Source organism: Pinus tabuliformis, chromosome 8, assembly GCF_031772625.1.
Source record: "Pinus tabuliformis cultivar Carrire ecotype Pingquan chromosome 8, CPIR1, whole genome shotgun sequence".
Taxonomy (NCBI): domain Eukaryota; kingdom Viridiplantae; phylum Streptophyta; class Pinopsida; order Pinales; family Pinaceae; genus Pinus; species Pinus tabuliformis.
In genome coordinates, this window is record NC_142294.1 from 1,270,906,900 (window position 1) to 1,270,978,988 (window position 72,089).

Consider the following 72,089-nt stretch of genomic DNA (forward strand, 5'->3'; position numbering starts at 1 on the left):
TTTGTAAAAATCACATTTTCTAAACTTTGCATACAGTTGGTTTTCTTGCAAAATTTGCAGTACCATTCTCAAGTGTTGTTCGTGTTCCACTTGATTTTTAGAGTATATTAATATATCATCAATGAAAATCAATACAAACTTATCCAGAAAGTGCTGAAAAATACCATGCATTAGGCTCATGAACGTGGCTGGTGCATTGGTAAGGCCAGAAGGTAGTACCACAAACTCATAATATCTGTAACGAGTTCGGAATGCGGTTTTACAGATGTCTTCATCCTTTATTCTGATTTGATGGTATCCAGACCTTAAGTTGATTTTCAAGAACACGCTAGCTCCTTGTACTTGGTCAAATAAGTCATCGTTGCGAGGTAGTGAGTATTTGTTCTTTATGGTCAACTTATTCAGCTGACGATAGTCAATGCATAATCGTAGGGTTCCATCCTATTTGCATAAAAATAGCACTGGGCCCCCCCAAGGAGACACACTTGGGCATATGTATCCTTTATCTAACAGTGTCTGCAACTGCATTTTAAGTTCAGTCAATTCTAGAACACTCATATAATAAGGGGTTGCTCTGGGCATTAATTCAATTGTAAAATTAGTGTCTCACCTTGGTGGCAATCCTAGAATAGATTCAGGAAATACGTCTAAGAAATCCTGGACTATAGGAATATTCTCTAAAGAGGTCATTTTATTTTTATCATTGTTGTACCCTACCTGAACAGCATAAATTTGGCACCCTTTTCTTATACACTTTCCGAGTTGGTGGGCTGTAATAGGGCGCAACTTGATATTCTTCTTAATTCCTTGAATTTCCTTCCGTTATCCTGACTCAGTAAGATAACTTATGGACTTTTCTTTGAAATCTACTAGGGATCAATGACCTTCTAATGAGAACATCCCTATCAATACATCATATGAGCCTAGGGGAAGAATATTCAGATTGACTTGGATAGGCTATCCTGAAACTATTATAGGGTAGTTTTCTGTTTTGGCTGACACCTTCATTTTGGTACCAGTAGCTAGTTGAACTAGCCACGACTGTTTGTATTTACTACTTTGTAGTTGACATCTTTCTACCACCTTAGGACTAATATAACTCAGGCTAGCGCCTGGATCAAATAAAACAGAAACATATTGGCCAACAATCATACCTTCGCATTCGATCATAGTGGGTTGATATTCCGCTTGATGATCGTCCAAAGCCACATTAATCCTGGGCATGCTCCTTGCGATATCCCCTACCGTAGAGGCTTCTTGCATGTTAGAAAGTTGCTCAGTTTGAGCTTTCTGTGGGAAATTTTTGTAATAATGTGCTTCTCTGCATCCCCAACATTGTAGTGGCAGTTTTGTTGGTTGTTCAGTAACAGTTCTGCTAATTCCTTCAGGTTGTCTATTCTCAGTGAATGTCTAAGTTCTGGGTGGGTTTCTTACAAAATTTCCAAAGTTCCTTTGCTGATTGTTTCTGCCGTGCATGTTTTTCTAATGTCTATTTGGTGGAAAATTCCTCATTTTCTTGGCAACAACTCCTTTAGATCCTTCATTTTTCTGCTGATAACAAATGTGATCCTTCTAGACTACATCATCCATGGTTCTAGGATAGTTGAATTCTAATTTCTCCTTCATGAAGTTATGTAAACTACTAATAAACCATTGGATCTTAGATTTTTCTTCTTGCATATATGGGACATAATGCAACACAAAAGTAAAGCGTGCTACATATTCATCCATGGTTAAGGTTACGAGTCTTAATTCATGGAACTCTTTTGCTTTTTCATCATAATAACGTTCTGTTAAATATTTGTCTTTAAAGTGTTTCTGGAATCCTTGCCATGTTAATTGTTCTTCATCAATATTCCTTACGGTTTTAATTTCTTCCCACCAGAGGGTGGCTTTTCCTTGTAATTGGTAATCTTTTAGCCTTGATTTAAGTTTTTCGGTATATTCATAAATCTGGAAGTAATTACCCATGTCTTTCATCCAAGCTTCCGCCGCTTCTTCTGACGCTCCTTCGAACAGTGAGGGTTTGATTTTTTTGAGCTCACCTTGTTATTTTTGGTTTTCTTTGGTCAAAAACGTTATCTGAATGCCCTTCATCTTCTTCTTTGTGAACCTCTACGGATTCTGCATGATCTTCCTCATTATGAGTAGTTGGGGTCTTTTCCCTATTTTCTGTATTGGGATCTGGTCCTCTCTGATTTTGCTGATCTGACAAACTTTTAAGAATCTTCTCCTACTCCTATCTTAATCGCTCATTGTCTATTCTGAGGTTCATCATTTCTGCTCCAAGTTGTTGTACTCTCTCGAGTAAGGCCGCGCTAGCATGTTTCGATTCATCTCCCAATTGCACCCGTAATTCTGGGTTGGCCTCTACATAAGGCACCTATAGCTGGCTTGATGATCTAGGGCTCCTATGCATTGTATCCTTGATGCTAATTCACCTTCTGTGTTCACAATTAGACAAAACTCAATTTATTTGCTTCATATATATATCGGAATATCATGACTTAATTGACTGTTAGAACAACCCAGATGTCTCATTATGCGAGCCTCGCTCTGATACCATCTGTAACACACACAAACATATAATATAGTGAAAACAATGTATAAAAAGAATTCAACTATAACATGGATACATATCTATATACATTAATGCAATACCCTCAAATCAAACCTTGCTCGCAAATGCAAATCTTTGCTGAAGTATTTATTTGCCACATATGATACAAATTTGAGGCATGTCTGACTGACGGTTTTTGGGGTACTAAAACTATAGTGGTTTTTACCAACCCATGAGGTCTATGGGATCCTTCACGAGTGTTACACAGTAATTTGTCACCGTTGGTCACCATCCCTATCGCCCCATTTCCATACATTGGAGGACGCATTCCGGGACCTGTGAGCAGTGACATAACCCAAAAACACTTGCATTATGTTCCCCTGAGTATGTACTTCATGTTCCCCGAAGACACCTTCTGCAAATTATCCCTGGAAAGTACTCTTTTTCCATTGGCACAGGTCCATAGTATTTTACCCGTGCCAATCAATGAGATCCTCAAAAGAGGGCGCGACCATTGGCGCTCTGTCACAGAACAACACCCGCGCCAGCCCAGTTTGGTAATGATTTTTGCCAAAAGCACGCCCTTCTGCTTTTTCCCTTCAGATCACGAAGTCTTTTGAGGGTAAAATCCACCGGATAGAGGTCGAGAGTCATCATCTATCCTTGACATCTATCCACAGTGGCTTTTCCGGGATAATGCCAATCCACAATGGGTGTCCTGGTTCATCGAATCTTTCTCCCCTGTCCATCTATAAATATCTGTCCTCATGCATTAGACAAGCTAGTTGTTGAGTTTTTGAGTTCTTAGAGGAATGCTAGTTGTGGTCACGCTTGTCATGAGTGATAGTGAAGCATAGAGAGGTTATGCTGCCGGAGAGGAGGTACATTGCAAGACACATATAGTTGCTCGCCCAGCCAGAGGAGAGGTTCAACGTCAGAACCTTGGTTGTAACTTTTCCTGTCTATTATTCATTAATGAACGACTGCTATTATAGTTCCAATCTCATCGTCTATTATAGTGATGTTTGATTTATTTCCTTTCTGACTGAAATATAGTTGTGCCTTGGTGGATTTTATGCTTGTATCTGTTTCTTCCTTTGCATGTGCAGGTGTCCGTAATCAAGGAGCGCAAGGATTGTGACCTGCGGGAGCAAGGGAGCGGGAATACCAACTCTGCTTCGACTATAGCGTTGGATTCCAGGTTGGTCTTCTTAATTCACTTTTAGTGTGCAACTAGGAACTTGCGTGGCAGCGTGAATCGATTGTGGCTAGTTTTGTTTTAGGCTAGTGGGATCGCCTCTGTCCGCAGAGGGGATTTACCTATCCAACAATTTGGCGACTCCGCTGGGGAGAAGCTATTTGGAGTTTGTCTTGCATGTTAATTTTCTCTTGCTTGCTTGAGTGAATGAGCTTTCTGGGTCAGTTTTGAGATTATTCTTTACTGTTTGATCCATCTGAACACTGTCAGCCCGACCTGGGGTCGTGTTATTTATTTTTTAGCCGGCAAGCTTAGTTGGCGCGGTTTTTACTCTGACAGTCGCGCCAGTTGGCGCATGTTGCCCAACAGCAACTCGCGCCAATCCTTTGGTAGCGCAAGTTGCAGGCTGACAGTCGCGCCAGCCCTGTGAATTTTGCCTGTGTGTTGGTTGGAAGCTCTTTCAACTCAGATTTTTATCTTTTTATAACTCTTACAGCCTCTGGAAGTGTGTTGAACCTCTGTTTGACTGGTCTTACCTTTATCCTTCAGTTGTTTGCTTATTTCTATTGATTTTCGTCTTAGCCCTAGAACATCTAGTGGCTTCACATGTCTAGCCTTCTGTGGGAAATTTTGGTCTTTTGATTTTCCAGTCAACTTGTTGGTTGTGTTCCGCACCTATCTAGTGGTTTGTTAAAGCTTGGTCTTCTATGCTTTGGGTGATTCACTTCTAGCCTCTTTGGATTTTGCTCGACTTCATTTGAACTTAGATTACATGGTTCATTGAAAAGTCGTTGTGTTTTTTCCTTGCTTGTATAGTTCATTTTGGTGTTTCAGAATTGGTTCTATTTCATTGAGTGAACTTGGATTGTGTATACTTGTGCATATCTCTTAAGATTTGTTTAAATGCATCATGCCATCTTAAAGGAGAGAAAAACAAAATATCTTTTGCATCGTATTAGTTAGCGTTTATTGTTATTTGTTGCTATTAAAAAGAAAAAGAAAAATTTCATTTCTTGTTATTAGCTGCATTAGGATCTTTGTTGTTTGCTGAGTGATCATTTCGTTTGTGTAAAGATCTCAACCCTCCTGTAGATAGAATTCATCGAATGAAATGGTATAGTTTTGGCATGTAGTTTGCATTTAAGAAGTTTTTGAGATATCACATACGGTAGGACCAAAAAAAAAACTGAAACATAATTGAAGATAAACTTTAAAATAAACTCAATGAACATAACAACGCATTGGAACATAACGCAAATACTCTAGAGGTCTAGGTTAGAGACGTGTTCCGGCGTCTTTAAACCTGGTAGCTTACCGTTGAGTGGTTGGGTGATTCCTCCACGGTGAAACAATAGGTGCCAATACGGACTGAGCTCCCACGTACCGTCGCGTATATACGGGAGACCCCACTAGGCTATTATCCTTTATCCATAGGAAGCCGAGTCTGCCGCCTTACAAGCCGTAATGCACTGAACACAGCATTCGAGAAGATTGACTGCAGTACGGGAAGTCCTTGGTTTTCATCTGATTGCCAAGGTGTATAAGCAGTTTTACGGATTGTTTGGTAAACCTTTTACCTAGAGTCTCCAGAGTAGTCACTTTTGATCCTTTTCGGACTCCCTAAAAGAAAAGGTGCCTGTGAGCGTCTTGTCACTTCGTGCTCATTAAACATTCGAAGGAGACTAGAGTCATCTTTTGTCCTTTTCTCGACTCTTAAAATATGAAAAGGTCAAGTTGTGTCTTTGCGTCTTAAAATTTATTTGGCTACGATAACATTTACCCAATTAGATTTTGTTTGCGTTAGCTTGAGTAGGATTATTTCTCGTTCAATGGCATCCTTCCCTGAGTCCACCGGCCAAGGTGTTCCTCCTGATGGAAACCCTCGTCCATTTCCTTCTGTTGGAAATGTCGGTGTTCAGTATATCGCAACTTTGTCTTTGCCTGGGTTAACCATCGGTTTGCCTGGGTTAACCATCGGTTTGCCCGTATGGTTGTTTTCAAACTCGGTAGTCTCGAGTGTGATAACTCCTGTTCCGCCACCACCTCCTCCACCCGAACAACACCATGTTGATTCTAAGGTGGACCCCTTCCCTTCTTCGCCTATTGCTGCGTCCTCATCTTCTACTTCGCTTGGTGAAACTCTGGAGTTAAGTAACCAAGTGGCTAAGAAGAAGAAGAAGAAGACCAAAAAGAAGAAGTCTCCTAAGGGAAAGGTCGAATCTACCCCAAAAATACCTGAAGTAGAACCACCTTCTGCTTCTCCGCGGAAGGCTAAGTTTCCTTGTCGATTATGCAAGGAGGACCATTTTCTTACTGATTGTCCTGGTATTCCCAGGGTCCTAGATATATGGTCCCGTGACCCGACTCGCCCCTTGTCATCGCAGATTAACAATACCTTACCAGCTGGTAAGGGAAAAGGGAAGGTTCATTTCCCTTGTCAACTTTGTGAAGGTAATCATCTACTTCGCCTTTGTCCACTTATGGATGACGCCTCCCGTCTTTTGGAAAGTCTGTCAGCTCCCTTACCCCAACTACCCACTGGCTATCAGCGTCTTTCTGCAACTGCAGATCATCTCTCCGCTAACCAAGAGATCAAGCATGATTCCTCTTTGGTCCAGCCTTCTCTTCCCGAACCTGGCTATGCTCAGCCTGTTCCAGACCAGTCCCTGGTCAGAAAGAGTGTTGATTTACGTTCATCGTCTATGCACCACTTTGTTCCGGGAGTGCTTGTCATCAAGGATGAACCATCTGAATCCAAACCAGACGAAAGTCCAAAGGTCCAGATGACAGTTGACCCGGTCTTTCAAAAGGTCCAAATGACAGTTGACCCGGTTTTGCCTTCAGAAGTTCCATCCTCAGATGATATTAAACCATCTGAATCCAAACCAAACGAAAGTCCACAGGTGCAGATGACAGTTGACCCGGTCTTTCAACAGGTCCAGATGACAGTTGACCCAGTTTTGCCTTCAGAAGTTCCATCCTCAGATGATATTATCACTGTAAAGAATGAAGACCACACCGTCCCAATTCTATTCATAAACATAGACTCTAATGATCAAGTGAGCATCCCTCTCATTCCTTCGCAGCAGGAAGGAAGTTCATCAGAGTCATATCCGGCCGTTTATTCGGTCCCACCTCCAAGCAACCTAGTTGTTTCCTTCAATTGGGATCAACTAGACAATCCTCGGTTACCAGCTTCCATACCATTTCGAATTATAGTCCAAGTCTACCGAATGGTTATGGCTGGCACCATTATTGATGAGGGATCTCCTGTGAGCATCCTTTCTTCAACAGCTTGGGAAGCACTTGGTTCGCCACTGCTTCTGCCTGAGATGAGAAACCTTACAGGTTTTCATCGAGAAACCACTCGACCTTTAGGAATTCTTCCCAATGTACCTACCACATTAGAAGGGAAGACTGTTCAAATGGGCGTCATGGTAGTCCAAGGTCCATTAGATTACAATTTACTCCTTGGACGAGACCATATTTATCGCATACGTGCAATTGTATCCTCACTCTTCAGAGTGAAGTGTTTTCCGCACGAAGGAAGGACGATCAGGATCGTAGACCAACTTTCGTTCCCCGGTTCACACTTCACATATAGTCATCTACCATTCCTAAATGGTCTTATTTCCACAGGAAATGCCTCAACATCCACTCCGTCATTCTGATGACGGCAGCTGACCCAGGCGCGTGACTGAAGCCCGGGGGGCATGCATCCTCCTTCAAAATCGAGTCTTTCCAAGTAAATCTTCATCCCATCCACTCCGTGAGTGCCATGAAGCTTGGGGGGCATGTACCTCGATTTGCATTATCATGCTGGGGGCATGCAAATTTATAACAAGCATAATTTTTTCGTTTCAAGCTTGTGTAAACATGAAACCGATTCCAAGCAAAGTTCTTCATGGTTCAAGCTTGTGTAAAAATGAATCTATACCTGATTTACATCCCGTGATTGCCTGTTATCTGCTAAATTCTGCTAGATGAGCCTTGGTTGTTTCATTCCATCGCCACCATCTCTTTGGCCGATCATATGCTTTCACTTGGTTGTTTATCCTTTCCTGAGGAACCGCAGCGATGAGTGGTTTTATGAGCCAACCTCTTGACCATTACATGTTTTGAGCAGTTCCACCATTACCGGAACCAGTTGCTACCCTTTATACCACTCGTTCCTTCAGGACGAGTCGCCTTTACGCTCTTTTCTGACTCGTAAAATATGAAAAGATTGCCGAGTATTTTTCCTTTTTGACTCGTTAAAGAGAATAAAAATGGAGGTATGCTTTCAACTCTTTTCTGACCATTTAAAAACGAAAAGATTGCCGAGTTTTCCCTCTTGACTCGTTAAACGTTAATAAGGGGCGGTCGTTTTAAGTTCTTTTTGTCGACCATTAAAACATAAAAAGGTTACCGGGTTTTTGTCGTTTAAAACTCGTTAATGGTTACGAAACGACGTGATTTTGACCGCTTTTTTACTTTTTCAGGTCGAAATCACTAATTATGAAAAGTACTCCTCGATCATAATGGTCGGGCAGTTCTTTCGGGCATTATTTTATACTTTTTCGGGCCCGAGAGACACGACTTTACGAAAAAGGACATCCCTGGAGTTTCCTTTTCTGCTATCTTTTCAAAGTCTCTAAACATGAAAAGACGCCGAGTTCTTCCTTTGTCAGACTCGTTAAAACCTGATGACATCGGATTTTGTCGAAATGACACACCACAAGCATATGCTATCCCCGTCAAGCTTGTTAAAAATAACTGGGGTACTCGCCAGAAATGGCGGGGGAAAAGAAAATTTTTGAACCATAATTATTATCGTGTCAGCTGTATGTCGCTCTTGAACATGGCACTTTTCTACTTTCGTGTCCAGGGTGGGGATATCTCATCTCATATTTTTCACTTGCTTCCATGGACTTGGGTACCCTATTTGACCTCTCATCCACTCATAGCCTCGTCATCATGACCTTTGATACATTGATGTCAAATACTGCCAATTCCATTAATATGTCGCTGATATGTTCAAGAGAAGTTGACCTCTGCAAAGAAACAACCTCCCTCTGATAGTTCGTACAATCTTGATTCACAACATTATCTCTCTGTCTCATGTCGATGATGTGGGAAACATTATGGCCCACCTTCGATCAAGGTCACTCCTGTCGACTTCAACTCATTATCCAGGAAGTTGATCTAGAGACTCCCTTCCGGTGCCTTGGAGCCTGCATGCCTCAATGGCAGGTTCTTCGTGTTCGACGTGAGGTTTTCATCATTGGCCTCCGATTGAATGATTCTACGGGTGTTCGACTTCAGATCATTAATTCGCACACCGTAGATTGTACCTATAGTACCTTGAGGGCCATTGTCATTATTGGTGGTACCTCTCGCGTCTGTTAACAGTTTCCACTATTGACTGGTAATCAGATGATGTTCATGCATGTTCGACTTCAGCTCATATATTCACATGCTTGAACTTGTACTCTTGTTCGGGTCGAGATGGAGCGCAAGACCCTGGATTGTGTCTGTTGTAATCCAGGTGTGATTCTTGATACATGACTCATTCACTGGATGGCTGCGACCATACCTGAGTCAATTCATTGATCCTAACCAGATGGCTGCGTCCATACTATGGATCTAGATTATTTATGTACTCTCTTATGGATGGCTGCGACCATACCACGTACATCATGTAATTGAACTATCAGTCGTGTCTCTTAATGCAGATCCTCGGCGGCAGCTATATATGTGTTCTTCTGTGTTCTTGTAAAGCATTTCACCCCTCTCTCTACCTCTTGGACTTCATGCTTTAGGGGGCATCTGTTACACAGTAATTTGTCACCGTTGGTCACCATCCCTATCGCCCCGTTTCCATACATTGGAGGACGCATTCCGGGACCTGTGAGCAGTGACATAACCCAAAAACACTTGCATTATGTTCCCCTGAGTATGTACTTCATGTTCCCGAAGACACCTTCTGCAAATTATCCCTGGAAAGTACTCTTTTTCCATTGGCACAGGTCCATAGTATTTTACCCGCGCCAATCACTGAGATCCTCAAAAGAGGGCGCGACCATTGGCGCTCTGTCATAGAACAACACCCGCGCCAGCCCAGTTTGGTAATGATTTTTGCCAAAAGCACGCCCTTCTGCTTTTTCCCTTCAGATCACGAAGTCTTTTGAGAGTAAAATCCACCGGATAGAGGTCGAGAGTCATCATCTATCCTTGACATCTATCCACAGTGGCTTTTCCGGGATAATGCCAATCCACAATGGGTGTCCTGGTTCATCGAATCTTTCTTCCCTGTCCATCTATAAATATCTGTCCTCATGCATTAGACAAGCTAGTTGTTGAGTTTTTGAGTTCTTAGAGGAATGCTAGTTGTGGTCACGCTTATCGTGAGTGATAGCGAAGCATAGAGAGGTTATGCTGCTGGAGAGGAGGTACATTGCAAGACACATATAGTTGCTCGCCCAGCCAGAGGAGAGGTTCAACGTCAGAACCTTGGTTGTAACTTTTCCTGTCTATTGTTCATTAATGAACGACTGCTATTATAGTTCCAATCTCATCGTCTATTATAGTGATGTTTGATTTATTTCCTTTCTGACTGAAATATAGTTGTGCCTTGGTGGATTTTATGCTTGTTCTTCCTTTGCATGTGCAGGTGTCCGTAATCAAGGAGCGCAAGGATTGTGACCTGCGGGAGCGAGGGAGCGGGAATACCAACTCTGCTTCGACTATAGCGTTGGATTCCAAGTTGGTCTTCTTAATTCACTTTTAGTGTGCAACTAGGAACTTGCGTGGCAGCGTGAATCGATTGTGGCTAGTTTTTTTTAGGCTAGTGGGATCGCCTCTGTCCGCAGAGGGGATTTACCTATCCAACAACGAGGTAACTAGGTTACACCTTGCCCTAGAATTTATGGCTGCCTGTAAGTGACTTCATATCACATGTTCTTTGATTTTAATGCGACTAGCAGTAATCTTTTCGCTATGGCTAAGACAAGTGTTAGGCATTCTGTCCATTGATTTGGATCGCACCATTCAATGGTGATACTTGCTTTGGGATCATCCATCTACCCAAAACTTGGGCTTCCCGTCGGTGTTCTTTCTCATTTGTGTTTCATGGTGGAGAGTCTTGCTGCTCTCCTTCACTTCTGCTCTTGGTTTCCTGCGGTTTTCATAGTCAGGCCTCCATGCCTTGTGGCAAGCCACAGAGAGAAACTCTAAGTCTTCATTACCTGCAAAAATGGTGTATGTCTTGAACCATTCTTAGTTTGAGCCGAGGGCTATCTCGATGCAAGGAGTTAACACATTTCCATGCTGGTCAGGTGGGGTGCTCGGCTCTTCAAATTCTTGATTATGTGGCAGTTGTTTCCTCGGCACAAACTAGGTACTAATTATTTAGACTGTCAATTCATTCAGTTTTTCCAAGCTTTATTCTACTCTAGGCATCTCTAACCCCATAATTCTATTTCGTGCATATGTGAGACCCCGGTGCATGGCTTGCAAAACACAGGTAAGGGTTTATTCCTCTATTATGCATTTAATACCATCCTGAAGTCAGCTCATTATCCAGGTCATAATATTTGCCTATGGTAGTTGCAGGTATGACACATTTTAAACTGAAAGGGGCTTGCCATTAAATATGATGGCTTGTTGATGAAGCTTACCCACAACTCTACAACTGGTACAGGTTGGAGCTTACTCTTATGGCCCTTAATGGTTGGCTGATGCAGTCTAGGGAACTTACTCCTGTGCAATTCTATGAATTAGAGTGTTAATTACAATGTAGTTGTAGTATTTTGTAGCGAGGTCAATAGGACTTGCAGACTGTAATGTCGGTTCTTTATGTAATTAATTCCTTCCTTTTTTGACTATTTGGAAGAGACCGAGAAGGGTCCCTCTAATCTTAATTTAACTACTGGATAGGGGTCTGATGTTGCGAGTTCAGCCTGAATGTGTTCTAGACTAGGAATTGCTATGTTAATTAAAATTTTGGGTTTATTTTTTCTCATACTAGCCATATAGTATTAATTTAGTTCACTACTCTTCTGCGTCAAACCCATGACAGAACTTGATTGTATTTTTTTTGAGAAATGTTCTTCGCTTGAACTGAATTCAATGGAATATATTTATCTCAAAATTATTCATGAACTTTGTGGCGTTTGTTTATGTAAACCCTCATTTCTATACGATTAGTTGCTGAGCTTTGGGGTTTTGGTTGATTACCGAGGGTATATACGGTGCATGATTTTTTTCTCAGTTGTTATACCGGTTATGACATTCTTTTTCTCTTTGTTTAAAAATGCTTTCTGCATATATTTATGTTTAGTATAACTAGAGTTCATGGTTTAGTTTAAGCAACCAAGGTACATGGCTATGGATGGGTCCTTTATGAACTCTTCCGTGGCTACAAAACCTAGGTATATGAAGAATATGTAAAGAAATCATATATTCCACTGAAAACATATGGAATGGTTTGCTGAGTTAATTTCTTTCTTTAGTTAAGGAAATTCCTGTGTATGATAGAGGTATGATATTTAGACCTATATGTTGCTGCATGATATGTTTACACTTTATATCATTTAATTATTTATTTTTAACAGAAGACTGATAGGCATCGGTTTTACGGTTCATATACTTATGGATTTCCAGATGAAGTCGACATTCATCTATAATACTATTTTGCTCATTAGTTAATCATTGATTGTTATTTCACTATAGTACCATCCTCTAGATGTGTATCAGTATTTACTAGGAAAACATGGATTATCTACTTGTTTTACTATTCTACGTAGAAATTAGTAATGATCATAATTTATACTAAATAATTTCCAAACTATCTACTTATTGCAAGTAGGTCATTCACTTTAACTATATTGTGTTAATTCATAGTAAACATTCAACTATTCTACTGATAATAATTACCATGATAGTATCACTTATCTGTATTTCATTACGTATATGTTAAATAATCAGAAGGTCTCACCACCCATCCTTGGAACTGGAAATTATGTCCAAGTTCCCCCTCCAAGCCCTTCCACTTCTGCCAATAAGGAACAACTGGGTACCTTGGGCATCAGGACTCTGTCCAACCTCAAGTCTCGTACCCCACATCTTGTTACCTCAACTTTCTTTCCCATTGGTTATGTTCGCCAACTCAAGGAAGAATACAACACAACCCTCCTCTTTCCAAACCCCCCAGGGTTTTGCCCTCTTTTCCCTTTAAGGAAGAAAAAAGTGAAGGAGCAGTTGTAACTGTACTCAGAAGTTGGTTCAAATGTTTCTTTGATTCTTTTAATAATCTGGTCCAAAGTCTTTTAAATAGTAATTAATAGTATTTGTTCTGACTATTTTAAGCCCAATAGTTTTAATAGTTAAATAACATAAATGAAATTAAACTTGGTAAAAAACACAACTCATGAAGTCTCACTGTATGTTCCAGCTCCCTCCCCTAGAGAGGAACACTGTCTTTGGTGTTCTATCTTTACGCAAATAGTGCAGGATAAGCTTTTCACATGGCCTCCTCTTCTTCCCAGGTAGCCTCATCTGGGCCAAAGTGCTTCCACTACACTTTAACTTGGATGATGGCTCGCCTCTACAATGTGGTTTCTCTTTGATTGAGGATATGAAGAGGCTCTGCAAGAAACTCTCCCTCGTGTTCTACCTGCACATTCGTATTATGTTGTCAGAACATTTCAAAACATTAATCTTTTAATCATATTTCTTCCTATTTATCATTACTTGAATACGCTTCCAGTTATTAATATGTCAAGGGTCGTAAATATATTTTTTTAACAAAGACACATGAAAGACGTTGTGTACATGGATGTGGCCTCGTAGTGCTAGTTTATATGCCACATGCCTAATTTGTTCCAAAATTTGGAAATGCCCATAGTACCATGGTGCCAATTTTGCACAACCTTTCCACTACAAGGTGCTCTTCTGAGGTTTCACCTCTAGAGACACGTGATCATCTAGCTGGAATTATTTATGATTTATCTTCTTGTCTCCATACACTTTTTGCCTATCTTGTGCCGCCTTTAAGTTCTGGTGAACCTTCTTAACGATAGCCTCCATTTCTGCTAGCATGTCAGGACCCAATGCTAATTTATTTTCCATACTATTCCAATCCGTGGGTACCCAACACTTTCTCCCATAAAGTACCTTGAAGGGACTCATACACAAAGATTCTTGATGCCCATTATTCTATGCGAATTCTACCAAGTGGAGGTAATCCTCCCATTTCTGTGGTTGTTGCATTACAAACATGCATAACATATCCTCCAGAACTTGATTTACTCGCTCTGTTTGACGATCTGTCTCCGGATGATAATCAATACTAAAATGGATTTTGGGTCCCCATTCCTACAAAGAGAGTTTTCCAGAAAGCGGATGTAAATTTTACATCCCTATCAGAGATCACCACTCGGGGTATCCCGTGTAGACGGAATATTTCTCTCATAAATATGTCTGCAATCTCTACCATTTTGTAGGTGGATTTTACAGGGATGAAATAAGCAGTCTTGCTCATCTTGTCTATGACCACCAGATTGAGTCATGTTGCTCTATGGTACAAGGTAATCTCGTAATAGAATCTAGAGTTATAGTCTCCCATTTCCATTCTGAAATGGGTAGTGGTTGCAACAGACCCGTAGGATGGTGATGTTTTGCTTTCATCAATTGGCACTCTAAGCACTTAGATAAATATCTAGCCACATCTTTTCGTAATCCGAGCTAGAAATAACTTTTCTTAATGGAAGAATACAATTTTTGGTATCTTGGGTGGGCAACATAAGGTTTCCTATGAAACTCATCTAGTAACATCTGCATCACAGAAATCTGGCTAGGAATGTAGATTCAATTTCTGAATGTTAACATTTTATCAGAATTGATTACATACTCACATTGTTGCCCTCTTTCTTGGGCTTGTGAATCTTGCTTCCATAAGAATGCTATTCCAAATCCTTAAGGGAAGCTTCTCAAATAACCTTTGGTAGGTTAGATTGTGCATGACTGAAATGTAATTCATAGATGTAATGTAATTTTCTGCTTAAAGCATCAGCTACCCAGTTTTCTTTTCCTTTAATGTGTTTTAAGTCAAAATCAAATTCACTTAGGAATGCAATCCATCTGGCCTTGCATGCATTTCAATTAGATTAGTTAAAGAAATTTGTCGAGCTGCTATGGTCATTTAACAACAAAAATTTCTTTCTGAGAAGGTAGTGTTGCCACATCTTTAGTGCATGCACTACCGTGGTCAACTCCAAATAATAGGTAGAGTAACGTTGTTCACAATCCTTTAGTGTTCATGACTCATAAGCAATGAATTTTCCTTCTTGATTCAATACTCCACTGATACCTTCTTTACTTGCATCAGTACATACTACAAAGGATTTTTCTGGATCCGCTACCTTTAGCACCAGAGCGATTGTGAGAAGTTGTTTTAGTTGCTGAAAGCTTTGTTGGCATTCCGCTGTTGAGTGGAAAGCTCGTCCCTTTTTCTGAAGTGAAGTCATTGCGAAGGAAATTTTCGAAAAGTCCTTTATAAATTGGCGGTAATACCCTACCAACCCTAAGAAGGATCTTAAGTCGGCCATGTTTTTCAGTGCAGTCCATTCCATGATAGTTTTGATTTTCTCTAGATCCACTGCTATCCCTTCTGCTGATATAACATGGCCTAGGTACTAAATTTGATCTTTGTAAAAATCACATTTGCTAAACTTTGCATACAACTGGTTTTCTTGCAAAATTTGCAGTACCGTTCTCAAGTGTTGTTCGTGTTCCACTTGATTTTTAGATTATATTAGTATATCATCAATGAAAATCAATACAAACTTATCTAGAAAGGGCTAGAAAATACTGTGCATTAGGCTCATGAACGTGGCTGGTGCATTGGTAAGGCCAAAAGGTAGTACCACAAACTCATAATGTTCGTAATGAGTTCGGAATGCGGTTTTACAGATGTCTTTATCCTTTATTCTGATTTGATGGTATCCAGACCTTAAGTTGATTTTCGAAAACACGCTAGCTCCTTGTACTTGGTCAAATAAGTCATCGTTGCAAGGTAGTGAGTATTTTTTCTTTATGGTCAACTTATTCAGATGATGATAGTCAATGCATAATCGTAGGGTTCCGTCATTTTTGTGTACAAATAGCACTGGGGCTTCCCAAGGAGACACACTTGGGCATATGTATCTTTTATCTAACAACTCCTGCAACTGCATTTTAAGTTCAATCAATTCCAGAACACTCATACGATAAGGGGTTTTCGAAAGAGGGGTTGCTCCAGGCATTAGTTCAATTGTAAAATCAATGTCTCGCCTTGGTGGCAATCATGGAATAGATTCAGGAAATACATCTAAGAAATCCTGGATTACAGGAATATTCTCTAAAGAGATCATTTTGTTTTTATCACTATTGGACCCTACTTAAATAACATAAATTTGGCACCCTTTTCTTATACACTTTCCAAGTTGGTGGGCTGTAATAGGGTGTAGCTTGATATTCTTCTTAATTCCTTGAATTTCCTTCCGCTGTCCTGACTCGGTAAGATAACTTATGGACTTTTCTTTGCAATCTACCAGGGACCAACGACCTTCTAACCAGTCCATCCCTATTAATACATCATATGAGCCTAGGGGAAGAATATTCAGATTGACCTAGATAGGTTGTCTTGAAACTATTATAGGGTAGTTTTCTGTTTTGGTTGACACCTTTCTTTTGGTACCAGTAGCTAGTTGAACTAGCCACGACTGTTTGTATTTACTACTTTGCAGTTGACATATTTCTACCACCTTAGGACTAATATAACTCAGGCTAGCACCTGGATCAAATAAAACAGAAACAGATTGACCAACAATCATACCTTCACATTCGATCATAGTGGGCCGATATTTTGCCTAATGATCGTCCAAAGCCACATTAATCCTGGGCATGCTCCTTGCGATATCCCCTACCATAGAGGCTTCTTTCTAGGGAAAATTTTAAGAACCACCCTAAATTTATATGTATAATAAATGGGCGAATCCCCATGATACATAGGAAAAATGGGAGGCAATTTTATTAATAATATAATATGTCTATATAATTTTTTTGGTGAATCTCTCACCAGATTATATTATCTTGTACAGTGATGGAGAATCTTTCATTGAATTATAAAATCTTGTAAGATCTTGGCAAATCCTTTACTGAATAATAAAACATTGTGAAGTCTTGGTGAATGTTTTGTTAAAGTATGAAACATATATGATAATAAGAAAACATATTCATTAAACTGTAATATACTAATGTACATGTTTCGAAAAAAGAAACATAATTTTCTCTTCCTACAAACAATGTTCCAAGTTTCAGTGGCTGTGTTTGTCAAGGTTCTTACAATACACTCTTTCATATCCTTCTATTAGTTTTGATAATATTCTACAACAAAGTTCTTGTAGGTGTTGATATTGACAATGAGTTCCATCAAGGTAGGAGAGATTAATCTTTTCTCTACAACTTTTGTCAAGCTACCACTTTTTTCAAGTTATCAAATTTCTTTCTTATTCCATAGACTCCAACTGTGAGATAAAAATTAACACATCAAGTTTGTTTACCCGAACACGCCAACAAGTATCAAGCCCCAACTATATTATATAAGAAAGTATTAGGTATCCCACAGGCTTGAAGGGGACCTAATTGAAAGAAGTGACTATTGTGAGAATCCTTCCAATCAATATATGAATATATAAATGTAAATTTATTATTATTTTAATTGGAAATCTTCAATTAAATAATAAAATTTAATTATGTCTCTCCCAATCTAAATTGCTTATTAGCATAATTCACTACCCTCATAGGTCTCACATTTTTTAACAGCATTGTAACATGTAGATTAATTTCCTTTTTGGTGAACAATCTCCACCTTTTAGGAAAATATGGTGCAATGGCTCCAACCCCTACAGATCATTAGGACAAACTAAGAATAGCACAGAAGATGAAAGGTTGTACAAACCAGCTTATTTTTCAAACAACTAATCCAACATCAATACCTAAACTTTTTCATGAAGATATCATATTGAGAATGTTTGAAAAATGGTGAGAAATCTTCTGCGAGGGTGATGCGGAAAGAGTGATAAGGTTTCATTGTTTTGAATTTTTTTTGTTAAACCAGAAAAAATTAAAAACCAATATTGGTATTTTTACTAAATTTTGTGAAGTGACTAAATGTACCTTTAACCATTCACATTAAGATGCTTTTACAATATAATTTCCTAAGTCTATTTAATATCTTCATTATCATAAAAACCAACCTATATCCATCTTAACTCCACATCAACCACTCTTAGGGTGATGAAATCTATTTATCCCTTTGAGCCCTTAGGTAGACCCAGATTAAAATGGATCTAAGATGATAGAATTTGCCCTTTAAATAGTCTATGCTCACATGAATACCATGGTATTACCATGGGTTATCATAAACTTGGAGCTTATAAATTACTATTAGTAATTTATAAAAAGTAATAAAATTAATAATTGATTTTTATTTTATTTTTTATTTTAACCAAGTTAAAATGTTTAACATACATTAAATTACAACATCCATTTTTACTCTTGATCACGATATTTGATTCCTCTCGAGGCTTAGTAGATCCAGAGTAAAGATGGATATATGCTGGTTTAATTCCCCCATTTAAATAGGCTACATTCCATGTGAATACCATGGGTCAATACCATGTGCCATTTTTATTTTTATTAGTATTAATATTAGGGTTAATAATGTTTTTTTGCATGGTATTAATAATAATCTAGCCCATGGTATTTGGCCCATAGTATTTTGCCCATAGGTTTCACCTAAATATAATGCATTTTTTGAGTGTTCATAAATATAAGGTGACTTATGGAGTAAATATAAAAAAATGTTTTATTTGTTTACCATACCTCTCGTTTATTTATATTTTTATTAATTTACCATACCTCTTTTACAAATATGGTATTTGGCCGATAGGATTCACTTAAATAAAACCTCTTTTTTGAGCCTTCATAAATAGAAGAGGGTTATGGACTAAATATAAAAAGATGTTTTATTTATTTACCATACGTCTAGTTTATTTATATTTTTATTTATTTACCATGCCTTTTGAGTAAGTATAAAAAGAGGTTTTATTTATTTACCATACCTCCACTTTATTTATATTTTTATTTGTTTACACCCTTGCATGTATATAAGGTGACTTATGGAGTAAATATAAAAAAATGTTTTATTTATTTACCATACCTCTCATTTATTTATATTTTTATTAATTTACCATACCTCTTTTATAAATATGGTATTTGGCCTATAGGATTCACTTAAATAAAACCTATTCTTGAAAATTAGGGCAAATGGAAGGTTGTAACTCCTAATTTCAGGGCTAAATTTACCTTTTTTACCCTCTCCCTTAAAATAAGGTGGGCTATTTGAGGCGATTTGTAAAAATGTACAATGATACAAAATATTCGCCCACTAAAAATTTAAAACCCCTTAATTTCGCCAAGGGGCGAACATTCGCCCCTAAAATTTTCCATGCTTCTTACATGTTAGAAAGTTTCTTAGTCTGAGCTTTCTATGGTAAATTTTTGTAATAATGTGCTTCTTTGCATCCCCAACATTGTAGTGGTGGTTTTGATGGCTGTTTAGTAATAGTTTTGCTATTTCCTTCAGGTTGTCTATTCTCAGTGAATGTCTGAGTTCTGGGTGGGTTTCTTAGAAACTTTCCAAAGGTCCTTTGTTGATTATTTCTGCCATGCATGTTTTTCTGATGTCTGTTTGGTGGAAAATTCCTCATTTTCTTAGTAGCAACTCCTTTAGATCCTTCATTTTTCTACTTCATCTACTGATAACAGATGCGAGCCTTCTGGACTGCATCATCCATGGTTCTAGGATAGTCGAATTCTAATTTCTCCTTCATGAAGTTAGGCAAACTACTAATAAACCGTTGGATCTTAGCTTTTTCTTCTTGCATATATGGGACATAATGCAACAAGGAAGTAAAGCATGCTACATATTCATCCATGGTTAAGGTTCCCAGTCTTAATTCATGGAACTCTTTTGCTTTTTCGTCATAATAATGTTCTGTTAAATATTTGTCTTTAAAGTGTTTCTGGAATTCTTGCCATGTTACTTGTTCTTCATCAATCTTCCTTACGGTTTTAATTTCTTCCCACTAGAGGGTGGCTTTTCCTCGTAATTGGTAAAATACCAACCCTACTTTAATATTTTATGTATATTCATAAATCTTGAAGTATTTACCCATGTCTATCAGCCAAGCTTCTGCCGCTTCTTCTAACTCTCCTTCGAACAGTGAGGGTCTGATTTTTTTGAGCTCACCTTGTAGTTCTATCTTTGTTCTTTTTGGTTTTCTTTGGTCGAAAACATTATCTGAACGCCCTTCATCTTCTTCTTTGTGACCCTCTACAGATTTTGCATGATCTTCCTCATTATGAGCAGTTGGGGTCTTTTCCCTATTTTCTGTACTGGGATCTGGTCCTCTTTGATTTTGCTAATCTGACAAAATTTTAAGAATCTTCTCCTGCTCCTATCTTAATCACTCATTGTCTATTTTGAGGTTCATCATTTCTGCTCGAAGTTGTTGTACTGTCTCGAGTAAGGCAGCATTAGCCTGTCTCAATTCTTCTCCCAATTACACCCATAATTCTGGGTTGGCCTCTACATAAGGCACCTCTGGCTGGCTCGACGATTTGGGGCTCCTATGCATTGTATCCCTGATGCTAATTCACCTTTTGTGTTCACAATTAGCCAAAACTCAGTTTATTTGCTTCATATATATATAGGAACATCACGACTTAATTGACTGTTAGAACAACCCAGAGGTCTCAGTATGCAAGCCTAGGCTCTGATACCATTTGTAACACACACAAACATATAATATAGTAAAAACAACGTATAAAAAAATAATTCAACTCTAACATAGATACATATCTATATACATTAATGCAATACCCTCAAATCAAACCTTGCTGGTAAATGTGAATCTCTGGTTAAGTATTTATCTGCCACGTATGATACAAATTCGAGGCATGTCTGACTGGCGGTTTTTGGGGTACTAAAACTACAGTGGTTTTTACCAACCCACAAGGTCTGTGCGATCCTTCACGAGGTAACTGGGTTACACCTTGCCCTGGAATTTATGGCTACCTGTACGCGACTTCATATCACTTGTTCTCAAATTTTAATGTGATTGGTAGTAATGAAATTTTTCACTCTGGCTCAGACAAGTGTTAGGCATCCTGTTCGTCGATCTGGATCGCACCATCCAATGGTGATACTTGCCTTGGGATCATCCATCCACCCAACACTTGGGCTTCTCGTCGACGTTCTTGCTCATTTGTGTTTCGTGGGGTACTAAAACTACAGTGGTTTTAACCAACCCATGAGGTCCATGCGATCCTTCACGAGGTAACTAGGTTACACCTTGCCTTGGAATTTATGGCTACCTGTATGCGACTTCATATCACTTGTTCTCGAATTTTAATGCGACTGACAGTAATCCAACTTTTCGCTCTGGCTGAGACAAGTGTTAGGCATCCTGTGGGTCGATTTGGATCACAGCATCCAATGGTGATACTTGCTTTGGGATCATCCATCTACCCAACACTTGGGCTTCCCACCAGCATTCTTGCTCATTTGTGTTTCGTGGTGGAGAGTCTTGTCACTCTGCTTCTCTTCTGCGCCTGCTTTCGCTGCGGTTTTCATAGTCCAGCCTCCATGCCTTGTAGCAAGCCGTGGAGAGATAACTGTGAGTCTTCATTATTTGAAAAAATGGTGTATGTCTTGAACCATTCTTAGTTTGATACAAGGCTATCTCAATGCAAGGAGTTAATGCATTTCCATGCTGGTCAGGTGGGGCACTCGACTCTTCAAATTCTGGACTATGTGACAGTTGTTTTCCTTGGCATGAACCAGGTACTGATTATTTAGATTGTCGATTCATTCAGTTTTTACAAGCTTTCTTCTACTCTAGGCATCTCTAACCCCAGAATTCTATTTCGTGCAGATGTGAGACCCCCGTGCATGGCTTGCAAAACTTAGGTAAGGGTTTATTCCTTTGTTTTGCGTTTAATACCATCCTGAAGTCAGTTCATTATCTAGGTCATAATATTTTCCTATGGTGGTTGCAAGTATGACGCATTTTAAACTAAAAGGGGCTTGCCATTAAATATGATGGCTTGTTGACAAAGCTTACCCACAACTCTGCAACTGGTACAGGTTGGAGCTTACTCTCATGGCCCTTAATGGTTAGCTGATGCGGTCTAGGGAACTTACTCTTGTGCAATTATATGAATTAGAGTGTTACTTACAATGTAGTTGTAGTATTTTTTGGTGAGGTTAATAGGACTCGCAGATTGTAATGTCAGTTCTTTATGTAATTAATTCCTTCCTTTTTTGACTGTTTCGAAGAGACTGAGAAGGGTCCCTCTGATCTTAATTTAACTACTGGATAGGGGTCTGATGTTGTGGCTTTGGCCCAAGTGCGTTCTAGACTAGGAATTGCTATGTTAATTAAAATTTTGGGTTTATTTTTGCTCATACGAGCCATATAGTATTAATTTAGCTCACTGCTCTTCTATGTCAAACCGATGACAGAACTTGATTGTAATTTTTTTGAGAAATGTTCTTCACTTGAATTAAATTCAACGGAATATATTTATGTCAGAATTATTCATGAACTTTGTGGCATTTGTTTATGTAAACCCTCATTGCTATATGATTAGTTGCTGAGCTTTGGGGTTTTGGTTGATTACCGAGGGTATATGTGGTGCATGATTTTTTTCTCAGTTGTTATACCGATTATGACATTCTTTTCTCTTTTTTTTAAAAATGCTTTCTGCATATATTTATGTTTAGTATAACTAGAGTTCATGGTTTAGTTTAAGAAACCAGGGTACATGGCTATGGATGGGTTCTTTACGAACTCATCTGCGGCTACAAACCCTAGGTATATGAAGAATCTGTAAAGAAATCATATATTCCACCGGAAACATATGGAATGGTTTGCTGAGTTAATTTATTTCTTCAGTTAAGGAAATTCCTGTGTATGACAGAGGTCTGATATTTAGACCTATATGTTGCTGCATGATATGTTTACACTTTATATCATTTAATTATTTATTTTTAGTAGAAGACTGATAGGCATCGGTTTTACGGTTCATATACTTATGGATTTCCAGATTAAGTCGACATTCATCTATAATGCTATTTTTCTCATTAGTTAAGCATTGATTGTTAACTGACAGTTGTACCGTCCTCTAGATGTGTATCAGTATTTATTAGGAAAACATGCATTATCTACTTGCTTTACTATTCTACCCAGAAATTAGTAATGATCGTAATTTATACTAAATCATTTCCAAACTATCTACTTACAATAAACAGGTCATTCACTATAACTATATTGTGTCAATTCACAGTAAACATTCAACTATTCTACTCATAATAATTACCATGATAGTATCACTTATCTGTATTATGTTACGTATATGTTAAATAATCTGAATGTCTCACCACCCAGCCTCGGCATTGGAAATTACATCCAAGTTCCCCTTCCGAGCCCTTCAAGTTCTTCTAATAAGAAATAGCTAGGTACCTTGGGCATCAAGACTCTGTCCAGCCTTCCCCTTCTGAGCCCTTCCACTTCTGCCAATAAAGAGCAACTAGGTACCTTGGGCATTAGGACTCTGTCGAGCCTCAAGTCTCGTACCCCACAACTTGTTACCTCAACTTTCTTTCCCATTGGTTATGTTTTCCAGCTCAAGGAAGAATACAACACAGTCCTCGTCTTTCCAACTAACCCAGGGTTTTGCCCTCTTTTCCCTTTAAGGAAAAAGAAAGTGAAGGAAGAAGTTGGTTCAATTGTTTCTTTGATTCTTTTAATAATCTGGTCCAAAGTATTTTAAATAATAATTAACAGTATTTGTTCTGGCTATTTTAAGCCCAATAGTTTTAATGATTAAATAACATAAATAAAATTAAACTTGGTAAAAAAACAACTCACGAAGTCTCGCGCTGTATGTTACAATACTACGCTTTGAAAATAATGGCTTATCAATATTACACGTTGAAAAAGCCTTAACCCAATTCATATGACATTTTTTAATTAATCAATTTAATTAAGAAAGGAAAAATGAGATAAATATTTTTGAGGTAAATTTCAATCTTTAATTTGTGAAAAAAACTAAAAATATTTGAAAATATTAGTTGAGATCAAAACTCTATCATCTACTTAATAATTATTATAATTGAATTAAAAATTTTAAGAAGTTATTTCAAAATAAACATATATCCATTTAAAATTGAACATAGGTTAGATCTCTATCACCTACATATTAATTATTAAGCATTAAATTAAATTTTAAAAACTTATAAAATAAACTTATTTGCTGAAATAATCATAATTTGAAATTATGATAAAAAAATATTATTTTATTAAATTATTTAAAGGAAACATTAATTTGATTAAATTTCAAATTATAGAAAATTAATTTTATCCACCGAGCTTCTGGAACAACTTCGATCTGACAAATCAAGGGTTCAGTTGGTTTCCGAGTGAATAGACTCTCGATGGTACTGGGTTCTCCTGGCGTTTGAGGGAATATACTGTTGATGGTTCTAGTGGAATATGTTACCATTCAGAAATATACAAGCAGGGTCTACGCCCATTTTTGTAAATGCTGCCATTGACAACAGAGTACTAGTGGTGGCGCAATTATCTGTAGTTTATAAAGATTTTATTACACATGTCTTTCCTTTAATTGAAAAGTTTTCTCTCGAAGTGTACTCTGCGTCTATGGTCAGACATACCTCCGCATTCTCTCCACATGTCAAGATTCAGAAAAGGCAGTACAACCTCAGTTAGGAGATGGCCGCAGCAGATTCTGTTTCAGTCGACAATTTTGACCTTGTTTTGAATCTCTTTTTTTTTTTTGCGAACGTGTTTTGAATATTCATACAATTTCCAGGAAACATGGCGACAAGCCTTTTGGAATTCAATTAACATTCCAATTACGCCAAGTAGAGGGGTTGCAAACCCTTTATAAAATGGCATATGGGCATCATAGGTTTGTGTTATGTTACAGCTCTGTGATATTTGAAAGTGGAAGAAAATGGAGTTGGAAGCAGAGATAGTCTCGAAGGAAGTAGAGGACGTGCAAATGGAGGTGATGGTTAATGGAGTGGAGAATGAAGAGGGCGATGTTTTAAAAGGAAACAAGTTGCATGGTAACTCTCATGGCAGCAAGTTCAAGAGGGTTGACTCCTTAGATTTGGAGTCAAGTACAGTTTCCGGAATGGCTACTCATGGCTCGGTTAGTATCAATAATAAAATAAATTCATTTATATTATACTCTAATTCTTGGGGCCTTTGTTATATCTCTATGATTTCTGTATAGTTTAAATGTGTTGGGATAGTCTACGATTTCTGAATATAAGTTTTTTTGAAGCCATAGTTTTAACATTTAGAAATTCTCATTGTCTGGCTTCCTCTGTTTGTGAAAATTACAAACAATGCAATTAAAGGATTCTAATTAAAATGACGATCAATGAAAATCTTGATGATGGTGTTTAGTCAATCAATTAATTAGAACTTTTCTTTTGTTGTTTTTGCAAAATCTGGTTACAACGGCTTCCATTCTCTAGTTGGCCTTTCAGAGTATTGGAGTGGTTTATGGAGATATAGGAACTTCTCCCCTTTATGTGTTTTCTTCCACTTTTACAGATGGTATCCATCATCCAAATGATGTTCTTGGTCCTCTGTCTCTCATAATCTACTCGCTCACTCTTTTGCCACTGCTCAAATACGTTTTCATTGTACTGTGGGCCAATGATAATAGAGATGATATGTAATATGATGCAAAATATAATATCCAACATTAATTTTGTCTCTGTATTTTGGATATAAGTTGATTGTGAAGATTAATGTGATGGCAGGTGGGACGTTTGCACTTTATTCCTTGATATGCCGTCATGCAAAAGTGAGCGTGGTTCCCAGTCAACAAGCATAGGATAGAGAGCTTTCATCATATAAACTTCCAGTGCCCACTAGTGAGCTTAAAAGAGCTTTGAATATAAAAGAAGCTTTAGAACAATGTCATGCAGCTAAAACAATTTTGCTCATACCGGCCCTTCTTGGTACCTCCATGGTTATTGGAGATGGTGTGCTCACTCCTTGTATCTCAGGTATTATTCCTCCCCAAAATCCAATCTCTCAAGTTTCTAGACAAAATCCATACTGTAAACACCATTATTCTACTCACTGGTTTTGGTTTTTAATGAAACTAAAAGCTAATATTATTTCCATGCAACAATTTTATTAGCAGTTCAAGGGATATGGCAGGTTGAGAAGTCAATCAGCCAAGGTAAGTACTCATCAAGATTTCTGTTTTGAAAAGAAAAAAGTACTCATCAAGATTCTCTCTAAGTTTAAGTTTAAAATGATGTTGGCAATAACTGAATTTAATTTGCAATTGGATTTGCAGAGGTGGTAGCTATGATATCAGTGGCGATCTTAGTTATTCTCTTCTCTGTCCAGAGATTTGGAACCAGAAAAGTTGGTTACTCATTTGCTCCAGCTATTTCGATATGGTACTCCTCTATTGCCCTCATAACATCGTCAAATACGATACAACTATGTTCCGAGCTTTTTATCCCAAATACATCTTTGAATACTTCAAAAGAGATTTACACAGAGCTTGGATTTCACTTGGAGGAATAGTTCTCTGTGTAATAGGTATACAAATGCTACCACTTGTGTGAATCCTTCTTTTTTTTGCTAATTTACCAAAGCGAGGCTTCATTGCTTACCTTAGATGGGTGCTATAAAGGAACTGAAACTATGTTCGCAGATCTAGGTCATTTTCCCATTCGTTCAATTCAGGTATGGATATCGATGAAAATGTGGAATAAATTTAAATTTATATTTAAATTTTAAGATTTTTAAGATTATGTATGCAAGTACTCTGACATCCGGTCTTCGCCAGATTGCCTTAACTGGAATAGTCTATCTTGCTTTAATTTGCGCATATGTTGGCCACGCTGCATATCCCAAGAAGTTACCTGAAAAAATGTGTCAGATACATTTTACAAATCTACTCCAGGTAACTTCACTTATCCTTTAATTTTCTCTGTTTTGTTTATAGTCTGAGGGCGAGTTCCCTGTTGTTGCTTTGGATGATTTAAATTTTTTTATAACTTTTCAAAATGAGTTCACTTTTTCTAATGACAAATGACTCAAATTTTGTAACAGGAGCTATATATTGGTCAATGTTTGCAGTTGCAATGGCTTGCTTCTATTATAGCAAGCCAAGCCATGATCTGTGCAACTTTTGCTATCATAAAGCTGTTGGAAAACATTAATTCCAACCACCCACCATTAATGCAGTTGCTAGACTATTCTGGAAGATTCGGCAAACGTCTTGAGAATTGGATAGCTTCCTGGAGAAGCCATTGACTCCAGAAACTTCCTTGTTGCTTATAAAAACTACTTCAGCAATCAAACGAAGAAATTTTGTTCTGTGTTTTATGTGTTCAAGTGTGTGTTCTCTGATTTGGTATTAGAGCGTAGGTGAACTGTGCCTAGTGGTTGAAGCTGTGGAAGTGTAGTCAGACTTCTAGAAGTATCTGGTGTGTGTGAAGAACTAAAGAGTGCAACCGAGTGTTTTGTTTGTCGCTGTTGGGAAATCTATGGTGCGGTGAGGGTAGTGCAATGACCAGATAGACTTTGCTCACCAGGAGAAGAGCTGTGTGCTTTGGAGAAGGACTGACAGTGCCTATGGATAGGCATTATTGTTTGGTGTGTGATTGAGGCGTTCGAGCCACTTTGAGGAGGTCGAGACGGTCGTGGAAGGTAAAATCGTTCAAGCACTGTTTGTTTTTTTTGTTTTCCCTATTGTAGAGATCTATGCTAGTGGGGTGAGCTTGGACATAGAAGCTGAGCTGCGTGGAGGTGATTCGTTGTAGAAAATGTTGTAAGGTGGAGCCTCTCTCAACACTAGAGAAGCGGCAAACTTGAAGCTGTGAGGAGAAGCGACAAGCTTGAAGGTGAGCGTTATGTTAGAAAACACTGTTAAGAACTATTGGGTGCTTGAATGTTAAAGGAGCCAAGATCATTACATGTCAAACTATTTTTGTTGTGTTGTGTTATAGTGTTATTTTAACAGGAATATTAAAAAAATGGAAGGAGAGTTGGAAGGAGAGTTGATTTAAAAAAAAAAAAAAAGAGGAGGAAGCCATATTATCCAACAAAATTTTATGATTTATGCTTGAGGGCTTATATTTGTGAAAATTAGTAATTTGTTTTTTGGTGATTGGTACAGTGAAAATAAGTAACATGGCTAATGCATTGGTAGAATCTTATTTATCTTAATCTAACAAGTTAGATGGTGAAAATTATGCAAATTGGAAGTTTAAGTTGCAGACTTTGATGGAAGGCAACAATACATGGGCGATTATGTCTGGAGCTGTAGTTAAGCCAGTGTCCCCTCAAGCCATAGATGTTGCAATTCAAGATTGGGAGTGACGGGAAAACAAAGCAAAGGTGCTTTTGCGGATGACGATTAAGGACAACATTATTCCGCACATTAGAGAGTGCAAAACATCCAAGGAGACATGGGACACTCTTAAAATTTTGTATGAGACGAAGAATACAAATCAAATATTGTATTTAAAGAGTAAGATTATTTCAATTAAGATGGAAGAAAATGAAAGTGTTAGTGATTTTATTTCTAGAATTAAAGATCTAAAGGATAAATTAGGTGACATTGGTGAATCAATATCTAGTACAGACTTGGTCACTGTGACATTAAATGGAATGCTTGCTGAATATCAAATGTTTATCACTGGTATTTTAGCTAGAGAGAAGGCTCCTACTTTTGATGAGTTGGCAGGTATACTTATGCAGGAAGAAGAGTGGAGAAGAAGCCTTAAACAGAAATCTTCCAATTTAGATTTGGCATTGATGGCCAAAGGGAAGCAGTCTTTCAAAGGCAAACAGTGGGAGAAAAATAAAGGCAAAAAGCCACAGGTAAAATCATTTCATGGTACACCTTTACCAAGGATAAATACTAAATCAAGTAGAGATGATGCGTGTTATTAATGTGGAAAACCTGGTCATTTTGCTAAGAATTGCATGAAAAGAAGGTCTGATCAATTTAAACAAAGAAGGCATTCAAGAAATTATGTTGATAGAGATGAAGCAATTAGTCATGACTTTAGCAATCTCAATTTGTTTGTGTCCAACGCTGCTTTATCAACAAAAACTGATGATGATAATGCTTGGTTTATAGATTCTGGAGCATCAATCCATATGTCATGCAAAATAGATTGGTTTGATACTTATCATGAGATCAATAATGGTGGACACATCTATTTACAAGATAATAGATCATTCTCAAACCCTGATGATGGATCCCATTTGGGATTTGAAACGTTGGTATAAAAATGTTCATACTGTGGATTCTCCCGTCAATGATTCAAAAGATCACATGAAATTGAAGGATATGGTAATATAAGTGTTATGATGCCTAATGGACAAGAAAAACAAATTCAAAATGTGGTATATGTTCCAAGATTAAAGAAGAACTTAATTTCAGTCTCTACTATCATATATCAATATTTAAAAGTTGAATTTGTGAAATCACATTGTTTGGTAAAGGATGTGCATGACAACTACACGGTTGTTGCAAAAGGAATAAGAGTTGGAGGCTTATACAAGTTGGATGTAATGAAGAATGGGCATCAAGCTTTGGCATCAATAGGCATGTCAACTATAGTGCTTTGGCATCAAAGGTATGGACACTTAAATCATAATGACCTAATGTTACTACAAAATAAACTGATGGTAGAAGGTCTTCCAATTATTAAGGGTGAACACTTTGAATGTGAAGGTTGTGCACTAGGAAAACAACATAGGGAAGAATTTCGTGTGCATGAAAATAGAAGGAAACTTGAAATACTTGAACTAGTGCATACTAATGTATGTGGTCCAATGAAAACTAAGTCACTTGGTGGAGCATATTACTTTCTTATATTTATTGATGATAGCACTAGATACAGCTGGGTGTACTTTATAAGAAACAAAAGTGATGTGTTTGAATACTTTAAAGAATTCAAGAGTATGATTGAAAAACAAATAGGAAAGAGCATTAAAATTCTTCGATCAGATAAAGGTGGTGAATACACTTCAGGGGCTTTTATCAAATATTGTGAACAAAATGGAATTATGCAACAATTTACAGTACCACATACACCTCAACAAAATGGAGTAGCTAAAAGAAAGAATAGAACATTAGTTGAATGTGCTCGAAGTATGTTAAAAAGTAAAGGACTTTCTAATAGTTTTTGGGCTGAAGCCATTAATATAGCTGTATATCTTAAAAATAGAAGCCCTACTAAGTATCTTGAGCACAAAACACCATTTGAAGCATTTTATGGTTTTAAACCTAAAGTTAGTCATTTAAGGATATTTGGATGCAAGGCCTTTGCTCATATTCCTAAAGAGGATAGGAGAAAGTTAGATGCCAAAGCCATCAAATGTATTTTTATTGGATATTGCACTGATCAAAAAGCATATAAAATGTATGATCCAAGTACTCACAAGGTCTTTGCAAGTAGAGATGTTATATTTCATGAGCATGTAGATAAACAAATAAAAGAAGATGAACATAATACATGGCAATTTCCTTATGAAAGCTTTAAGGAAGAAGAAGAAGTTGTGGAATCAACTCAAGTACAAGAACACATGGACATTCCAAAAGACACATCAAGGAATAAAAGTCGACAAGAAGTGATGTAGGCACTCCATAGGGAAGAAAATGATAAGGTACTCCACAAAGTAATGAACCTCTAAGAAGGTCAACACGACAAATTCAAGCCCCCATCAGGTATAAAGATTATGCTTTAATGTCTCAAGTAATGACTGTTTTTGAACCCTTAAATTATGAACAAGCCAAAAATCATAAAGAATGGATGGAAGCTATGAAAGAAGAATATGACTCTATAATAAAAAATGAAACTTGGGAATTAATAGAATTACTTGGAAATAAAGTCCCTATAGGATCAAAATGGTTGTACAAGGAAAAATTTAATGCAGATGGTAACATAGATAAGTATAAAGCAAGATTGGTTGCAAAAGGTTATTCACAAAAAAGAAAGTATAGATTATAAAAATACCTTTGCTTCGGTTGCAAAAATGAGTACAATCAGAATAATGATAGCATTGGCAACTAAATATGATTGGAAGCTACATCAATTAGATGTCAAGTCAGCTTTTCCAAATGGTGACTTAAAAGAAGAGATTTATCTTGTTCAACCAGAAGGATTTGTAAAAAAGGGTCAAGAACATCTTGTATGCAAGTTAAAAAAGGCCTTATATGGACTAAAATAGGCCCCCAGATATTGGTATGAGAAAATCGACAATTTTTTTCAGCAAAAATTTGAAAAAAGTAAAAATGATCCTAATTTGTATGTCAAGACAAATAGAAATGGGGATATAGTATTACTCTCTATATATGTTAATGATCTAATAATAACAGGGAGTGCTGATAAATTGATTACAGATATAAAAATGAAGTTATCACAGGAATTTGAAATGAAGGATCTTGGTGAGATGCACTATTGTCTAGGTCTTGAAGTATGGAGAGATGATGGAAGAACCTTAATCACACAAAGCAAATATACAAATGAAGTACTAAAGAGATTTCATATGAATGGATGTAAAGTAGTGAGTACTCCATTGGAACAAAATATCAAATTAAGAAGTGATGATGGAACAAAAGAGGTGAATGGAACACTGTATCGACAATTAGTGGGAAGTTTGAATTATCTCACTACCACTAGACCAGACATTGCTTATGTAGTAAGCATACATAGTCAATTCATGGCTAAGCCTCATGAAAGCCATTGGATAGCTGCAAAAAGGGTCCTTCGATACTTAAAAGGAACTATCAATTTTGGTATTGAATATACTAATGCTTGTAATGTTGAATTGACAGGTCATTCTGATTCTGACTGGGCTGGAAATCCAGATGACAGGAAATCCACCACTGGATACGTCTTCAACAAAGGATCGGGAGCCATATCATGAAGTAGTAAGAAATAGGGAGCAGTTTCCTTGTCATCAACTGAAGTAGAATATAAAGCATTATGTAGTGGCACCTGTGAAGCTATATGGCTCAGAAGAATACTTGAAGATTTTGGTGAAGGTCAACAAGAACCTACAGTGATTAGATGTGATAATCAAAGCACCATCAAACCGGGGAACAATCCTATATATCATGCAAGGTCAAAGCATATAGACACACAATATCATTTTGTAAGGAAAAAGGTCCAATCAAAAGAAATTTCTCTAATATACTGTAATACAAGTGAAAATGTAGCTGACATATTCACTAAGCCTCTTGGGAAGGCAAAATTTGAGTTTTGTAGAAGTTATGTGTTGTAGAAAATCAAAATTATATTGTAAGCCTAGCTGAGACTTTGAACAGCAAGCATGACAATTAAGAGTATGTTCACAATGTCTTATATATTGTGCTATAGTATATTTTTCATATGGCTAGAAATAAGGGGGAGTGTTGGAAGACATTAATTCCAACCACCCGCCATTAATGCAGTTGCTAGACTATTCCGGAGGATTTACGTCTTGAAAAATGGATAGCTTGTTGGAGAAGCCACTGACTCCATAAACTTCTTGCTATGTATAAAAACCGCTTCAGCAATCAAACAAATACAGTTTGTTTTGTGTTTTATGTGTTCAAGTGTGTGTTCTCTGATCAAAACAGTCCATATCCCTCGGATGCTTTCCACGCGTTACGGTGATGCACACTTCATCAAAGCATGAAGGCCAAGTGTATATTCCAGAAATCAACTACATTCTCATGTTGGCATGCGTCATTGTCACCATTTCTTTCCAAGATACTACAAAGATCGGCAATGCCTATGGTATGTATGTACTATTGCTGTTAAATTAAAATATATAACATAACCCTGAATTTATTTCACAAAAATTGATGTAAGTGTGATTCTTGATAAGTCAGTGGTTAAATTGCTGTTAAATTAAAATATATAACATAACCCTGAATTTATTTCACAAAAATTGATGTAAGTGTGATTCTTGATAAGTCAGTGGTTAAATTATGGGTTGGTGATTCAAAATGGTTAAAATGAATACACTCTGGATATGTTTGGTGGATCAGAATGGTTAGGATGGAAATACAAGCAGGGAATTCATATGTAGAAATCCGTTTGTGACTTAACATATGAGCGATAAAAATGATTGATAGTTTGAATATTTATTTATTTATGTATAAATTTATGATTTTTAAAAAATGTTTAAGAATAAGCTGATTTAGTTATCACATTCGAACCTTATATAAATTTATATGTTAAAGTTGTGACATGTATGTAAATTGGATGCAGGCATAGCCGTGGTCGGGGTTATGATCATAACTTCATCCTTCCTCACACTGGTAATGCTTATGAAATGGCAGACTCATTTATTGCTGATCGTTATCTTCGTCACTGTATTTGGAGCCATCGAATTCACATACCTCTCGGCAGTGCTGTACAAGTTTCCCGAAGGTGGATACCTTCCAACCGCTTTTGCAGCATTATTGTTATTTGTAATGTATGTGTGGCATTATGTGCATGTAAAGAGATACGCCTATGAAGTAGAACACAAGGTGTCAACAGAACACATGTTAAGCCTGGGTTCGAGTCTGGATGTGACCACAGTTCTGGGGATTGGGCTTCTATACACAGAACTAGCACAAGGAGTTCCAGCAATATTTGAGCATTTCATTTCATGAGAAACCTCCCTGCCAGGCATTCAGTCCTTGTATTCGTCTGTGTCAAGTACCTGCCTGTGAATGCAATTCCAGCTGAAGAACGATTTGTATTTCGCAGAATTGGTCCAAAAGAACACAAAATCTATAGATGTGTGGCTAGGTATGGTTATCGGGATACTAGGACTGGGAATGTTGAGTTTGAAAACCAGTTACTGAAATCCTTGAGAGAATTTATACAGTTCGATTACATATGCAAAAATGATATGAATAAGCAATCTCAGCATGAACGAAATAGTTCTAACTCTGGAGAAAGTATAGTCAATATTGACGCTGCTTCTGAAACGGAAGACATGAAGGCGTGCAGCATGGTGAGCGTAAAGGAGGAGCTGGAATTCTTAGAAAATGTAAAGGAATCAGGTGTGGTATATTTGCTGGGAGATAGTGAGGTTATGGCAAACAAAGATGCATCGTTGTTCAAGAGATTTATAGTAAACTTTGCATATAACATTTTGCGAAGGCACTGCAGAAAAGGACAAGCCGCTTTGGAAATTCCACACAAAAATCTTCTGCAAGTCGGCATGACTTATTATATCTAAACCATATTTTTGTATATGTAAATTTGTTTCTTTAAGTCCCCTATAAGGTGGCAGTCCCCTATTGGCTAAATTGCCCATATGAGTTATGTGTACTAATTGCGGTACTTAATATTTGAGGGCCACAAATTTATTCGAAATTCAAACATCAACCTCTCATGATTGTTTCATAAAAAATTTCGTGTCTTGTATTTCATCTATGATTTCTATTAAACTATATACAATCTGTATACTCAATAGGATATAGATAGTCCCTTGAAAATCCCAGCAAGAAATCTATATGTGGAATAACAATTACGCGGTTTTCTTATAGGTAGTCCCTTGAAAATTCCAGTGGGAAATTTATATGTCGAAAATACAATTTCGCGGTTTTCTTTTCTCCGTGCCTCTGGCATATGACCTGTTTAAGCAACCTCTGATTCTTCTCTGCGTGTTCCCTATTTGTTTATCCTTTTTGTATGGCTGTCGTCCTTTTCTACTCAATTAAATTATTATTAAAAAATAATATACCGACTATCCTTACCAAATATAAAATAATAATGAAATACTTATCATAAAAGATAGGTGTGGCGTGATTAAATATAGATGAAATTCCATAGAGTTTACTTGTATATATAATGTGCTTGGATATAAATGAAATCCAAATGTTCAATTTTTAGGACACAGGTTTTAAAAGAATGTATTATACTTCTTTGATAAATGTATTATATTTCTTTAATCAGTCGATTGCAGGAAGAAATAAAAGGTAGGCGAATGCAATTAGCATTTTTTTAATTTTTGGTGATATAATTTTAAGTGAGATTATAATTTTATTTTTTTAATTGCAAATATTATAACCTTCTAAATACTACATTTTTTGGTGATATAATTTTAAGTGAGATTATAATTTTATTTTTTTAATTGCAAATATTATAACCTTCTAAATACTACATACTCTAAAGTGTATATACATAAATTTAATAAACTTTTACTTATTTTTATTAAAAAAATCCAATAAATTAAAAATTTTGGTGATATAATTTTAAGTGAGAATATAATTTTATTTTATTTTTTTAATTTTAAAAATACTTTTTTTAATTGCAAATATCATAACTGACTAAACACCAAACACTCTAAATTAAATATATATAAATTTAACAAATTTTACTTATAATTATAAATAAAATAAAAAAATCCAATAAAATAAAAAGTTTGGTGATATGATTTTAAGTGAGATTATAATTTTATTTTTTAATTTTAAAAAAATAATTTTTTTAATTGCAAATATCATAACTGTCCAAACACCAAACACTCTAAATTAAATATATTTGAATTTAACAAATTAAAAAAAAAATAAAAATCCAATAAATTAAAATCACATTTGAATTAAAATAAAAAAATATTTTGAAATTGTTTTGAAACCCCTATTGGTCAATAGGAACCCTCAAGAGTAGATCCCTCAAACGCAAACAGAACCCAATATAGTGCCTAGAAGCATCAAAGAGTATATTCACTCAGAACCGATTAGAACATGGGTTGTTTTCTCCAACACAGGTTGATGAAGTAGGTTAAGTTAATTGGTGAATTGGTTTTAGGGTTTCAAATTGATGATAAATGGGTGAGTGGTTAAGAAGTCGACGCATTAGGTCAACTTAATTGGTGAATCTGTCTTAGGGTTTTAGGTTAATTGGTGAATCGGTTATAGGGTTTTAGATCGATGATATATGGATGATATATGGGTGAGTGGTTAAGAAATTTCTTGATTTAAGTTATTAATTAATTTATTTTTATTTTAACAAAAAATTAAGTCATAATAGATTTTAAATTGAATACAAAATTTTAAGTCATAATAAATTTTAAGTTATTAATAATTTATTAATCAAAATGTTTTCATTAGATTATCGAAAAGATGTTGAGTACAAAATTCATTTCAGCGGTTTTTTTTTCCTCATTTCGATTAGACTTGTTGAGATTAGGATCTGGAGGAAAACATAGACAAACAATGATATTCTTTAGACAAAACAGAAGAAAACCCGAATTCTTTAGACAAAATAGAGGAGACCCGAATTCTTTAGACAAAATAGAGGAGACCCTGAATAGGAGGCAACATATTAAGGAGGTGAGTTGAGAGGATTGACAGAAGGAGCAACAAAGTAGCCGTGTGTTCATGCATGTGAAAATCAATATGCTCCACCCTCGCTTCTACGTTGCGGAGGTGGTTGTTAGTGCGTCAACGCTGACATCGAAGACTATCGAGTTGCTCCATAATTTCATCCTGACTATACTGGATGTTGTTGATGTAGGCTACCAACTCATTACGATCGTCATATCTATGCTCCCTCAAAATTTCCATGTTCACTTGAACGTTGCACAGCTGGGCCGCTGGCTGGAGAAATCACATGGCTTGGGGAATGTGCTGGAGAGATAGCAGTTGTCTCTTTTGTTTCCCGACTGTCAAATGTGTCTGTGGGCGACTGATTGCCTAGGTTTAGTCACTTAGCATGGCGGTGATTGCATCCCCCCTGGCAAGGGCATCCCCTTTGACACAGCATGATGTCGAGCTGAGGTTGCCAGAGGAAGGGAGAGGCTGGAAAACAGGAACCACAAGAGCCGTGTGTGACCCAATAATCAAACTTGTAGAAAAACCACCGCCAAGATATACAACACCATGCAATACAACCAAACACAAGAATCTTAGTGGATGATGCAAGATTACAGTCCTAGGGCGCACCTAAGCGTGGGGCTTTCCTCCACACCCAAAACTCGCCGATAAAACACCCCTACCCCTAGACACAAAGAATTCTCACCACTAGTCTCACACCGTACTCTTAGACACAGTGATTGCAGAGGGGCGCAATATGATTATGGACCGCCCCTTCTCTTTGAGTGCCAAAAGGAGTAGCACCCCAACCAGCTCATAGCCCGAGACAAGCCCAATTGCACAGCTGGGCACTCCAACACTTGAAACGCAAATTGCAGTGGCTAAAAACTAACTTACCTCAAGGACTAGATGCCTCCTCCGTCACTGACACTAACTCTTCATCTCTCGAGAAGAGATTCTAGGCGGGAAGACAAAGTGACTCAACATTATCGCTTGTGTCAGGATACCGTGGGCAGTCCCTGGCCTAAGTGTTGTGCCACCCTTGACTATGCTCTGCACACCCACTACCTGACCTCGGTAGGGTGTTCGAACACTAAGTACGACTACCCTGGGGTGTACATCGAGATCACCACTTGGCAAGTGGGCTGAGTACAGAGCCCGCCCGGCCTTCACGCACTCCATTTATCTTCCATGAAAAATCGAGCTTGCTCTAATTTCCGACATGTGGACACCCTCTTCGCTTGTATTGTTGATAAATAACTAAAACAAAAAGAAAAATTATCCAATTGTATATTTGAGCCTTGAATTAAAAAATATATTTATATAAATTAAACCAAATTTTATAATAAAATTTATATCATAAATAATAATAATAAAAACAGATACCAATAATGCAAAAAATTCCATAAAGGCCATGCATGTTAAAAATTATATAAGATACTAAGAAATTTGATTTAGAATAATACAAAGAAAACCTAAAAGACCAGTGTCTTACGAATTTACATAGGATATTAAGAGATATGATTTAAAATATCACATTTAAAAAAAAAAAAAACACAAAAAACTAAACACATCGAAGTAAAATATACATGGGATATAAGGAGATTTGATTTAAAATATGGTATTTTCAAAAAATAAAAATAAACACATCTAAGTAAATTTATAAATATTATTTTTTTCTTAAACACAGTAAAATTTACATAGGATATAAGGAAATTTGATTTAAAATATGGTATTTTCAAAAACTTAAAATAAAATAAACACAGTAAAATTATTTTTCAAAATTTAAAATAAAATTTTGTGAACTATTATATATATATTTTTTAAATATAAAAATAAATTTAATATTATAAAAAATTAAAACACAAATAACTTAACTTCCAATCATTTTGGTCGCGCAGGGACCAGAATGAACATAGACCTGGTATAATGGAAACTCGTTATCAGTTCCTATCGACACGGAGTGAACCGGAGTTCTGTCTTTTCTGTATCACGAAAATATTGTGATAAAAAATTTCACTCACAATGACGTGGACGGCCAAAATTGATCCATGCGTAAAGAAAGGTCCCAATTGGCTCCTACTTGATATGAAATCGACTTGAAAATGGTGCCGTCATCTGTTCACGAAACATCTGCGCCAGGTGTATCCATTCTCGTCGCCCGTGGTCTCCGTCCTGTATGCCAGCTGGACTATCCCCTCGAATTTTGCAGTTGCTCACTCCTTCGATGCTGGTCCTACTTCACCTTCTCCTGCAACTTCGTCCATAAAATCCCACGTGGAGTACCTGTGTAGATTTCAAATGGATTTGAATCTAACCCTCAATATTATAGGTGGGTTCCAGGGCCTTGATAGTGGATATGGGAAAAAAATAATACACTTAAGTTTAAGTTGGAGCTTCTAAGAACCAAGGACTATGAATAAAACAAAGAAACTATACAACATGCATTGTGTAGTAGATCATTTCTCTATTTAGTTTAAAGTAGGATTTCAGTACCATTATATAAGATTTCAGTACCATTATAAGAATTTGTGCATTAAGGATGGGTTTTCAAATTACCATTGGGAAATTTTAAAGATGGAAATTTATCTTAAAATATAGAAATATTGTGGAATTTTACTAGTGCCTAACATGCAAATTGTAAAATGGTTGGTGATATTTTTGTAAAAATATTTAAATTTCTAATAATGTTATATAGTCTCGCTAAAATTTTGGCAATTTTTAATGTAAAATGATTTTATCCTATAAAATTTGGACAAATCATTTTTAGGAAAAATGGAAATTAATGATTTTTTTTCTAAACATAGAAATTTAGTCAATTCAACTCCTAAAATTTTCCCAAAACCATGATTAAAGGAGAATTTGATGAAACTATGCATTAAATTAATATTCTTGGGCTAATGGGCCATGACTAAGGCTTTGAACCACAACATAAATAATTCAAAGTGCATCTTTTAAATACAAGAGGGAAATGGATGTGACCTAGAGTTTTTTTGTAATGGGGGAGTGAGTTTCAAGGCCTTAACCAAAATTCAAGGGAGGAAAATAAAGGGATTATATCATAGATGATCTTTAGTGCTAACTCGCCATGAACTTTGCGCAAACTAGATGAAAAGACCCTTAAAGGTAATCTTTGGGTTTCTAGTGGAATATGGTTATCATTCTAAGGTATTATCTGCTAGGGATGGTTCTTAAGGCATTGGCCATGACTATGAGAGGGAAATAAGGCCCTTTGGCCCCAAATTAAGCCTTTCGGGATCAAGGTCCATAAACAATGCTATAGTCCATATTACATGTCTACTATAGATTATCATTGTCCCTCAAGTGATATATGAGTACCATTATTATGCTTTGTTCATTAGTGATGGGTCTCCAAGGTTTCACCATGGATGGGGAGAAATGCTAGGGATTAGACCCTAAACAAAGATTCTTGAGCTAATGGATAATGATTAGGATCTTCAACTAAAACGTGAGACCTTTTAAAGGGATATTTTTGAAAGAAGTGGGATATGGGTCCCATTAGAATTTTTCATGTAGTAGGGATAGCTATTAGGGAATTGACCATGTAAGGAGGAAAATAGTTCCTCATTCCCTAAATAAGCCTAATACGTTTTATGGGATACATGATTCCTTAAAACACTCCAAAACCCTCTTGAAGGGACATTCTTACTTGTGTGATCATATTCAATGATTATATAATTTTTCATCCATATCAATGCTTTTAAAATGAAAAATTGAAGGAATCATCTTGTAGGAGCAGTTTTATCAGTAGGACTTAGTTTGGAGAAATGAGGTCTAAAAACGTCCAAGGCTACTTTTGAGGACTTAAATGACGATTTATTGTGTGTGGGGGGGCAGGGGGTGGGGGGAGGGCATAAGGACGGATTTCTGAATTAAGTTTTAGACATCATGATGTTGTTTGGCACTCAAATGTATTTTCAATGGTGCAAGGATCACATCAATCAGTTTCTAGATGCAAAAGTTATGCCTCTTGAAAGTTGATTTGTTCTCACTAACCAACATAATTCAAGAGGATGCCATCTCATCCACCATTACTCATTGAAAATGGATTGAATTCTATTTTATTGCATTTTGTTCCATAGTGGATTAGAGTGGTTGAGTGGATAGAGAGAAAGCATAATAGACAAGGTTTGTATTATGTAGTAGCCCACGAGCCAAAAGTCTCAAGAAACTCCATAGAGGGTTCCTTCTTTAACTTGCATAATTTCCATTCTATAAAAAAGAAATTAGAGTATCCTCACCTTCTAGCTAGGTTTTATCCTAAAAGGGTTTCCTAGAGAGTAGCTTGGTGTTTATTATGGTTTTGTGAGTGGTTGTATTTATATGTTCTCCATTTTTTTGCATATTATTAATCACATTCATAAACAACAACAAAATAATAAAAAATATATAATTTAAAAATAAGTAATCCTTCATAGTATAGATTTTATTTTATTTTCACAGGTCTATTGTGATGAAGTATCCAATGGACTATCCATGGCTTTTTACAGATCATATTGGTAACAAAACAAGTTTCTTTGGGTATTTTGTGGGAAATTGTAGGGGATGGGATCAATTTAAGTAGAAGGTCATAAGGGCCTAGCAGTGGCCAATGAATTAGTCTATAATAGCCTTTGAGATATGGTAGAAGGATGGCTTGTACGACTAGAAGTGCAAGTTACAAAATAAAATATAATGTTAGCCTCCTCATGGTATCTCTAAGCAATAAACTCGAGATGTTTGGAGATGTCTAGGAAAATTGAAAAAGAGTACCTAAGTTTGAGCATCATGGACCATTCACATTCTCTCTTCAAGATGGAAGTGAAGGTGGATATCAAGTTGTACAAGGTGACGTGGATGATTTAAAATTAAATAATTGGTTATTGTTAGCCTCTCTCATAAAACAATAATAAATCCAAAAATTAATTAATTAATTAAAAATTCCAAGTTGGAATTTGTGCCTAACTCTTGGGTTGTTCCTCTAAGATAGGAGTTAGTTTAGGTAACTCCTATATTGGTGTGTCTGGTGAGAAATTATCTCAACCAAAGGTGTCTAAGGTAGCACGCACTATCTTGAGAACACTGTCTCTCATCTATTTATTTGTAACACTATATTCAATTATTATTGTAATGTGTAATGAGAGAGAATACGTAAGGCTTCAGCCTTTTTTCCGCCAATATTGTGCCTTTGATTTTTATGTGTGATTTATATATTTTTCTGAGTTAATTGCATTTTTATCATGTGGTATCAGAGCTGTAGAGTTAGAGGCCTGTGTGTTGTCTTGTGATAAAATTCTTAGAGCTGAGATGCGCTTGCGTTCAAGAGCTGTTTGCTCTGCGTTCTGGACAGCGTATTCTCCATTTTTTTAAAATTGCTGCAGTGAGTACATTTGAGGGACTGTGTATCTGCATAAGCCCAGTAAACTGATACTGCAAAGGGTAGAGTCAGTGTAAAGACATACATCGTTGCCGCTGTCCATTGATCTATGTGTTCCAAAACGTGTTTTTAGCTTCAGTCTTAAAATCTGCGAGAACACTGTTCAGTTACAGCTCAATTCAGATTGACCAGGAGGGATTTCTGTATCGGGGAGGCTTCATTTATCTTCGCAATCTTTGATTTTTTTATTCCATGAATCGTCGCCATGCCTGACTGTTGGCCGCAAGACAGTTCGAGTTGACGTAAGAATCGGAGCTATCCAAGTCCCCACCCTGATTTGCATTTACAGTCTCTATTATTCGCTTAATTTGTTCTCCCATCTGCTCCATTTCTCTTTCAATATACTCTGCCTGTTCATACATTAAATCTCTAACTGATGCAACTTCATCTTCTTCAGTATATCCTCTCAGCCTCTTCTTCCATGCTTTGTAAGGCCTTTTCTACCTGTTGTTGATGAGTCTCAATCAGCTCAAGTTGTCTTTCCAAGCTATGTTGTGACTCTACCACTTTAGCAACTTCACTCTCCAACTTTATAAGTACATTTCGATTCCGTAAGATCCTCCGATCCCATTCTGCTAAAGCCTCAGCTTGCTTTCGGAATTTTGTAGTACGCTCTTGTAACTCAGAATTCCAATCTTTGATAATGTCCTCAACAGTTTTTCCAGTTATTTCAGAGGGAATTTGAGGTGTACGAAGCGATGAAGCTATCACTGCAGATCCTGTGTTTCCTGAAGTTGTTCCAACAGTAGCAGCAGATGACACTTGGACCGCACTAGATGCAGTAACTCTAGCAAAACCATAAAGTGGCGTACTAGTTGTAGATGCAGTTGCTATCGCTGATGAAGTAGATGCAGTACTAATTAACAACAGTGCAAATGTCATTCCTGTTGTGAAGACATCTATAGGAGGCAGCAGGATTGTTGGCCATCTTTGTGCTGGGAACAAAGATGGTCTTTTGCTGCCAAACACAACTACCGACCAAGAGCTTCAACACCTGAGGAATAGTTTGCCTGATGAAGTTGTGGTGCAACGTGTTGAAGAATGACTATCTGCGCTTGGCAATTGTGTGATATGCCAGAGTTCCTCTCCTTAATGACCCAAACATGGCGTAGAGGACCCCACTGTGCCAGAGCCTTCTTCTGTATAACAATTCGATAACTGTCTCCAGATTGAGTCTCAAACCGAGGATCAACCTTCTGTTGTGTTTGACTTCCAAGACTTTTCTCTGTAGGCTCCACGTCTAATAGACTGTCTGCAGCAGACGATGATCCATAAAGAATACGCTTTTCTGCTGCTCTATCTCTATAAACTGATTGGGGAGTTTCACAAAACCTGCGTTTTGTTCCAGCCATTGGTCCATAAGAGCCTAACGTAGATGCATCTGTTTTGAAAGGAGTTGAAACTGTACTAGCCTCCGGAACCACGCTTGGTCCAGCCATTGACGATCCAGATAGTGCAGCTCCAGTAGATCCTGAAAAGTTCACATCTGTTCTCACCACTCCTCAGCTTCATCATCATCAGAACTATGAGATGGGCGATCCCTATATGATTCATTGAGAGACCTGAAAGAGGCCATTGAGGCCGGATTGAGAACCAGCTCGGGATCCAGAGGTTCACTGTGAAGGAGCAAAAGATTCCTAAACTCTTCCTCCAAACGAACCATTGCAATCTGCAATACATTCTGTGCCTTATGAACATCGGCCTGGGGCAGCAACACGTCCAAATGGAGTAATCTTTTTAAAGGTTTTACGCTTGGGAAATTGGGCATTTCCAAAACGTGAGTTTACAACCTTTTACTTATATTTTTCTTAAGCCCTATGCACAAAAAAGGATGAGTGGTGTAATGTGAAGCGGAGTTTTTATTATGTTTGAGTTTTAAGTGGGCATGACTTAGTTAAAGTGTTTTTTGGAGAGATAAGGAGTGGATAATATTTTTTAAATTTTTTGTAATGAGGTATGCTATTTAATGTGTAAAAATGTTTTTTTTGGAGTGCTTTGGGGAGATATAAGGAGTGACATAAGAAAGAAGATGAGTGGATAAGGTGCATTACATTTTGTAAATTTGAAGAATATTTTGTGGAGATATAAGTGTATTATTTTGTATTTGGAGTGATAAGGGAAAGTTGTTGTAATTCAAAGTATTGTTTTACTTTGAGAGGGATCGTGTCACTATCCATTCAGATTTTGAAGGCGAGTTGTTTCAAAGGGTTGTCAGCTTGGCATTATCATTGCTTCAGATGTACTCAGTGATTAATAAAGATATCATTTTTTAGTGTTGATGTGTCCTAGATCTGCCCGAAATTGAATAAGGGGATCTAAGGTACACTATGTGTGCTTCATGGCGCATGTGTTTTATGGATTTATGTTTTTGCTTTTCGATCTGTGTCTAATTGTGACACATCAATAATTTCATCGCATACATAAAGCAAGCACAACACATAGCTACAAGAACAACACTACAACAAATAATCAATGTTTTCAACATCGGCATTCTACCTCAACAAACGAAAATTCACTCAATACAATCAAGTTCATGAATCTGCAAACTCCAACGTTTCAAAGCAAAGTGTACATCAACATTCTTGCAAACAAATTTAAGAACTTGTGAATCAAATTCCTATTACATTGAATTGTACGGGTGCATTATCGGTTGAAACCGACACCCACGTTTTGATTTGATCATAAGTCAAGCACGTCCATTCTCTTTAACTTAGTCAAATTAAGACAAGTGAATTCCTTGTTTTATGTGAGTCATTAAAACCATTGTAAGCTTTTTTGGGTGCATTTTCGACAGTGTTCGACACCCTTCCTTTAAGCAGACTCTATTGAATGCATGAATTTTCATTCTAAAGCAAATAAGAAACAAGTTCATATCTCCTGCAAGCGAGCGTGAATTCCAGAAAGTTCTAGCAAGTGTTCTCAGCAGGTACAATAAGCAACAACTCAAGCGAGCGTGACAGTCAACTCCCATAGCAAGCGAGCCTGTCATTCAAGTAAAGTGAAACAAAATCAAGTGCACGACATCTACAACAAGAGAGCCTGATTTCAAGTGAGCAAGTTCAGATGGCACAACATATTCAGTTGTTAAACATTCTTCACAGTTTGATCATCTCCAGTGATGAAGACATGGTGCACATCAACAAAGAAACTCTTGCTGATATTTCATGGCATCTACAACAAACACATGAAACCATTGAGTTTCTTCAACTTGAGTCCCAACTTCAAAGGAATGAATTGCAAGAAAAGAGTGATACTTTCAAGTCTTTGAACCATCCAGATGATAAGTCATTCATCCAAACAACTTCAAGTGTCGAAGTCGTTCATGAGCAAATTTCTTCCAAACCCATCATCAAGCCCTGGGAAGAGATTCAAAATAACAAGAATCGACGAGGCTTAGGATATGTTCCTGATGACACCAACTTACAAATCCCAGATTATTCCAAGCCAATTAAGTTTGTGAGTGCAGGATTTCTTGAACCACTCACCTCAGCAGGTTCTGCGAAAGTTGCCGACAAACAGAATTGCACGCAACCTAAAGTTGAAGTCCAATCAAAGTGTTCTCATTGTCAAAGAACCGGTCATATGGAAGATCAATGTTTTGATCTCCATCCTTGTTGCCATTGTGGCAAGCCCAATCATTCCTCAGAAAAATGTCGCAACCAACAAAAATCAGGCAGATTGAAGATACATTATGAATGGATTGATCCTTGGGAATGGTCATCCACAGTCAAACGATTGTCTCAGTTCTACAACCGACTACAATCACACATAGTGCAGCCAGCAGTGAACAGATGATGGTACTCTCATGCAGTTGAATGAGGGAGTACAACAGTGAAACTCTCCTACACCTGAAGGGGGGGAGTTCAAAGATATTTTGGAGAAGATTGTCTCTCCTTTCAGCTGACAAAGGGGGGAAAATGTCAATGAAATTGGCAAGTGGTTGTCAGACTGAAAATCTCGACAACATCAGCGAAGCAGCCAATGGGCATCTTCATCAGCCAGTGGGCATCTTCATCAGCCAGTGGGCATTTGTCATCAGCAATGAGCATCAGCAAATTCGCCAGTGGGCGATCGACAGCCAAAGCAGCAGTGAGCAGCTTTCATCATAGCAAAAACAACATTGAGTTGTTTTTCGACATCTTCAGCCAGTGGGCAATCATCATCAGCAAACACGCCAGTGGGCGTTCATCAAATTGTGTCAGTGGACACCAGATGTTGTTTTCAAGCAAAGGACAGTTGGATCCTTTTGCGGCTTGGCACATGATGGAGTTGTCAAGCGTCTCTATGAGATGAATCAATCATGCAGCTGACTCAGTCTCTTCATATTGCGGTTTGTTCAGCATCCAAATTTGGCGGTTTTTTTCAGGAAATGTTTTTGAGGATCAACATGAGAACTTGGAAGATGACTCCTCGTTCTTATTTTGGATTTATCATTGAAGGGGGGAATGTTAGCCTCTCTCATAAAACAATAATAAATCCAAAAATTAATTAATTAATTAAAAATTCCAAGTTGGGAATTTGTGCCTAACTCTTGGGTTGTTCCTCTAAGATAGGAGTTAGTTTAGGTAACTCCTATATTGGTGTGTCTGGTGAGAAATTATCTCAACCAAAGCTGTCTAAGATAGCACGCACTATCTTGAGAACACTGTCTCTCATCTATTTATTTGTAACACTATATTCAATTATTATTGTAATGTGTAATGAGAGAGAATACGTAAGGCTTCAGCCTTTTTTCCGCCAATATTGTGCCTCTGATTTTTATGTGTGATTTATATATTTTTCTGAGTTAATTGCATTTTTATCAGTTATGATAGTTATATTTTTTTTTTTAGTGTTCACCATATGGGGAGAAAATGAAAATTTTATTTACTTGTTTGAAATTAGAGGGCCATACCCTAACTTTGTGGGAAATCCACATGAAAATACTTAGGTTGGAGGGGAATCCTACAATAAATAAGCATGAGTATTTTAATACTCTCATAAAGTTCTAACTCTACCTTATCAAGTCTATAGATGACTAGTGGATCCATTGGAATTGATTCATGAAGACATTGGGGGAGAGTGTAAAGAGTGCACCACATAATTTAGGAAGATGGAAATAATGTTTGGTATCTCTTCAAAGAAACTAAATGTACTCCTCAACTATGTAGGGGGATTATATCATGCCATATGTGAAAGAAGGTGATGTTGTTCAAACCTAGAGTGGTGGATGAGGCTTGTGTATAAGAAAAATACTTGGAAAACATAGGCCTGAAGAAAGGGTAGTCAAGTGGTTGAATTTTAAAGGAACACTAGGAAGCTTATAAGGAGGGGAATAAGAAGTGGAAAGAGGGTAAGAACAAGAATAAAACAACCATAATACACCAAAGAAAATATCCTAGCAACCACAGCTACAACCATTGCAACATTGATGGTCACATAGAGGAGAAGTGCCATAAATTTCATTTAGAGCTCAACATGAAGAACTATAAGAAGGATGTGAAGAAGAAAAATATCATAGCCACAAATTTGAGCAACCATGTAGAAAACAACTTGGATATGGATGTGGAAATTTTTTGTACATCACTGCATAGTGGGGTGAATCTAAGTATCCTTTGGTAATAGGAATATAAGGAAGTTGACAAACTATTCCATATAAAGATATAGGTAGAAAAGATAAAAAATGATGTCCTCTGTGACTCAAGGTCACGAGTGAAACTCATAGAAATAGATTTGGTCAACAAACTTGCATTGAAGGCTTATAACCATCCTAGTCCATAGCCATTATGATGGATCAACAAGGAAACATGCGCTAGACTTATTTCACCCTAACAGGTTATCCAACATGCTCTATTTACACTAGAAGGATATCTAGCATGCTCTGTTTACACAAGAAGGATATCTAGCATGCATTACATTTATTTCACCTTCCAATTTTGTTATTGGCAATGTGTTTGTGTTTGGGCTAGTGCTAGATTTATTTTCTCATACAAAGTTTTTAGCAATATTTTTATGTTTTTTTTGAAAATAAATATAGAACATGTTATATTTCTTTCAGCCTAAAATATTTTTAGGTTCTTGTGTTTGTGCTAGAAGAAAATATAACAAACATTTAACTTCTTTCACTTTGCAATGTTTTTATTGACAATGTGTTTGTTTTGTGCTAGAAGAAAATGTAACATTCACTATATTGTGTTTTTTGCAACATTGTTATTGGAAATATGGTTGTGCTTGTGCTCGATATATATCTAGCACACATTAAATTTCTTTCACACTTCAACCTTGTTATGTGCTTGATTTATTTCACCCTTCAATGTTGTTATGTGCTTGTTTTTGTGCTAGAAGGAAATATAACATGTGATAGATTTATTTCATCTTCCAATGTTGTTATTAGAAATGTGCTTGTGTTTGTGCTTGAAGAAAATTTTCCATGTGCTAGATTTCTTTTGCCCCATACTATTGTTGTTGGAAATATGTTTATGTTTGTGCTAAAGTAAATCTAGCATGTGGTAGATCTCTTTCATCCTACAATATTTTCATGTGTTTGTGTTTGTTGTATAAGGAAATAAGACACTCATTAAATTTATTTCATCTTTCATTGTGATTTTGTTTGTGCTGGAAGGAAATTTAGCATGCACTATATTTCTTTCAAAATGAAAAATGCTTTTGTAAATTTAGTTATTTGTTCTAGAAATAAATATAGCACACATTAGATTTCATTGATGTTACAATGTTGTTACTAGAAATGTGATTGTGTTTGTGATAAAAAGAAATCTATCCTGTATTGATTTTCTTTTGGTATGCAATATTGTTATTGGCGATATAATTTTTCTTCTCATACAGATTTTTGACATCTTATGTAACATAAATCTTAGACATTCTTAGATTTTCCAAAAAAAATTCTTATGAACAATATGCATGCACATATATCATTAATACAAGTTTCATTTCTAAAGTTAAATAGGAAATTGGTGGTTTGACATGAATTGATACCTTTTCATTCTATGGTACTAACGAGATCTCTAATTGTTAGGTTATTATATACATTTTTTGTGTAATTTATATTTAATCAAGATTGAAACCAATGTCAAAATTGTTGACTGAAACAGAATCTGCCACGGACAGTTGATGTTGCCCTGGCTTTTCCAAATCTTACACTGGCTTTGCCAAATCTTGACATATGGAAAGAATGATAGAGATGTCATATCCCCAGACTATTGTAAATATTTTTATTTACCTCAGTTAAAAGAAGGACATAAATGAAAGGATGATGATTATTATCTGTTGCATGAATCAATTAATTAATATTTATTTTATTTCAGAAATGGAATTGTGGAATAATTTCCCAGTAACAGGGATGATATGTAACTTCTAAGGAGTTAAGACATTTAAAAGAAAAAAATAATAATAAAGAAACGGTTGCAAACCCTAACCACCTTTCCCCTCCCTAACCGTGGAATGGATTCCAGGAAAAAGGGAGAAGGGGGAAAAAGGAGAGGATTGTGCTGTAGAGGACAGGCAGTGGGGAAAGGGGTTGCTTACCAAGTCTGGTGAGGATCAGATGGTAAGAGCGCAGAGCGCTGCAACTAGCAAAGACAGTTGTCTTTGAGTAAGCTGGGGGGAGACTGGTCTTGGAAGACAGTTTCATGGTCGGGTGGAGGACTAGCTACAGTGAAGCAGGTTGACCATATCAAGAAAACAAGAAGCGGAAGTGTAGTGCGGAGGACAACACAGGTATGAGGTTCTGCCTTAATTCAAAAAAAGAAAAGAGAATAGTTAATTCCTGTAAGTGGCAGTGTTATAGAATTGAGTGTAAAAGTACACGATAGGGTGATGAGAAGTTTTTTATTTTCTAATGACCGAGGACAGTCAGTAAAGAAAAGACCCACATCCTGTAATGTAACCATATCGGTGGAAATAAAATTATTTCTCAGACTCAAGATGTATACAAACTGGTAGACTCGATTGTCGACTGTATGTAGTAGGGAAAACCAAGAAAAATAGTTTTGCTGTAAAGGAATTTATTTTACAAGATAACCGAAATTCTTAGAACCTGAATACAGGATGAGAAAGAAATATCCTCAGGCTAACAACAAAAACTAAACAAATGTTCAAGGGAACCCTAAGCAATCATATAAGGGTAATCGAGGCAACATAGACTAGCCTGAAATAGAGCGAGTGTCGCGCCGGTATTTTCCAAGTAGAAACAAATTCTTAGGTTGAAATCATGATTTTTGTAATTGTCATAAGTATTCAAAGTGGGATAACCCTCGTGCCTAGCCACGAAGATGCTTTTATTTATAAACCAGGAAACTCTACAGGCTTCCGTGATAGTGTTGGTAAATACTGTAAAGATGAGCTAAGTGAGAAGTGTGGCGGCTGGAGACTGCCCTTACCAAGACCAGCAGAGGAAAGACCCTAGGAAGCTAGTAGTTGAGAGAGGAGGAGCCGTAGTTTTGGGTGGGGTTACAAACTCACCATCCTGACCTCGCCACGTCGTGCCAAACTCAGAACCATGTAGTTTCGAAAAGGAATAGGAAGGATTACAGGACGTGTGGAAGAGCCTGACTCAGGCCAGCGCAAAAGCGGAAAGAAAACAACAAGATTACATGCAAACCAAAATATAGAATGAATATTTAACACCATAAAGCTGTGCGTTCAACCATATCATTAATAGAGAGCAAAACTTGAAGATAAGTTGTGTGGAAAAAAAACTGAAGATCATAGATTAAAGAGTTTGAAAGTTCCTGAACAGGGATGCCATGGAACGGAATTCCCCTGTCAGGTTAAAAACAATAGGAAACTCTACCAACCGAAATAATACATATTTCTCATAAAAAGGGTGGTCTGTAGAACTAAACAACTCATGCTTTGTGCAGAAAACTGTATATACAAACATAGGGATGGACAAAGAACTGTAGTCGACCCAAAATCTAGTGATTAATTTACATAAAATGTCATTGTACAAACTGGAGCTTGGATAGGGCAGATTACCCTCCAAATCCCTTGCTCAATAAGTTATAAAAGTCTCAGAGCCTTCGAGGCAGAACAAAAGATCTCAGGAGTAGCATGCAGAGCCACAACCAGAGAGTTTCCATACCTGGAGCTCTGCTCTAGGAAGAGATGGGGTTACTCTTGCCCATGTGATTTGTAGGTTTTATCTATGCTATTATACATGTGATATGTAGGAGAATGGATACTTATTTACACATACCCAAAAAGTGTGAATATTTCAAATTTAAGGGTACATTATTTTACGAAGCATTTAATTGGAGAGGATCTCTCACATCTAACCACGGCTAACAATATTTTACAAACTAAGAACAAACTCTCTACATAGATACCAACTCTACCTAATAATGATCAATAATCATTACAAACACACACACACACACACACACACACACATATACATATATATATATATATATATATATATATAATTGTATAATTATAAAGATAATATATCAACTTCAAGTGTATGTTGTTTTAGGAAACGTCTAATTAGAGAGATCCTCTCACATCCAACTAGTTCTGACAACCTTTTACAAACTAAGAACAAAATATCTACATATATACCAACTCTATGTAATAATGATCAATAATCATTACAACGACATATATGATAACACTCGTCTCAAGTAGTGGCTACACATTCCAACAAACTCTCTTAACATCTACTTCTCCTAATTTTCTCTCTTAACATCTAACTCTCTTAATTTTTGTTATTGGAGGTTTTTATCAGCATCTTCTTCTATATAACAAATTCTTCACTATCAATCAAAGAACCCTTGGCTAGCAAAGTATACATAATCCAGTCTAGTACTTATATCTTATATGTTGATAATGCAAACATAACCCAGCTATCGATGTCCATATAAAGTAACACCCATCCACCATAATGCATTGGTACCTAACCACTACTACTGCTAGTCTAATAAAAATGTTCTTTATGTACATGTTTCATTCAAATTATTGATGAGTTTTCCTTGAATAAACAACTTCACCTCCTAAAGTCTACATTCAACATTCTCCACTGTGAATGTTAAGGAGCTCCATGGTAGAGGTTACTAAACTAGACAATTTATCCAAGTCATCAAGAACACATGGAAAAGGGGTAAATTAGGTCTTACAACAATATGTGATTTACATGTTACATAAACATTGGTATATACAATAAATACTCTATCTTATGAAGATACCAGGTACTACCTCAAACATTTGAAAGAAAATACATCAAAAAACATAACATCACAGACTTGCTACAACTACATGGTGTGATTCACATTATAATATGGTCAAGTATGGTTTTTTTCAATGCATGTCACGTAATTTTCCTTTCTTTACTTTATTTTTCCACCATTAGACAATCTCCACTATTGCTATAATCAATCTATGTTATTACCATAAAAATTGTCACCATCTTCCCTTTGATCAAACTCAAAAGAATTCTCTATTTCATCCAAAACAACATCTCCACCCTTATCCTTCTTGATGCAATCAAAAATATTTTCACTTTTCCTACATGTGTAATTTTTTTTACTCGTAACTACTAGTCCAACAAATAGACCCACTCTTTCCTGACACTTCTCCTTGTTGTTCTTGTTCAATCCCATAACATCATCTAGAATGCACATCCAAATATAACTGGTGAAGACTCCATGTATGATAGTACAACCTCCCACTTTAGGGAAGTACTCATGCCCAAGCAAATTCGATGGCCAATTTAGCCTATACACCTAATCGCAAAGATGCACTTTCATAGTTAAGACAAATTTTCTCCACAATGACCAAACCTACTAGCTTTGACACATCATAACTTAAGTCATATTGCTCTCATCTTATACATAAAATGACAACCCTTGATGATATCAAAAATAGAAAACAAGCTATCCACCTCAAAACCAAAATAAAGCGTCCATGTTTCTCCAGTCATACAATTGTTATTTATTAGATACCAACTCGAAAATACTAGTAGAAATAACTCATATTGACTAGGAACTTATTATACTCCATGGCCTAACATCAACCTAACCATGAAAACCAAAAAACTACCCATATTATAGACATACTTTCATCTATTGAGACAAATTAATACACAACTATGGTGATCACCAGTTCTCTATAAAAGATACCCAACCATGGTGATCACCAATTCTCCATGAAAATAATTCATATATTGAATTGATCTTTACCAAATATCTCCATTAAAGAGAGTATCTAGTGGTTAGATATATCAATAATAGTTCAAGTATTATTTTTTATTCTTTAAAAAAAACAAATATATATGTATAAACATAATATACTTATAAGATAAACCTATAGAGTTATTCAATACTTTTCTAAGAAGTGAAAAATCTCCAAAATAAATAGGATAAAAAGTTGAGATATAATTACTAACATGCTTTTTTTATTATTATTAAAAATAATGTAGGCATGTTTTAGAATGTTTCACATTATTTTACTTTGAAAATTATGCCAGTTTTGCTTTAAAATGTGCACAAATGGTTTTATGTTTAAAAAAAATGCATGTGTGTTTTGAAATGTGCAGACATTATTTGTGTATGATTTACACTCATATTTACTATCTTAGAAATATGTATGTTTTACACAACCATGTATTAAATTCAATATCAAAATTTTCATCATTTAGGTGGAATTATAATCTTTCACAAAATTATCATTAAATTTAGAAGAAAAATTAACAAAAAATAGTTGAATTTCTTCATTTCTTAACTCATCAATATTTTCAAATGCCTTTCAATATTATCCACTTTACAAAAGATTTTTCGGCGAAAATCACATGAACTATCATTTGCCGACGCGTTTCGAACCAACCAGTGTGGTTCATCGTCAAGACAAATTGGTTCGAAACGCGTCGGAAAATGATAGTTCATGTGATTTTCGCCGAAAAATCTTTTGTAAACTTGATATGGATCACAGAAGCCTCAACTCTATTATCCACTTCTTAACTTAATGATGTTTCCAAATAACACACACATATTTCTAATTACTTTAAATAGACAATACAAATTCATCATTGATATATATATATATATATATATAGTCATAACATATATTCAAAATTTAAAATATATTTTTTTATACAATATTTAAAAATATCTGAAATCATATCTCTTAACAAAGAAAGTGTTGTCTTCTCATGTTTATATTGTCATTAACCCATATTACGAAAATGTTGTTTTCTCATGTTTACATTGTCATTAACCCATCTTGAGATTATGTAGAATATAATAATCATCATTATTGTTTTGATAATTGAGTTATGTCTAAGATTGTGTAAGACTTAGTGGAACATGGACATTCCTTGGAATAATGTAACCCCATAATCTAGCGTCACCCTCGACCCCTCCTGATAATATTTGAATTGAAAATTTGTAAGACTTAATAGCACATGAATACTCTTGGAACATTGTAACCCCACTATCCACTAGTGCCCTCCGTCCCTCCCCTAATATTTGAATCTAAAACCTAACCTAATAAAAAAAACTCTATACAAACCAACTATTCTACAAATCATATAACATCCCTACACATTTATTGAATTCATAAAATCTATCAAAACCCATAGACAATGCCATATCGTTCATCGAGTCAATCAATAAATCTCATGTTATACCACATTGAAAAACATAAGCAAGGTCGTTCTTTTCCTTCCCAAAAGGAGCTCATTCATTTCAATGTAAACACCATGGAGCCAAATAACCCATCAGCAAACATGGTGAATTCCTTCGATGCGCTGATGTTTCTAGTCATCGAGTACACAAGTCAGGGCATCTAGTTCGTGACTCCACAATATGCATGGTTTCCTCATTACGACGACTGCAAATCGAGGACAATCTTTCGCTAAAGCACATGGTCACCAAAGATGGAAGTGATGGAAGTGTGAGGAAAGAGCAAAGCACAAACCATTTGGAATTAACAGAGGCACTGCTTGTGGGATTCTATGGACGAACTTGCACGAGAAAACAAAAGTCTAGTTCACTTTTTTAAAATGTAATTTATCAAAAAATTATATCTTTAATTTATTAAATTAATATTTTAGAATTTTGATATAATATTAAGTTTTTCCGTCAAATACTATAACTTAATAAAAAATTTATCATCGAATCCTTATATAATAAAATCCAAAAATCACCTCATTTAACTCCACCACAAATACGAACTATTTTTCCCCATGTAAAACAACATATTTTTTTTTAAGGAAAACTATAATTATTTTTTTAAAATATGAAATTTTAAATCAAATTTCCTGCATAAATTCTTAAGTTACATGCCTTCTTTTGGACTTTCTTTGCATTGTTCGTAATTTAGAGTTAGTTTAATTAACATTTCTCAAGGTACACCATTTCTCAAGGTACACCATGTATAAGAAAGAGAAAAAAAAAAAAATTATGCCACATTTATGTTTTATTTTCTTAAATTTTAAAATTTTAAATTAAATTTTTTATATAATTTTTTTAGAATATATAATTTTTTTCCTGATTTCCTTTATATTATTTAGAATTTATTTTTTACTTTGATTTTTAATTATATAAAATACATTATTGTAATTATCCGTATTAAATAACCAGAAAATATTAATAAATATAATACTTACTCATAATATATTTTATAATTAAAATTTTAAAAATCATAAAAGTTAACTAAGTTATAATTTTATTTTAAATGGTTATTATTATTAATTATAAAAAGAAGTAGTACGAAAATAAATTAATTATAAGGATATGAAGTTTGGGGTTGTAGTATATCTTAAGAGTCGTCGAGAAATATTGAGATGGCTTAAAAGAAATTCATAACCTACAACCTTAATATCTAGGGAAATAATCTCTATCCTATCCTATTGATAGAAGTTGGCATTTCCCCACTGAAATCACTACTATTTTTAAGTATTTGATGTATAAGAAGAAGCTTTACAACATGGGATCCACGAGGCTTCCCAAGATTGCTTCTAACTTTAGTCAAAACCCCCACATTAGCCTCAAGCGTGGGTGACATAAAAATGGCAAGTCTTGGCTCAACCACTAGGGAATAAAGGAGGAGATTATCATGGGAAACAAGGATAGTGTCAAAGATTCTATTACCTCCAAATTTAAGGATAAATGGTGGTAGGATAAGGAGCTAGAAGATAAAAGGAAGCTAAGATACTATAAGGAGGTGATCAACCCCACCCTTGAAAACCAGAATTATCTCTTTGTTTTGACCAACACTAAGAAAAAAAATTAACATCTCTAGGATAAGAACTAATTCTCATGAGTTTTGCAGTGAAACTAGGCGGCGGTCTACTCCCAAGACTCCCTTAGACAATAGAATCTATCAGTTTTGTGATACTAAGAAGGTGGAAGATGAAAAACAGTTCCTTTTAAAGTACCAAATCTTACTCACATCCGCTCTCATTTCCCTAACCTCTGCTACACTTCCAATCTTCTTGACTTCTTAAGCCAACCCAACTATAATGATCTTGGTGCGCTTCTTTCCCTTCTTTTTTATCATAGAAATAAGATTTTGAAGAATCACATTTAGAATTTTTTAAAGGTCCAATAAAATTCATTGGTCTTAGTGGACATTAATCATCATATATATATATATATATATATATATATATATATATATATATATATTATTAATCATGGAGATTCTGAACCTTTGAATTGGTTTTGTTACAATGAAATGACTTACTAATACACATGCCTAAAAAATCATAATCAATGTCCATATGGAAATTTTTTAATTAGCCAATATAATTAAAATGACAAAATTGACATAACTACTTTTAAAATAAATCTCAACCTTTGACCTATGGCTAGTATTAATAATATTTATGCCGTAAGGTGTCTCCCTTTGAGAACAAATCCCCCAGCTGTCACTATGTACTCGCTTGCACCATTTGATTAGAAGTTAGATGATTAAAGATTTTCAAACCCTTGGACTAATAGTTCCTTGGATTAATAGTTAGTTGGGACAAAAACTAATAGTGAAGGCACTTAAAAACCTTAATAGTCAGGTCAGGACAAAAGGAAAAAGCTATATACACCTGCGGTTTCCACCTTTTCCCAGCACACCCATCGCACCGTATAGGTAAATATTCCTTTTTGTGTTCTCGTTTTCCTTTTTTCCAACATTCTTACAAAATTCTCTTCACGCTTTTACGGTCTCGTTTTCTTTTTTCTCCGGCGTTTTTACAACATTCTCTTTAGGGTTTTTCAATCATGGTGACAAGGAGAAACAATAAGGAGTGTTGCGGTTTCAACAAGGTTTTCAACTTTCAATATCAGTTTGAGGATGTAGGGTTGCCTCATGGGGGTTAACCCTCTCTTCAACAATTTTCTGGTAATATTCTTGCCATATCCTCCTCTTTTTCTTCAATTTTCATTACCTAAGTTCGCTCCCTTTTAATTTTGTGTAGGAGTGGCTTGAAGCCCTGTTGTGAAGAGACGTCATGGCCAAGCTTTGCTCAGTGAGAAATTTCTTCCTCAAGCAGGGTTTAATTAAATGTATGTCTTTCTTTAACTTATTTTCGGTCATATAAAGACTCTTAACTAATCTTATTGCTCTTGTGTTTTCACCGTGGTCACAGCCTGTAGGTTCCCCAACATATGAATTTGTCCAAATACTCGCAGAAATCGACGACTAAGTTTTTTTCTTATCTCAAAGACAAAGTCTATCTATTTCTTCAGCAGAGTCATGAAAGCAGAATGAGGTAAAAATTCTGGAAGCGTTATGCCGTGTGCCTCTTCCAATAACACTAATTCCTCATATAGAAAATGATTTCTTGATGCTTCTCTCTCTTTCAATAGAACACAAAAATAAATCTTGAATTTCCTTCTTGGGCAAGGAGCACAATGGATTTCAGGCTCATCCTCGAAATCCTCAAATTCACCCATGAAAGTAATCTTGTTCAAGATACCTTTAATGGCATCCATCACTTTCATATACTAAACCATTCCCTCAAAAGAATTAGAAAAATGTCGAGGCAATACATCCAACTATGATTGCTTATTGAAAAGTGTAATATTGATTTTTTTCACAACATCTGGAAGGAAATTTTGAATTCCCATTGCTTGAATGTGCATAAACTTTTCTTCCAATACGGGTATTCCAATCATTGGTTTATCTACACGTGAAAGGTGTGGATTCGTTGTAAAGAGGTCACTTTCACTTTCTATTTCTTCTGCAATAGAGTCACACCCAATTCTATTTTTGACACAAGCATAACCATGACGAATATGAGCAGCATGAACTGTCACTTTCTTGAACAGGCCTTCCAAAGCTCTATTGACTTTGGTTACAACAACTAAAGTTCTTTGACTATTCAGATCAACTTCTCGATACATTATGGACTCACAATTAGAGTGGGCCAGCCAAGGTAGGATTGTTGAGTGGGTCACCGATGAATGGGACATAGCTTATAGTCTTGATAAGAATCGATTAAACACAACTCCATGTAGCCATCAAATTAATCACAATAGTAGTCCATATTGTGGTGCCAGTACTGTAGTCCCACCATGCTCAAGTAGAAGTATGCTTAATAGCCACCACTACTTCCCTTTCCTTCAAACATCCTATAGTTAGTCAATCTTGGTCTTGATTTGAGAATGAAACTACATATCCTCGGAATGTACCAAAAGCTGGAACACTTGGATAAACTATCTATTATTGTACCAAAACTAGGAACAAAATGCTAACCGTTGGAATAACAAGAAGTTAACCTACATGGTATTTTGGGCTTACAATAGATAATCGGTGACTAGAACAACTTTTGGCCAGACCTATTAGCCAGACCTGATGATTGGAACTATAGGATAGGGAGGTAGGTCATTGCATACTTGGGACTACCGTTTGCTAGGTTATATGACTAGATTCATTGGGTTAGCTATATGGATTGGCTATGGTGGCTTATTTACCAGTACATTACAGATCTGTGGCCACTCCAGAAGTGCCTATTTTGGATCTAACTACATGCCTGTAGAGCAGGGAGATTAGGCTTACTCATTCGTCTAAGAAACCTTATAGTTGGAATAGAAAGGTTTAACTAATATATTACCTCATTAAGACTACTACGTTTCATAAAATTGAGATATGCCTACGGCACAGATTCATTTGATTGGTGGGATACTTGGCCTCAATACTTGGCTTGGATCTTGGACGAACTCAGTTAGTCTGCTCAATCTCGGCTTTGATTAACTGCTGGGCTGGGATGGAAAAGGTAAGTTATTGTTAGGAAGGAGGTCATTGCTAGCTGATGAGCTGATCGAGAAGGAGGTCATTGCTAGCAAATCAGCTGATTATCAATCTTTCCATATTCGGTGAACATGTTTGAAACTATATTCCAAGCTTCCCTAATCCGACCGATATATTTTATTCATTGTATAGAAAAGTTGGCATGTTCATACTTCCCTCCTTAATTACACAATTTCTCTCTCCTAATGATGTGGCATAGTATAGCAATTGGGATGGTCCTATGCTATATTCCTAGAGATAGAGTGGGTTCTAATTGATGAAGAGTATAATCCAGCAAGATCAGTCGGACCAGACCAGAAGATGTCGTTGCAAATATGCATATCTATCTACATATCATGCTATTGACCTAGCACCAACTAGTAAGATAGCAGCAGACAATTAGAGGATGTTCAACCATTGGATGATTAGGCGAAGGTAGTTGGAAGTATTTCATTGCCAAGGCGGTTATAAAGACACCCTATTGACTGGTCATCATCCCTGTCCAACACCATTGAATATTTTATGCTTGTGTAGCTCTGGCCCAAGGAGTTCTTGGGCCAGGATAACTAGCGATAGCATCAGGGAACCGAATTGTCAAACCTCTACAAGTCATTTTTGTCTATTGATGTAAGATGCAAATGTCGGAGCTGAAGTTGTTTTTTCCTCTTCATCTTGTCCGAGTCTCTTTGCTCTCTATGCTAATGTGACGTTGTTCTTTAATGGTTTTGATTCTATAGATGCATCTAGGCATTTTTTGTAAGAGCTTCTAATTTATCACAGGTAAGGACAAAACCCATATCAACATTGTGGTTATTAGCTATGTCGACTTGGGAAAGTCAACAACCACTGGGCATTTGATAATTCATTGAAGTGTGTGATTGAACATTTTGAGAAAGAAGTTGCCAAGATGAACAAGAGATCATTCAAGTATGCTACATGTCGGCAATATTGTTCTATTACTGTTCTATTTTGCGATGGCGAATAACAAGCCTAAAAAATAACACCATCCTCATTAGGGATGGGCATTGGAGATAGGCAACAATTTCATAGAATTGCAATGTAACCCAATACATTTTACATAAAGAGGAAGCCATCTAGGGATGAGATTCTTCAAAATAGGAAGTCCTAAATCCCTGCATCTGAACTAAAATACATTCCTCCTTAGAATTTTAAGCCCTCAATCTCTTTATATTGTAAATGGATGTTTCCCAACACTTTGTAAGGACACAATTCTCTTACATGTCTTACATTTTTCACAGTCTACCTGAAAACACACCAAATTTCTTACATATGATCAGATTTTCGAATGAAAATTGTGAGCTCATCTAAAGAAGATCTGAAAAGCATGTCATTCTTGTCAAGTTCATGACCAAATACCTCTCTAAACTCTATTCATATAGGCTATGGTATGTTTCTTTTCTTTCTCCATATTGTTTTCGATGGAGCAAAACAATTATTTATTTTTCATTATTATTTTCCATTATATTTGATTAGTGTTACATGAAGAGACAAATATGTCTTCCACCCATGTTTCATGAATATTAAAAATTGTTATCTACCTTAGTCGTTGATCTATCAAACGATTAAAAAGAAACAGATTGAAGCTCATTTTTTTCTCATATTCGTTAAATCTAGCTTCCACCCGAGGCTGTTAATATCCATGCAATACCTATGTGTAGGAGGCTCTATGCTGGTAAATTTATGTAAATGATGTTTTACAAAGACATCCACTTGAAAAGTTTTTTCTTATGTCTACGCCTTCTTGTCCTACTTAAGTTCATATTGACAATGTTTTGTGCACACCTTTGCATGAACAACTTTTGCCTATTACTAAGGTTGCTTATCACAACAAGTGACAATGGCAGCTGTGATGTTTGCCTTCATGATATAGAAGCAATGGATCTTTTAAATAATGAAATGTATGATAAGGCAGACGACAAGGAGAAACAAATAATCTTAGCCAAATTGAAAAACATAGAGGAGATATTGGGTGGAATTCCAAAGTTTTTCATTAAGTCATCAATATTCATGTCACTATAAAGACATACAGAAAAATCAAAGTTATCATATATTGATTCAAGGAAAAAACAAATGGAAGACATATGTCTCCATGAAGACATACAAAAAATGGTTATCATATATTGATGGAAGGAAAAAACAAATGAAATGCTACTATTTGGCTTACTATATTCATATCCATTTCTTAAAACCTGTTCATTTGTGGAAATAATAAGAGTCTATCATTTGTGGAAATGATAGAATAAATAGAGTACTTGTCACTAAATACACAAACATTAATGTTGATATTACTTCAAAGGTATATAGAAATAATTTGCTAGAAGGAAAGCGAAAGAGATCCAAATTTACAAGTGCAAAGTTACACACTTTTGTTGTTTTTGTTTGAATATATAAGTGCTAAGATACTCATAGCTGAAGAGTTCCCTGGGCATGCTATTCACACTGGTTCTTTTAGAGATGGGTCAAATGTTATGTCCCTGGATGGAAGATAACATCTGCAGACTAATGTCGAGATGGGTGAAGATGAAAAACTTCATGTTATAGTGAGAAAATCATCTTCCTCGCAAGGGAATTCTACTCCTTCTCACAAATTTCACTGATTGAATTCTATCAAATTGTTCCCTCTTAGAAGCCTAGCTAAGCATCATAGTACATACATATATTCTCTTCAATCCTCCCAAATTTGACTACCAGAGACTCCAACTTTAGTAGAGAAGATGATGTTTCTATGATGTCAAGCCGAGCAATGAGCCCACTATGATCAAATACAAAGAGTGGCAATAGCAACAACAACAACCCACATGTTTGTGACGCCAATTTCCTTATTCCCACGAATAAGTTGGACACTAAGTTCTTCAAACCTCTCACAAGTACCTACAAGCTTCACATTATGGATGAATTTAGTGATATCTGGGTTGAGAACATTGAACATTATATTAAGACATTGTCTTTGAGCAATGAATTTACAAAGCCTTTTTGCAAGGTTTTGTCCGTTCATTTTGCATTCGATTCCTTTTACAAGGGAAGAAGTTAAGTCAAACAAGCAAGTGCATCTTTCTGTTATGAGTAGGATATGTAGCATAGTGCCTAATTTCACTTTTATTTTTGTTATTGGACCGTGAGAAGTGTTTTTTTCATCATAGATCACTTCCAAGAAGATTCACAAATGATGTTAGACTAAAAAAGATTTGGGAAAACAAATATAAAAGTTTGAATAACTTTTAGTTCAAAGTAATAATACAAATAACTAGTAGAGATAAATTTATTTTATTACTTTTTGTTAGAAGAAGTAATTTATGTTGCAAAGTAAACAGTTCTAGAGAAGCCAACATATAGATCACATACCATCTTTTAGGAGGTCATAAAACACATAATACCATGTATCTTTGTTGAGAAGATGATAGATTTCTCCAGTCAAATTAAACATGTTGTAAAATTCTATTAATTTATTACCTGTTGTTAAAAACAATAAATTATGTTGCAAAGGAAATAGTTACAAATTTACAACATCTGATACAATTGCTAGTTTAAACTATTACAACCATATAAATTAAACTAGAATAAACAATAATCCGTAATAAATATTAAAATATTGACTTAATTATACCTCTCAAATGGATAAAATTAAAAAATATATATAAATTATAACTTTAATTTTAAAAAATTATTATTATTTTATATATATATATATATATATATATATATATATATATATAAACACAGTCACTGTCGGTGGGATTCTATGGACGAACTTGCACGAGAAGGTGGAACCTGTCAGCGTCAAACGACTAAGCAAATGCAAATTTGAGGAAATAGTCCATCTGGCATGCATGATGGACACCACGAACAACGAGGATGGGTGAACTTGCCGCAGAGGTTCCATAAAAAGATCTGGGGACCATTTTAAACCTGATTTGATATGATGTACGAGGCCAATTGGGACCTGTTTCTACGGATGGATCACTGTTGGCCTTCCACGTCATCGTGAGAGAAATTTTTCAAAGAATTTTTCCGTGATACAGAAAAAACACAACTCATGTTCAGTCCGTGTAAATATGGACTAATCAAATGAGTTACTTTATATTTTTCAGGTCTGCGTTTATTATCGTCCGTGTGCGACCAAAAAGTAATTTCACATTTCACGTCTCCAACCAAGTTAGAAATAATTAATTCCTACTTGTCTATGGTTGTAATTCTCCATTTGAGGAGTTTGTTCCTACATAATAGGAATTTAGTTTCTCCTAGTTTAGTGTGTGGTTGAGAGAATCTCTCAACCACACTACTGTACGTCTAAGATAGAATTCCTATCTTGAGACTAATGATTGTATAAATATGTGTGTAATTTCCTCATTCAAAGATAATAGAATATATTTGAGTGTGTGCTATTTTATCTTGGTATCAGAGCTTCAGAGGGCCTCGCCCCTTGTGGGCTTGGCCCCTCCTGGGCTGAGGGAAATAACGAGTTTGATTATTGTTTGTTTCTCTATTTATGTTTGATTTGTTTGTCCATTTTGTATTCCGGCGGTGCAGCATAGTCTAGCCGACGTTGTTCGTAAGTGTTGAGGCGGGTCTGCATGCTGATGGATCTGCTGATGCGTGGATCCTGCATATCGATGGATCTTGCAGCGATGTTCCCCCCCCCCCACCCCCCTGCAACAAATTAGTGGCTTTCCCATTGCTGAGCGAACATGGGGGACTAGCTCCAATGGTTCCCTCCTCGACACTGGGGGGTCACCTGGCACGAAGACTTATTAAGGTTGGGGTCAATGACGTTTTCTCTGTTCCCAAGGACATGAGATCTACTAGACAAGGTGTGAGCGATTGCTGTGTTAGATATTGCTGTCAACGTGAACAACCATGGTGCCAAGGATTTGTGTCGATCTACCAAGGACCCGTCCTTCTACGAGCAGTAGCAGATGAAGCTCTAGAACTCTAGAGAAGCCGAAGGCGAGGGAGCGAGTGGTTCCCCATCGCATGTCAGGTACATGAGCATCGGCCAGTCGAGCTAGATCCCGCCCTCCAGAATAGGCAACCGCCCGACATAGCATTCCAGGAGGGTGAGGCCAAGGCTCCACATATCCCTGACGTACCCATTGAAGTGCTCGTCATTCTTACCGAGGTCAATTCTTTGAGGGCTCATGTACACGTAGGTTCTGACGCAGGAATTGCAAGGATCCAATGTCCTCAATAGAATCCTGCTCACGCCGAAATCCATGATCGAGATCAAGAATCAGAGCTTCAGAGCCCGTAAGGGTCTCTGGCCCTTCCTGGGCATAGAGAAATAAATTACTGAGTGTGTATAGCTTTATTAAATTTTTTGTTTGTCCATCAGAAAGCAGTTCTAGTGCTGCGTAGGACTGAGCCTGGAGCGTTGTTGGTAAAAGCTCTAGAAGGCTGCACAAATCGAATCTCAAGAGGCAGATTTGTTTGTTGTATTGTTCCTGGCTACGTGGAGATGGACGCTGCCCAAATCTGAACGATCTAAGCTATGCCATTGCAGTGGGTAGTAAAGGAGTGTCGTGGAAAGAGCGTTGGAGAACGTTGGAGCGCTGGTTTCTCTGGGCAACCAGCAGAGGAATGATCAGTTCCAGTCAGGGCCATGGGCATCAAAGAAGCATGTAGGCAGCTCTGAGGAGCCGGAGAAGCCTTTTAACCTGCATACTAAGACGCCCGACTTCGTTAACGAATATGGCTATTACATTAAAGCTGATTCGTAGTCCCATCCTCCCAAGAAGCAGCTGGTGAAAGCAGCAGAGACGTGAAGCCGATGTGACCCTGTTGGAATGCACAACGAATGTGATGATTGCCTGCTGTGTGTATGCTTTAGATGGAAAGAATCCTTGGGCATATGAAGGTTGGCAGTCAGTCCAAATTAGTGGCAAATCATTCTGTGAATTTTTACTGTATTTCTCTGCAGGAATTCACCCCAGACGAAGGCAGATATGATGTTATATGGATTCAATGGTGTATTGGTCACCTTATAGATGTTGATTTCATTGCATTTTTTTTAATCGAGCCAAGGCGGGATTATATATATACAAAATGGAGGCCCAGAAAGGCTTTCTTCAAGAATTGTACCCAGTCAAAATGTATGCGTTGACAACAGAGCCACCTGTAATCGTGCAAGAGGTTTCCCATGAAAGAAGATCAAAGAGACGAACTAAGAAATCCCCAATCATGTTAGCAGGACTGGTTGCGAAAGGTGCTCAGTGATCATTAAGAGCAATGCAATCAGAGTGATGTGTAGGCATTGATCAACTTCAAGTAAATTGTTAGCAGTTCGAGTCCTTTGCATTGGGAAGTCAACAAGAGTTGCTGCGTGGAGAAGAAAGCAGCGTATGGAATATTCTTTGGTGAGCTGTTGGTGTGTGTGGATCTCCTCAACGTTCTTGATGCCTTGCTACTACGCCAGTCTACTGCGTGGTTTGTCTGTTGTTTGCAATTCACTAGTATGTTTGGTGCAGATCAAAAGTGTTGCCATGATGTCGTGTTGTATATTGTTTTAAGAATGGTCATGAATGTTCTACTACCAGATACAATGATGACATGACAATGAAAATGGCATCAAATAATAGTGGTTGGAGCTGCATGATGATCGCGTTTGGAAAATAATCATCTATGGGCAGAGATAGAGAAATTAAACTTGAGAATTTATGCTTTATTTAGCTTCTTGGAATCATGTTTAAAGTTATTGAGCCTTATTGAGCCTAGCTAATTCAATGTAGGTAAAGTTATTTTGTTAGAATTCGTGACTCTAATGAATGACAGGTTAAGCATGGAGTTCCAAGAATTTATTTGATAAAGATGCCTAAGATGTGAACAATGAACAGATGAGGTAAAGCAGCAACGAAAATGTTTATGGTGGACAACAAAAGTAGATGTTTGTTTAAGTTAGTGTGGTTTGTGGAATAGACTCCCTAGCATGTTATAAACAAGTCCAGTTGTTGTAATGGTCATTGTATGTACCCAGAAACTCCAAAATGTGGAATGAAATGTAATTTTTAAAGGCATCTGAAAGTTCATGGTGATCTTAAAACCACTTTGTAATGGTTTATGGTCAGCCTAAAACCATCTTTTGTCACTGTAATGTGATGGTTGGTGGTGAGCCAGAAACCATCTATAGAGTCTTTGTGGCTGAAGTGCTTGCCTTTGTGGCAGAATTGCCTCTGTGGCTTGAGGTGCCTTTGTGGCTGGGTGTACACGAGAGCTTTGTGCTCAATTGAGCAGGTGGACTGCAGAACTCCTAGCTCGGACTCAGATGATTTTTTAATTTTTTGAGGAGAAGGGGATTGGCGCACTTTTCGCGCTGACAGTCGCGCCAGGATGCGCAACTAGCGCATCTGTTAGGCCATTAATAGCGCCACCGTGCCAAAATACCAGATTGGTGCGGAATTTTACGGAAAGATCGCGCCAATTCACCTTCAAGGGGATCCATGGGAATCCTCATCTTCGTTTGACGATTTGCGAGAGGAGGCAGATCGGAGAAGTTGTGGATCTGTCTGAGGGAGGCAGATTGTGTTTTGGAGGTTCTGTACATGCAATTCGCCTGATGGTGATGGATTTGACTATCATGACAAGTAGTCATTAAGGGGGGTAGTTAGAAATAATTAATTCCTACTTGTCTATGGTTGTAATTCTCCATTTGAGGAGTTTGTTCCTACATAATAGGAATTTAGTTTCTCCTAGTTTAGTGTGTGGTTGAGAGAATCTCTCAACCACACTACTGTACGACTAAGATAGAATTCCTATCTTGAGACTATTGATTGTATATATATGTGTGTAATTTCCTGATTCAAAGACAATAGAATATATTTGAGTGTGTGCTATTTTATCTTCATTAAATTTTGATATTTTTCTTCTAAAGATCACTCATTAAATTTTGATATTTTTCTTCTAAAGAAAATCATTTTATTGCATAGACCTGCCTCCTTTTTTCTAACAAATTCTAGAATGTGGCGTCCATCCACTTACATAGTCAACCAGCGTCAATAAACTCATGATTAACAACATTGCGTAATGTAATTTTAAATTAATTAATATTTCAAAAAAAATATGTAGTAGGATTATTTTTTCACTTTAAAAAAAATACAATTTATCAAAAATCCTAATTTAAAAATTATCAGATTCACATTTCAAAAAAATTATATAATACTATATTTTTATAACATCTGAAAATAAAATATTATAATTTCGTTAAGCATTACAATTTTATAAAAAAACTAAAAAAAAAAACTAAAAAAAATCACCAAATCCTTATAGTAAAATTCAAAAATCACTTTACAATTTTATCAAAAATTTAGAACCAAATTTTTATAACAAAATACCAAATACCTAAGAATCATAATCCATGTTCATATGAAATTTTTTCTAATTACCTAATTTATTTAAAAAAGCAAAAATGACATAATTATTAAGATAAATCTCAACTTTTGACTTATAATTATTATTAATAATATTTTAAACTAGTACAGCTATATAAATTAAATAGATGATAAACTCAGAAAAGCATCAATCAATAATAAACATTTTATCATACATCTCGAATTGCTAAAATTGAAAATCATAAAATTAACTAATATATATATATATATATATATATATATATATATATATAAAATGATGAAGATTCATTTTCACTTTAGCACGAAGATTTTTAATTTATAAATGAGCTTTGTTACAATACCATGGATCAATATTATGGATTACCAATATCATATGTTCAAAAATTCATAACCCATTTCATATAAAAAAATTTAATTAATCAATTTAATTGAAAAAATAAATGACATAATTATTTTTAAGATAAATTTTAATTTTTGATTTGTGAATATTGCTAAAAATATTTAAAATATTCATTGGAAATTAAATCTATACCATCCATTAATAATTATTATAACTAAATTAAAATTCTAGAAATATATTTCAAAATAAACACATAGCCACATAAATATTGAGTAAAAATTAAATCTCTATATCAAGATAATAATTAAGTTTTAAAAACATATTTCAATATAAACATATTTACTAAAAATAACAATAATATGAAATTATGATTAAAAATTTATTATTTTATTAAATTATTTAAAGGACACTTCAATTTGATCGACTTCTAGATGGCAAATCAAAGGTTCCGATGGCTTCTGAGTTACGCTTGGGGAATATATTGGGTTTTCTTGGCGTGTGAGGGAATATACTCTGGATGGTTCTGGTGGAGTATATTGTCATTCAGAAATAGACAAGGGGGTCTGGTGACATTGACAACACACATTTTTTATGGTTCGTCATAGTTTCATTATTACACACGTCTTTCCTGTAATTGAAAAGTTCTCTCTCGAAGTGTACTCTGCGCGTCTGTGATCTTTCCACATGTCAAGATTTGGAAAAGCCAGTGCAACCTCAGTTGGGAGATGGCCGCAGCAGCCGATTCTGTTTCAGTCGACAATTTTGACCTTGTTTTGAATCTGATTTTTTTTTTCTGCGAACGTGTTTTGAATATTCATACAATTTCCACGAAACAGGGCGACACGCCTTTTGGAATTCAAATAACATTCCAATTACGCCCAGCAGAGGGGTTGCAAACCCTTTATAAAATGGCATATGGGCGTTGTAGGTTTGTGTTATGTTACAGCTCTGCGATATTTGGAAGTGGAAGAAAATGGAGTTGGGAGCACAGATAGCCTCGAAGGAAGCAGAGGACGTGCAGATAGAGGTGATGGTTAATGGAGTGGAGAATGAAGAGGGCGATGTTTTAAAAGGAAACAAGCTGCATGGTAACTTTCAGTGCAGCAAGTTCAAGCGGGTTGACTCCTTAGATTTGGAGTCGAGTACAGTTTCTGGAATGGCTACTCATGGCTCGGTTAGTATCAATAATAAAATCAATTCATTTATATTATACTATAATTCTTGGGGGCTTTGTTATATCTCTATGATTTCTGTATAGTCTAAAATTTAAGTGTGTTGGGTTAGTCTATGATTTTTGAATATAAGTTTTTTTGAAGCCATAGTTTTAACATTTAGAATTCTCGTTATCAGGCTTCCTCAGTTTGTGAAAATTAAGAACAATGCAATTAAAGGATTCTACTTAAAATGATGTTCAATACAAAGCTTGATGATGGTGTTTAGTCAATCAGTTGATTAGAGCTATGCTTTTATTGTTTTTGCAGAATCTGGTTACAGTGGCTTCCATTCTCCAGTTGGCCTTTCAGAGTATTGGAGTGGTTTATGGAGATATAGGAACTTCTCCCCTTTACGTGTTTGCTTCCACTTTTACAGATGGTATCCGTCATCCAGATGATGTTCTTGGTGCTCTGTCTCTCATAATATACTCGCTCACTCTTTTGCCACTGCTCAAATACGTTTTCATTGTACTGTGGGCTAATGATAACGGAGATGGTATGTAATATGATCCAAAATATAATATCCAACGTTAATTTTCTCTCTGTATTTTGGATATAAGCTGATTGTGAAGATTAATGTGATGGCAGGTGGGACGTTTGCACTTTATTCCTTGATATGCCGTCATGCAAAAGTGAGCGTGGTTCCCAATCAACAAGCAGAGGATAGAGAGCTTTCATCATATAAGCTTGCAGTTCCCAGCAGGGAGCTCAAAAGAGCTTTGAAGATAAAAGAAGCTTTAGAAAAAAGTAATGCAGCTAAAACAATTTTGCTCATACTGGCCCTTCTTGGTACCTCCATGGTTATTGGAGATGGTGTGCTCACTCCTTGTATCTCAGGTATTATTCCTCCACCAAATCCAATCTCTCCAATTTTTAGGCAAAATCCTTACTATAAAAACTCTTATTGTACTCACTGGTTTTGGTTTTTAATGGCATTGAAAGCTAATATTATTTCCATGCAACAGTTTTATCAGCAGTTCAAGGGATACGGCAGGTTGACAAGTCAATCAGCCAGGGTAAGTACTCATCAAGATTTCTGTTTTGAAAAGAAAAAAGTACTCATCAAGATTCTCTTTGAGTTTAAGTTTAAAATGATGTTGGCAATAACTGAATTTAATTTTCAATTGGATTTGCAGAGGCGGTAGCTATGATATCAGTGGCGATCTTAGTTATGCTATTCTCTGTCCAGAGATTTGGAACCAGAAAAGTTGGTTACTCATTTGCTCCAGCTATTTTGATATGGTATTCCTCTATTGCCTTCATTGGCATCTACAACATCGTCAAATATGATACAACTGTGTTCCGAGCTTTCTATCCCAAATACATCTTTGAATACTTCCGAAGAGATTCACAGAGGGCTTGGATTTCACTTGGAGGAATAGTTCTCTGTGTAACAGGTATACAGCATGCTACCACTTGTGTGAATCCTTTTTTCTTTTCTAATTTACCAAAGCGAGGCTTCATTGCTTACCTTAGATGGGTGCTATGCAGGAACTGAAGCTATGTTCGCAGATCTAGGTCATTTTTCGGTTCGTTCAATTCAGGTATGGATATCGATGAAAATGTGATTTAAATTTACATTTCAATTTTAAGATTTTTAAGATTATGTATGCAAGTAGTCTGACATTCGGTCTTCGCCAGATTGCCTTTACTGGAATAGTCTATCCTGCTTTAATCTGCGCATATGTGGGCCAAGCTGCATATCTCAAGAAGTTCCCTGAAAATGTGTCAGATACATTTTACAAATCTACTCCAAGTAACTTCACTTATCCTTTAATTTGCTCTGTTTTGTTTACAGTCTAAGGGCGAGTTCCCTGTTGTTGCTCTGGATGATTTAAAATTTTTGATAGCTTTTAAGAATGAGTCCACTTTTTCTAATGACAAATGACTCAAATTTTGTAACAGGAGCTATATATTGGCCAATGTTTGCAGTTGCAATTGTTGCTTCTATTATAGCAAGCCAAGCCATGATCTCTGCAACTTTTGCTATCATAAAGCAGTCCATGTCCCTTGGATGCTTTCCACGCGTTACGGTGGTGCACACTTCATCAAAGCATGAAGGCCAAGTGTATATTCCAGAAATCAACTACATTCTCATGTTGGCATGCGTCATTGTCACCATTTCTTTCCAAGATACTACAAAGATCGGCAATGCCTACGGTATGTATGTACTATTGGTGTTAAATTAAAATATATAGCATAACCTTGAATTTATTTCACAGAAATTGATGTCAGTGTGATTCTTGATAAGTCAGTGGATTAAATTATGGGTTGGTGATTCAAAATGGTTAAAATGAATACACTCTGGATATGTTTGGTGGATCAGAATGGTTAGGATGGAAATACAAGCAGGGAATTCATATGTAGAAATCCGTTTGTGACTTAAGATATGAGGGACAAAGATGATTTATAGTTTGAATATTTATTTATTTATGTATAAATTTATGATTTTTAAAAAATGTTTAAGAATCAGCTGATTTAGTTATCACATTCGAACCTTATATAAATTTATATATTAAAGCTGTGACATGTATGTAAATTGGATGCAGGCATAGCCGTGGTCGGGGTTATGATCGTAACTTCATCCTTCCTCACACTGGTAATGCTTATGATATGGCAAACGCATATATTGCTCATCGTTATCTTCGTCACTGTATTTGGAGCCATCGAATTCACATACTTCTCGGCAGTGCTGTACAAGTTTCCCCAAGGTGGATACCTTCCAACCGCCTTTGCAGCATTATTGTTATTTGTAATGTATGTGTGGCATTATGTGCATGTAAAGAGATACGCCTATGAAGTAGAACACAAGGTGTCAACAGAACACATGTTAAGCCTGGGTTCGAGTCTGGATGTGACCACAGTTCCGGGGATTGGGCTTCTATACACAGAACTGGCACAAGGAGTTCCAGCAATATTTGAGCATTTCATGAGAAACCTCCCTGCCAGGCATTCAGTCCTTGTATTCGTCTGTGTCAAGTACCTGCCTGTGAATACAATTCCAGCTGATGAACGATTTGTGTTTCGCAGAATTGGTCCAAAAGAACACAAAATCTATAGATGTGTGGCTAGGTATGGTTATCGGGATACTAGGACTGGGAATGTTGAGTTTGAGAATCAGTTACTGGAATCCTTGAGAGAGTTTATACAGTTCGATTACATATGTGGAAATGATATGAATAAGCAATCTCAGCATGAAGGAAATAGTTCTATCTGTGGAGAAAGTACAGTCATTATTGAGGCTGCTTCTGAAAATGAAGTCATGAATGCGCGCAGCGTAGTGAG

General features: G+C 36.4%; 1 protein-coding gene and 1 pseudogene across 1 annotated transcript in view; both read left to right on the top strand.

The window, feature by feature from the left end:
- Window positions 1-24,887: 24,887 nt before the first annotated feature.
- On the top strand, window positions 24,888-34,219 carry LOC149240022 (potassium transporter 5-like; annotated as a pseudogene).
- Window positions 34,220-68,497: 34,278 nt separating this feature from the next.
- LOC149240023 (potassium transporter 5-like) overlaps window positions 68,498-72,089 on the top strand; it is a 4,061-nt gene continuing 469 nt past the window's right edge. Inside the window, exons 1-9 of the mRNA XM_089373612.1 lie at window positions 68,498-68,764; window positions 69,072-69,300; window positions 69,393-69,641; window positions 69,770-69,820; window positions 69,941-70,201; window positions 70,296-70,348; window positions 70,446-70,560; window positions 70,710-70,964; window positions 71,354-72,089. The exon at window positions 71,354-72,089 is cut by the window's right edge and continues 469 nt beyond it. Of these exons, the coding sequence (XP_089229738.1) occupies window positions 68,528-68,764; window positions 69,072-69,300; window positions 69,393-69,641; window positions 69,770-69,820; window positions 69,941-70,201; window positions 70,296-70,348; window positions 70,446-70,560; window positions 70,710-70,964; window positions 71,354-72,089 (2,186 nt within the window). The 5' untranslated portion in view covers window positions 68,498-68,527. The remainder of the gene's footprint in view (window positions 68,765-69,071; window positions 69,301-69,392; window positions 69,642-69,769; window positions 69,821-69,940; window positions 70,202-70,295; window positions 70,349-70,445; window positions 70,561-70,709; window positions 70,965-71,353) is intronic.